Source organism: Onychostoma macrolepis, chromosome 03, assembly GCF_012432095.1.
Source record: "Onychostoma macrolepis isolate SWU-2019 chromosome 03, ASM1243209v1, whole genome shotgun sequence".
NCBI lineage: Eukaryota > Metazoa > Chordata > Actinopteri > Cypriniformes > Cyprinidae > Onychostoma > Onychostoma macrolepis.
This window is the reverse complement of record NC_081157.1, coordinates 10,674,995-10,747,083: the sequence shown is the minus strand read 5'-3', so window position 1 is coordinate 10,747,083 and position 72,089 is coordinate 10,674,995. Positions and strand designations below refer to the sequence as shown.

Sequence of the window (72,089 nt, the reverse complement as noted above, 5' to 3'; positions counted from 1 at the left end):
ATTATTCTTTTGTTTTTATTCAGCCATTATCAGCCTTTATACTGGCAATAAAACCTTTACCAAGCCACACCGCTTCAATCCCAGTATACATTTACCCAACTATTATCAAAAGTATTTCTAAATAAATACAACAAAACATTTTCTTGCGACCTTACATGAAGTATTATGACAAAATGCATTATAAAGAAGAATTGGACTTGTTCTGCACCTGCATTAGAGCTAATATTAACATCATGCTACATAAGACAATTTATGAGTGTCACGAATCCTGTCCCTGCACTTCCGTTCATTCACCACCAGAGGTCACTCGCTCGCCACATTGTCTCTCACAGCACACATCACACTGGACTCAATTTCCCATCATCCATTGCACTGATTGCACACACAGCTGAAGGCACTGATCACACAGCTCTCACTAATCACACACTCTATTTAAACACTGGACTTTGTTTCCCTCACTGCCGAGTATTGTATGCGTTTACCGCTCCCCTAGCTGTAGCAACTCTACAGAGCCCCTGATAGTTTTCCCCTGCCTGTTTTGGATTGTGTTTTCCCCTGCCTGGACTATTGCTTCGTTTTCAGACACCTCTCTCGTCAAGCCCCTTCGGATACTGTTCGCTGTCGACCGACCTTTGCTTGCCCTAGGATTACTCTTTGTCTTGTCCCTGCCATACCTGTTTGCCATTGCTCGACCCTGCCTGTATTTATGACCATGCCTGTAAATAAAAGCTTGCACTTGGATCCGCACATCTCACGTCTCGTCAGCCCCATTACAATGAGATTAATAGTGCACTTTTACTCAGAACTCACTTCAAACCACCATCGAGTGTTTGTAATAACTTCCTTTTGTGATCACGTGGAATTTGGTCGTTTACTGTTAAAATATGCTATTTATAGCCTTTTATATCGCTGCACAAATTAGCATTTCAGATGTACACATTCATCTCAAGTAAATCACATACAGACCATATCCTATCGTAATCGTGTGTTTATTATCTAATATAATCTATAGTGGCTTTTGTCATGTTTATTTCTGCTGCTCTGCTGAAACTCACCTTGTTTGTGATGTTACAACCGCCTCTCTCCGTTCTTAAGTTGCCAGGGATACATTCCAAGTATAATACACATTAGTAAAAGGATCTATTTGAATTTTTATTTGTCTATATACACTTTGGGCGGTCGCAACTCACGGCTCTGTAATTTTTCCCGCAACTGTATTTTCAAAATAGCCCACTTGTGCCGTTACCCTGGCAACACTGGTTCGCAGTACCCTCATCACACAATGACAGATAACCTTCCGCGCTGCGATGATGGGAAGAAGTTGGGGTCAAACCTTATGAAGCGATTAATCTGCGTTAAAAAAATATTAACACGTTAACATTTTTTGATCAATCGCATGCGTTAACGTTGACACCCCTAGTAAAAAGTAGGACTTTTCTAAGAGTAGGAGACTTTTATAAAGAAGCTAAAAGCAACTTTCAGTAAAGTCTAAGACTGATTCTTAAGTGTTGACTGAGGTGACACTTAAGAGTAGTGAACTAAAGACTACAATAATGTCAACACAAAATGGCTGACCTTGACCTCTGAATCAGCCAATAGTGAGCCTGCTCATGTAAAGCCACAGCAGCACAACACCAATCATTTAATGTAGCTACAATAAAATAATTCAATTAAGATACTGAAATATTTTAATATTATATATTTTTTTATGCTTTGCATTGTGCAAAATTATCACAAATTATTACTGATGCTTCGTTTTCTATTTCTGACATATTGGGCATGGTAAAACAGACTGCAAACAATAAAATGTTAAATGATGTAATAGCACCATGGATTAGAGAAAATTTTGATTAGGGCTGGAGAATTTTAATGCCACATTACCTCAGATGGAAAATGTCCTTGTTTCATCTAATCCAAATTGCTTTCTGAGACAAACTGAACTTCTGTCTGCTCCAAAAACAACAATTAAAACGGTATCATACAAAGTACTTCATCATAAGTATGTGATTAGCAATCTGCTGACATAAACATACACTAAAATCATTTGTTATCCTTTTGAAGGTCTGTACACAGTAAAAGATCTATTATAAAATCAACATGGAATGTTAAATTAAGTTAATAAACAATGTGCCTCCACGAAGTGCATTCAAATCGTTTAATGCACAGCAAGCCGTTGATTATCCAGTTTATGCCATGGTCATTTCCCAGCATTCACATATTAAAGATGTTAATATTTGCGCTGCAATATTTGACCGGAACGATAAAAATGACGGTTACTGGAACTACCTGTGCAGTTCAACTAATTTAATCAACACCTGCCAGCCAATCAGAATACATTATTCAAACAGACTGTGGCATAATAAAAATTTAACATTTAGTCAAAACATGCACCAAAACCCATCATGAAATCAGCAAATAATTAGCATTAATCCATTACCTCTTCATTTGAAGATGTTGTATCATTTGACTTGCAAACCTGAATGTGGAGAGCCAGCATCTGCAGGGGCATGCTTTTGTGGCACATTTGGCAAGTAGCCTTTGGCATTTTTTTTAATTCTCTGGCATCATTAGGGAGAGGATTAAGGTCCAGTTCCTCTTGTAGAGGAACTACATAAAGCATTGTCTTTCCAGATGCAGAGGCAGATTTGATTTGGGATCCAGTGTAACCTTCTGAGTATGGAGGAATAACGTTTAGCCGTCTTATACCGCATCCCCCTATAAACAAAGACAAAATTTAACGTGACATGTTTTTATAACCCAAAACATACTGACTCAAGTGGTAATAAAGACAATATAAAGTCACCAGTAGCCTTGTAAAGCATCCATCCTCCACGCAAACACTCCATTTTCGGAAATGCTTCATACAGTATGCTGGAAAACTATTGGGAAATGCAAAGAAACTCACTAATTTTGAATATTTGGTTCTATTACCTGTACTTATGATTCTACTATAAATTTACTTTTTCCAGTTGTACAAAAAGACAAACACACTACCATACCTCTGAATGCGTCATGTCCATTGCAATTGAGATTTTGCCAAGCCCTGCTTGAACAAGCTTGAGTTCGTGTGCAGGTGAAGGGGTAGTCTCAGAATTTGTATCCAAAAGATATACATTTAAATCATAAGGTTTAAATGCTTTTGCAGTCTTGGTATGTGTTCTGGATGCTACATTTACTCTTTATTAAGTTGTATAAACTTAATTGATTTATTTATTGATTTATGTATTGATTTTACATATAAATGGTTGATGAATTATATTTTTAATAGAAGACAGTTTGTTTGTTATAAGGGATGCTATTCTAGTAAAGCAAGCCTATTCTGTGGGGTTCCTCAGGGGTCCATACTTAGACCATTACTATTTCTTATTTATATAAATGATCTATTGAATATTTCAAATATTCTTACTCCAGTAATGTTTGCTGATGATAAAACCTTAGTTCTCTCTCACTCAAATTTCAATTCATTGATTAAGAATGCAAATGATGGTTTACTTGCTTATGCAAATTGGTTTAATTTAAACAAATTATCTTTAAATATAATGAAATCAAGTTTTATTATTTTTAGTGGTAAAAAAAAATATACCCAAAGGATTTATCAAAAATTATTATGGAGTCTATTGAGGTGCCTATACGCACACACACACACACACACACACACACACACACATACATACCACACACACACACACATACAGTTGGAATTTAACGTTTAGCCAAAATAATTTTTTCTTCTTTATACTTGATAAACCTTTTTAATCAAAGAATAAACAACCCAGCAGGCACCAGACGTCTATGTAACATCAGGTTGACGTCGGAGAGACGTTGCATTTTGGTTGAAAATGAAAAATGATGAGTCGGAGATCACTAAAAATAATGTCAAAGAGGTGTGTGAACTTGCAAGTACGATGTCAGACACTGTAATATTTGACGTCAATTTGACGTTGACTTAACATTGGATTTTGGTTGCACAACCTAAAAACAACAAAATCTCAACGTCACCTGACGTCAGTATTGGACATCAAATTAACATTGACATTAGACGTTGAATTTACATTGAATTTTGGTCACCCAACGTCACAACCGAAATTTAACCAAATATCAACATCTTACGACGTTGTGTGGCTGCTGGGAATACTGAATAATATATACTTACTTAAATAAGTATTAACATTTGTTATAAACTGATATACTCATTAATTTGTCTTCTTGCCGCTGACTGCAAGCGGCAGCCTCTTCCGACTATCGTTTTTTAGTAACAGCTGACGTCCAGTTTTAATGGCAGGTGCCGTCGGCTTCCACTGGCAGCAAGTTCCTGGTGACAGCTGCCGATTTTTCGCTGAACCCCCTCTCATTAAAGAGACGTTTAAAAGTCTCTCTCACCCACCCCCTCACTCACCACACACAAGTGAAGTGTTTGGAAGCTGCACTTTAAAGATAAAAGAAAATTACTGTTATTTATCACTTTAATAAATCGTCATTGCAACACCATTCAAAATATCCAAAATCCATTCACAATTTAACATCTTCAGTATCTTGGCATCATGTAGACAAAGTTTGGTGTGAATTGCTTGTTTCTCCTGGATGGGGTATGCAAAATTCCACTGCCTGATTTTTCCAAAAATCCACATTCAAAGCAAAATGGCTGACTTCCTGTTGGGTGTAGCTGATGACTGTAAATTAGAAAGTTGTCCGTCTTGATGAGAACAATGTTTGTACCGACTTTGGTGTCTGTAGCTAAAACTATCCCCCCAACTTTTGTCAAAAGGTGGAGCTAGAGAGTGCCTCCTCCACGCTCTTTTATGAGCTTTTGCCAGCCGTAGAGTCCCTGTGCCACGCCCGGGTCCCAGCCTCTGTGGCGCCCTAATGACCGCAGATTCCAGTATGAAGCCTAGTGTTTTAAAAATCTGTTCATGTAGTGTATTTCAGTCTTTAGTTGTTTTTTCCTGGACAGATACGACAGGTTTCTGATGGCTCCTTCTTTGAATGGACGACATGCCTCTTTCATCTTTGGGCATGAAAACTATAGTTATGTCTCAATTTTGTCATCTTAAAGCTGTGAAAATAAGTTATTAACCATTTTATAAAGATTAACTTAAAGTGACAACCATCCGTTTATGGGTGATTCTTAGAATATGGGCACTTTTATGTTCTTTGGTCATATTTTTAAAAATACATATAATTTTGGTCAAATTCCCCTTTCTTTGTCAAACTAACAATAAAACCACCTTAAAAATTGATTTTTCATACTTTTCAACCTCCTTATAGGTGTCAAAATCACTGTTTTCTCCTTGTCGCACATCCAGACTTTTAAACTTCAACAATGAAAATACAGTTTAAAAATGTGATTCATCTGGTAACTATTAATGTACCTGAATTAAGCACTAGTAAAACAATTAAAATACAATGTAGTATTTAATGTGAGACCACTATCAATATTACTTTTTATACAAAATATAGCTGTCGCACAGTATTGGTGTCATTTCCACCACAACACTGTAATGTCCCTTTAAAAAGTTTGTGAGAAAGATTGTTTCGGTGGTTTCTATGGAAATGTTCAGTGACATCAGAGCACATGTTGGACATGGAGGGAATTTAAATTTTCATCAACAACAAATGAGGAAAAATCAAGTTTTATTGCTTGATCAGTTAATATATTTATTCTACGTCATTTCCAAACATGCTGTACCTTCAAGGGTGTTTTTAAAAAGCTAAACATTTTAAGTTAAATAAGAGTATTTTGCATACATGAAATGCTAAGTATTAATTCAAAGCTAATCAGTGAAGCTATCTTCCATTTCCATTGAAATACTTTTTTTTTTTTGACGTTTCGGTCTCATTACCGTCATCAGGTATATTCAAACATACGAATGCGAGCTCAATCACATTTAAAATGTGTTACTCTCCCCTCTAAACACAGTATAAAGGACAAGAATTATTGCATGTTCAGTTAATATATGAAATAATCAGCGTCATTTAACATTTTACCAACTCTTACAACATGTTTTTGGTTAACTCGCGCTCAGTCTCCGTCAACATGGTCTGAATTCCCCTCTCACGTGCAGGAACACAACGGAGCACATGCCGCTCTGCTGAGCTGCGGTTTAGCGAATCACATCACACTGGACCAGCTAACCAATCAGAGCCCATCATGTATTTCTGAGGAAGGGCCTTCACAGAAACAGGAAATGATCGACGCGTTTATCAGAGAAGGGACAGAGAGGTATAGAATAAAGGTAAATTATGTGAAAAATAATTTTTAAACGAAGCATTAACACGTTAGACTGCAACCCATAAACACAATCAAGCCTAGAAAAAAAACAGTCAACCACCCCTTTAAAGGGATCAATGTATAGAAAAATAATGTAGGAACTAGATTTTAATATACTTTAAAAAACGCTATTAAGGCTTCTGGAGCCATTTTTGTGAGAGAATTTTACTTCCACATCTGAAAACTGCCAAAACCGGAAGAGATGTAACGAGAGGGAGAGCGGTCCATTTTACCCACAGGAAAACAATGGATCGCAACGACAGTTCGGACGCTGAGGAAATTTTAAATGTTTATTTACACTCGTATGACGGACCACAGATAAAATTATGAGCCTGTTATGCGGCCAAGAGAGCAGGAACAGGCCAGGATTAGACAGAACAACGGTCAGAGGAGACAGATTGAGTTAATGTGTGAGGAGAACAGGGCAGGTGTCTTAATATCTGACACTAACGTTACGTGATGTAGCGTTTCTCATCACCTGCAGTGTCGGACTCTTCACGTGGGCTTTGAGGCTTGCTGTCTGAACCCGTATGTGCTACAGATAGCCTATATGCACTTCAGACAGGAGCATGGACCTCTCCAGGCCAGCAGACACATGTATGCTAGGGCAGAGATCATCTATTACTCCAAGCTAAGTACTTGTATGGTTAAATACATAATAAATTAAAAATTTGAATATTAAAAACATCTGAATATTTTTATTTTATTTTTTTCAATTGCAAGTTGCCTATATTTAGGTAGGTCACAACTACCTGTAAGTCACACTTTTTGATGCCATTGGTATAACACAATCAATATTGACAGCATACAGACAAGTTGTCCGCTGTGCCTATGGCTGTCACGGTGCACACACACGAGGGAAGCGAGGAGACGAGGATGAACTCAAATACAGTCTTTAATCAAACCAACAGGAACACAAGGAGTAACGAGTAGACCAGACCAAAACTAACTCAACAGGCAGGAACTAAATGCACATAATTACACACACCTGAACTGATTAAACTAATAATCACACTGAAGGGGACTGACAATGGCATTCTGGGCAGGCACGTCAGGAAGCCCTTACCTGCATGTGTTGTGTCAGCCATTAGAAGATAGTTTACAGAGGAAGGAGGACTTTATAAAAGTTTTGAATGGCCCCATTTTGGTGACAATCAATAAAAAAATAATCACAATCACAAACTGTCTTACTCAGGGGTCGAATTATAAAAATAATTCAGGGGGGATGGGGGTTCTTGTGGCTAATTTTACACAATGATTACAAAATTGGTCTCGTTTTTAAAAAGGTTTCTATTTAATGAAAAATTTGCCTTATTAAATTAACTTTTATTTATAAGTTTTTTTTTTTCCTTCTGGGGCCTGAAATAGAGGAATTTTGGTCAATATTGATGATAATTAAACAATATTTTGCTGAATGTGTTTTTGTGCTGGCACCTCGACTGGTTTAGGTCTGTCATGAATTAATAAACATGACAATAAAACCGCCAGTAGGTGGCAGCAAGTCCCCGTTTTAATAAATGACTTACTGAATCATTCATATCAAACGATTCGTTCAAAACAGCTGATTCAATAGAAACGAAACAAGTGAGTCCATCTGAATAGACCGTTGAATCACTGGCTCACTTGATTCGTTCAAAAACTGATTCATTCATGGAATGAAACACCGTGTTGCTCTGCACTGTTGTATAAAACTAATAGCATTTGTGTTTGCGGCCTCGTGCCTTTCTCTGGATTGGAGAAGGTGATTGCTTAATTTTTCAAGATTTTTTCTGCAAACTAAAAAGTACCATTTCAAACACACTTTACTAAAACCACAGGCTAATTTTTACCTGCCTTGCCTTCTCGTTGCAGTGGATGAGGAACTGTGTTACAGGTCCACCTTGAAACTTTGCAGCCTTTACTCCTCATAAAGACTTTACAAAAGGAAAACAAATATTAATTCATGTTCCACATTACCATTGTGTCCATAGCTTTGATACTAAAAATTATTTCCATTTCTTACGTTGTTGTTTGCAGACACCTCTTTACTTTTGTTGGAGACTCCCCCAATGGATCCCAAAAAATTGTAATTAAAATTAAATTACCTTAAAATTAAATTATTCAAAAATTGTATGATAGTGACTGCAAATTGAAAAAGGGAATTTCACGCCAAAGTTTTGTGAGGAAGAAGTAGTAAGCAAGAGAACAATAGTGATGATTTGCTTTGCAAGCACCACTAATAATGCTATTTTAGTTTAGTAAGTGTGGCAGGAGCTACTGGGCAAAGTGTGACAGTTGGATATTATACTTAATACTCCTACATATTTAAAAACAAGCATTTGATACAAGTTGAATCAGATTTGATTGCCACATACTGAAGATGTCATTTAGAGATGTATTTAAGAATGCTTACAGCAAGAGTCCAGTGGTGATGCTCATTTATGACCCCTAGAACAATTTCATATTGGCTTGGATCAAGCTAAAATTACAATAGTAATTGAAACGCATTGATTATTAAAAACAGAAGAAATTGCTAAATACAAATATTGTATCAAATTAGATAAGGAGATGCCTTTGTATGATCCTTGCCATATTTTGCTCATTGCAAAGCAGTAGATCATATAAGCCATCCCTTTTTGCTCCTGGTTATGCTTCCTCACAGCTAAAAACGTATGCATTAATAACCTACAGGGAAAAAAATTGGTGTTACATTGGTATAATATCATAACATTTTTTTTAAACTGAATGATTATTTTTAATATTCAGGTCTCAATCCTGGGTGGAATCTGAACAAGAGGTTTCCAACTTTGGTTCTGGAGTGCTAATGTCTGCAAGGACATTTAGCTCCATCTCTTGTCAAAAAACACCTGAAGCAAGTCTTGAGGGTTACTTCATGATTACAAGTAACCCTTAGAGCATGGTTGGAAGTTAAGTCTGCAGGATGGTAGTTCTTTTAGGGCAAGGTTGGTGTTTTCTGATTGAAACCCTAATTAACGATAATGGCATATTTGCATGTTCTTTAAACTGATAGTGCTGATTACTCTACCTCACTTTCCAGCTCTCTACCAGGGTTTAGCCATGCCATGTCCATAGAAAAGATTTTGTATGGCCCAATTTTGGCCATCAAAACACACACATTTCTGTTTGGGAAAACTGTGCTATGTGTAACTTTGCCATGGACTGGTGGTGCCTTGCTCAAGACTGGAGATGCTGCACTTAGGTCCAAGGCTGCTGTACACAGGAAATGGAGGTGATATGTGAAACCTTCTGATCTTGTGAGGAATTCGAGGTTCTTCCTTAATGAATGGCACCAAATGCTCCAAATTAATTTTGGGAAATTCCACACCCTTGTCAGCGCTTTTTCATAATCGTAAAGGGACCCAAAAAATCCTTGTCTAATTTCCCTCCTTTCCTCTGCTGGCTTCTCACATTCATTCTGAGCACCCATTCTCCAACAACAAAGGTGTGCACTGCAGCGCCGGAAGTTCTTTTCTTTGATTTTATTTTGTCCCTGGAAGCTTGCATGTTTTTCCTTACTGCCTCATCTGCTTGGTCCTGCAGCTGTATGGCAGGCTTGATTAGCTCTGCCTGCAGCACATCTTCCACAGTTTCAGTGACCTAGGTGACAAAATACATTAGACAATTTCAAAATATTGAAACAAGTCATAAATGATTACAACATATCAGAAAGGAAATCTATTAAAAAATCAGAGGTGGGTAGTAATGAGTTACATTTACTGGAGTACATTTTTTGGTTAACTAATACTTTCAGAGTATATTTAAAGATGGGTACTTTTACTCTTACTCAAGTACATTTTTAGTGAAAAAACTGTACTTTTACTTCGTTACTGTGGCGACGCTCCTCTCGTTACTTTATCTTAATGCAATACAAGTTAAAAATCCTTCAATTTATTCCAAGCGCGCCGTCTACTTTTCTCTGGTCAATGAGTGATGCCCATTCGCGAATGATTCATTCTTTTGAGTCAATACTATTCGAAGGCTTGATCAAACCAGTTGGCAGACCAGTGAATTGGTTCGCAAATCAGTTGGAATGATTCGTTCAGTTCCCTGCCGCACGTGCTGAGTCGTCTGAAGCGTCTTCTCTCTCAGAGTTGTAACATCAAGAGCATTGAAGACGTTGCTTTGGATCAACAGTCAATTAAAAGCAAATCTGCAAAGGTTATGGTTTGCTAGCTAGAAGATCTTTATTAGATGAACACCGTGTGTGCTGTCTGCAGTTGTACAGGTATAGATAGGCTACATTCGATTACAGTACACGATACCACTATGACATTACCAGTTTGTTATACATGTACCTTATACATTAAATACAATGTATAATTTATACATTAAATAAGCTGTCACAGAGTATGAAATGAACACCCGCCAAACCCGTGTTAGTGCATTTGTTTCATTATATTCAGATGTTCTGTAGCAGTCATGTGAGGAGTTTTCACTCTTTTCCGTTTCAGAGGTTTTATATACACACAATATGATTTGCATCACTGAAATAAATTACATTAAAAAAAACAATCACAAATCTTTGAACGGCTATCTATATATCTAAACAAAAATAGACTACACAGTATATGATCCAAAGTAACTATTCAGACTATTACTTTTACTTGAGTACAGTTTTTGGGTACCCACCTCTGGAAAAAACTCGCACAAAACGATACAGGAACCTGTGAAAAATATCGTGCCTCCCTTCCAAACATCAGAAAAAATGGTGAGAATTGAGTAGTGAGCTGTTTTTTGGTCCTTATGTTGAAAAGCACAGCATCAAGGTATCTGTCCCATGACTCCGGCTTATCCTGGCACAGTTTTCCAAGGGCGCTGAAAGAAAACAAATAAAAATAAAAATACATTAACAGTACAGTCACAATCTGAGCCAATAACCAAGGGTGAGAGGTGCAATGTGACTTTATTAAGTAAATGAATAAACAGAGGAAGTAAGGGAGTAAGAGTCGATGAGGGTCTAGGGAAGGGGTAAAGAATAATGTCCTTGGGAGTGAGAGTCCGGGGAGCAATGGAAGGAGTCGTAGGAATTCGCTGGAGTAACGGTGGAGTATCACAGGGGAGATCTGAGGAGTAAGCACAAGAGCGTTAGGGGGGAAAAGAGGAGCCTGGTCAGTGTTCAGGGTGTGAACCATAGACCGGACAATGAATGCCAGAGAGTGTGAGTGCTTTATGGGAGTGCTGATGAGGGTGCACAGGTGCTGGTGATTAGAACGCAGGTGATTGCGATCTCGTGATTCCTGGTGATGACGGAGACAGTGACTCTCTGACAAGTACACAGCAACTGCATTTTTGTTTGTGTTGTTCTGTACTGTTTTCTGCTATGCAGTGTGTAACTGAATCTAAATACTGATTTATTAAAGTTACTTTAGGCATGCCTACTATGCTTAATGTGTATGCCTAGTAGTTATGCCTATTATGTGTTAACACTTTTCTCTACCATCAATGATACTATTTTGTGTAGCACATACAGTCCTTGCCATGCCACAGCCATGCTGGTCTTGACTTGCATGGATACAATTACTAATCTTACCTCTGCATTGTGCCATTCATTCATTCCACTAACCCATTGGTTTGTGGATGATATGGTGAGCAAAGGCTTCTCTCTATACCAAATAAGTTGCAGACTTCTTTGTTGATCTGGAGAAAATAACTTTCCGTATTGGTAAAATAAGAAGCATAACAGCAATATTACTAAATTATCAATGTTGTGCAATTCCACAAACAAACCTGATTTACAAACTCCCTGCCTTGATTTGTGAGGATTCTTTTAGGTGCACCAATTCGATAGAATGTTTTAACAATCCATGATGATACCTCCTCTGCTGTTTTGGAGGCAAGTGGATAAGCCTCCACCCACTTAGTATAATAATCAACAAGTACACATATGTACTGCTGCCCTTTTGAGGTCATCGACAACTTGCCAATCAAGTCCATGCCTATCAATTCCCATGGTTTACTCACCTACAAAAAAAAATAAATAAATCAAACAATGATTAGTAGTAATAATAATAATAAAAGAAAAACACAATTATTGGAGTGTACTCCTCCTGCAGTTTGACAGTTCTATTGGACTGGCAAGCAGAACATTGTTTAATCTGCAGATAGTATAAAATAAAATATTATTTCATACCTGTTTTCTTTTTATAGGAATTACCACTGTTTGTATTGAATATTTAAATGTGAGATCAGTAAAACTCACCCACTTTTCAATGTCAATACTCATTCCAGACCAGTGGTACCTGCTGGAAATTGCATGAGTTGTTTTGTCTTTGCCACTGTGACCACCTGCCTTGCTGGCATGAAATTCTTTGAAAATTTGGTCTGCCTCTGCATGTATAATTACATTTTAAATAGGTGGTAATCAAATTACACTTTCATCCGAAAAGTATTTTAGATTACCAAAGTGATTACTTTGAATTTTAATGTAATTTATTAGTGCTGTCAAAAATTTAATCATGTTAATCACAGTCACGGGCTGTGATTTAATCATGATTGATCGCAAATTTAAAATACTAGGATTTACCTGTAAATGTGTTGAAAAAGAAATGCATGAAACTAGTTTAAGGAAACAGAACCTTTCACACTTCCGCCAGGTATGAGACATAATCCATAGACCATATCTATCGTAATCGTGTGTTTATTATCTTATATAATCTATAGTGGCTGTTGTCATGTTTATTTCTGCTGCACTGCTGAAACTCACGTTGTTTGTGATGTTATAACCACCTCTCCGTTCTTAAGTTGCCAGGGATAAATTTCAAGTATAATACACATTAGTAAAAGGATCTATTTTAATTTTTAATTTGTCTATATACACTTTGAGCGGCCGTGGTACATTAAAAAAGTTGGCCAAAAAACCACAACCCACTCTGTCATTTTTCCCGCGACTGTATTTTCAAAATAGCCCACTTGTGCCGTTACCCTGGCAACACTGGTGCTGTACCCTCATAACACAATGATAGATAACCTTCGCGGTGCGATGACGGCAAGAAGTTGGAGTCAAACCTTTAAACGATTAATCTGCGTTAAAAAAATATTAACGCGTAAATTGTTTTTGATTAATCGCATGCGTTAACGTTGACACCCCTAATATTTATGTAAACAGTTTGGGGATTTTAACCAGTAAGGCAACTGATACTCCGTTGAAAACTGCGTGCAGCAGCCTGTTTATTTAGCAACTCGTAGTGAGAGATACGCTCATCACGACACATAAATGGACAACACAACAGAAAGCCATTCACGTAATGCATTTCTCTAATGGAAATACAAAGACTATTTTATAAATCTGAAAAAGGTAACGTAACATCTCAGTGCAGTGCAATGCCTACCTGCAACAAAACTTCTATCAGCATCAGAGGATACAACGTCTAATCTGAAAAAGCATCTTAAGGGAAGTTGTTCTTGATCTTTGAAAAATTTTATCCAGTAACTCGTTTTTCTATTTTCTCATATTTTGAGTGTTGAATTATTACGTTTATTATTTCTAAGAATTTAATTGAAAAATGACACCGAATTCTCCTAGATTTCACACTTTGCATTCAGTTAACAGATCCATACGAATCATGTATGAAATAAAAGTTTATAAAGTCAAACGATACTGTGTCTTTATTCATTTGAAATGTTCTAGAATATCATCTTTGGCGCGGAATGCGAGTTCATGATTCGATTTGTGCACAGATGATTATTTTGAGTCAATCTTTTAAATGAATCATTTCTTTTGTTTAACGAAACCAGTGTGAATGGTTCACATTAAACTGGATAGATCTGGGGTATGTTTCCCAAAAGCATCGTTAGCGAACTGTGGTTGTTTAATTACAATGAACTATAACGACATTACTTGCGACCGTAGTTGCTTTGGGTAACAAGCCCTGTCAATTTTGACTCAGTGTGAAGTAATCACTTAAAGTTTGGTCTATTCGTTAAACAAATCTATTGTATAACTTGGACAACTGTGCCAGTTGTTTTGGCTAATTTTATGATATGTTTGGTGTGTTTGGATTTGTTTTGAAGCTTGGAATGCAGCATGAAACAGCACGGAATCCCATTCATTGTATTCAAATTGAATTCATGTTGATTGGTAGATTTAAATGACATAACATGTTGTTGTTGTTGTTCATAGAAATGTTGTGGAAAACTGATGTTGTTAAAAAATGCAAAGCGATAACATAAAAACAAGACATTAAGTTAATATGTTCCTTTGTGTTATATAGCTTAAGTATTTCAAAGTATTCTAAAGTATTTAGATTAAGTTACTAAACCTGAGCAATCTAACTAAACTTATTTACTAAACTAAACAGTATTTACAGTAAACTAAACATTACTGATTACTTTTTAAAGCATGTATTTTGTAATCTGTAGAGAAATACATTTTAAAAGTAACCTTCTCAGCCCAAAAGGCCTATTTCTCTCAAATATTGTTCACAAATCTGTCTAAATCTGTGTTAGTGAGCACTTCTCCTTTGCCGAGATACTCCATCCACCTCACAGGTGTGGCATATCAAGATGCTGATTAGACAGCATGATTATTGCACAGGTGTGCCTTAGGCTGGCCACAATAAAAGGCCACTCTAAAATGTGCAGTTTTATCACACAGCACAATGCCACAGATGTCGCAAGTTTTGCGGGAGCGTGCAATTGGCATGCTGACTGCAGCTTATTTCTCTACCATAAGCCGTCTCCAAAGGCGTTTCAGAGAATTTGGCAGTACATCCAACCGGCCTCACAACCGCAGACCACATGTAACCACACCAGCCCAGGACCTCCACATCCAGCATCTTCACCTCCAAGATCGTCTGAGACCAGCCACCTGGACAGCTGCTGCAACAATCAGTTTGCATAACCAAAGAATTTCTGCACAAACCGTCAGAAACCGTCTCAGGGAAGCACATCTGCATGCTCGTCGTCCTCATCGGGGTCTCGACCTGACTGCATTGAGTGGGCAAATGCTCACATTCGATGGCATCTGGCACTTTGGAGATGTGTTCTCTTCACGGATGAATCCCGGTTTTCACTGTACAGGGCAGATGGCAGACAGCGTGTATGGCGTCGTGTGGGTGAGCGGTTTGCTGATGTCAACGTTGTGGATCGAGTGGCCCATGGTGGCAGTGGGTTTATGGTATGGGCAGGCGTATGTTATGGACAACGAACACAGGTGCATTTTATTGATGGCATTTTGAATGCACAGAGATACCGTGCCGAGATACTGAGGCCCATTGTTGTGCCATTCATCCACGACTATCACCTCATGTTGCAGCATGATAATGCACGGCCCCATGTTGCAAGGATCTGTACACAATTCCTGGAAGCTGAAAACATCCCAGTTCTTGCATGGCCAGCATACTCACCGGACATGTCACCCATTGAGCATGTTTGGGATGCTCTGGATCGGCGTACATGACAGCGTGTTCCAGTTCCTGCCAATATCCAGCAACTTCGCACAGCCATTGAAGAGGAGTGGACCAATATTCCACAGACCACAATCAACAACCTGATCAACTCTATGCGAAGGAGATGTATTGCACTGCGTGAGGCAAATGGTGGTCACACCAGATACGGACTGGTTTTTGGCCTTTTATTGTGGCCAGCCTAAGGCACACCTGTGCAATAATCATGCTGTGTAATTTTGTTCAGTGTAGTTACATCCAAAGAGCTCCTCGAGATCAGCCTTGAGTCTTGGTTTTTTATGCTCACTGGGCAACACGTTGGTTGTCACGCTGCAGTAGGCATCCTCCTGTTCACCTGTTGTGTCAGTGAAATATGCATCAAGAAGTTGTTTAAAAATTTTTAAAAATAACGTTTACTATAGATTGTTAGCTCACCTGAAGTTTCTGAATGCTTTATCTCACTGTCTTGCAATAAATCGGCGAGATGGGCTTTGGAATCCTGTAATGTTAAAGGGTTAGTTCACCCCAAAATTATGTAATTTAATTACTCACCCTCATGTCGTTCCAACCCGTAAGACCTTCGCTCATCTTTGGAACACAAATTAAGATATTTTTGATGAAATCAGAGAGCTATCTGACCCTCCATAGACAGCAACGCAACAGAAATGTTCCCAGGTCCAGAAACGTAGTAAATACGTACCTATTATGTATGTACTTAAGTTACACATATGTAAGTACGTACATAAGTACATATTAAATAATTATTAATAAAAATAAAAAAGTGATAACTTGACTCACTCATGTTTCTTTTTTATTATTATTATTAGCCTACCTTAATGTTTTTTTTATTATTTTTTTTTTTTCAAATTAAACAAACAGTTAAACACCATGGAACAAATTACATCACATTTTGTGTTGCACTTCTGTGCCTCGGCTGCGATTTAATATGCTAAGATTTGTAATTTTTCCTACCGTGTCCGATATTAAAACCAGTGCGACAAACTTTGCAAAAGGCGTGGGCGGTGTTTACATGGCTTCAAGACAAGAAATTAAATTCTTCCGTCCAGCTGATGTTAAATTTACACTAATATTTTTTTTCATTTTTTTTAGGTTGCCAGGTTGAGGTCAAAAATGGTTTGAAATTTGTGTATTGTGTCGATTGTGTGAGGTGATGTGTTTTATACAAGATCTGGCAACTGGACAACCACAATATTGATGTGATCATTCATATAACTAGTTTTGGGCCATACAAATTACGGGAGTTTCCTGGGAGAAATAACAAAACAGGAGGGGGACAGGAGATGGGTGTGAAATACAGGAGACTCCTGAGAAAAACGGGAGTGTTGACAGGTATGCATGTGACATCAATGGCTCAACTTCATTTTTGCGACGCTACGAGAATACTTTTTTTTGTGCAAAGAAAACAAAAATAACAATTTGTGACCCTGGACCACAAAACCAGTCATAAGGGCCAGTTTTTCGAAATTGAGATTTATACATCATCTGAAAGCTGAATAAATAAGCTTTCCATTGATAGGACAATATTTAGCCGAGATACTATTTGAAAATCTGGAATCTGAGGGTGCAAAAAAATCTAAATATTGAGAAAATCGCCTTTAAAGTTGTCCAAATGAAGTTCTTAGCAATGCATATTACTAGTCTAAAATTAAGTTTTGATATATTTACAGTAGGAAATTTACAAAATATCTTCTTGTAACATGATCTTTACTTAATGTCCTAATGATTTTTGGCATTAAAAAAAAAAAAATTCAATAATTTTGACCCATACAATGTATTTTTGGCTATTGCTACAAACATACCCCAGCGACTCAACCATTTACTCAACCATTCTTCTCCCCTGAGTTACGTTTCCGCCATTTTGGAGAGTATCCAAGAATGTATTTGACATAATCAGCGTTGTTTATTATTCGGGGGGAAATCGCCCGCATGAACGAAAGCTGCGTAATAAGCGTTGTTTACTCTTAGGCGAATGCGTGCATATGCATTGTGATACTCTCTAAAATGGCGGACGACGTAACTCGGGGGAGAAGAATGGTTCAGTAAATTTTTATTTTTGTTTTCTTTGCGCAAAATGTCACATGGACTGTTTTACCGATGTATTTACTACGTTTCTGGCTCTCGGAACATTTCAGTTGCGTTGCTGTCTATGGAGGGTCAGATAGCTCTCCAATTTCATCAAAAATATTTCAATTTGTGTTCCGAAGATGAACTAAGCTCTTACGGGTTTGGAACAACATGAGGGTGAGTAATTAATGACAGAATTTTCATTTTGGGATGAACTATCCCTTTAATGCACGCTCGAGTAGTCAAATAGTCTATGCAAGCCCTATTGTGTACACACACTGCCAACACACATTTAAGTTCAAACAACATGTAAACGTGAACTTTGCATCCGGTGACCCCTTCAAGTTTTTATTTTTGGTGAAGCAGCTACACAGGTTTGGCAAATTTGCTCATGAATTTTCAAGTTTTACATGCAAGAATGTCTTGGAATTAAGTAATGTATTCAAAGTTTACAAGAGTTTTCACCTAAAGAGCTAGAAGTGTCTGCTAAATTAATAAACTATAAAAAATAATGTAAACCTAAACCTAACAACATCAAATAAATGGGCTCAGCTACCCATCATTGAAGGTGCTTTACTTTTGTACGTCATTATCATACAGTACATATTATTAGGCAATTAACGCTGTATGCGGAAGAGTTCAGAGATCTGTCAGTGTTAATGGGGCTGATAGATGACACAAGGTATCTTCCTCATGCTAACGTTTCACTTCATGTGTTTCAGTGCATGCTTGTCTTACATTGCCTGAGTGCAGTTTTAAGTGTCATTGGTTATCTGAAGCTGGTGTATCTGTTCTCATGTCGTTTCTACATTTGTCTACATTTGTTTGCTCATTTGCATTATTTTGCTAGGCCTTAGCTATGATAAAGACATCCATTTCATGCCTGTGTTGCATAGCATGTTTATTATTTTGAGGGTGGAGCAATAAATGGAGTGGCATGTTTTTGTAGTAGTGTGTTTGTTTTGAATCGATTTCAAATATCAAGAGAACTTCTCATAAATCACTTGCATTAAGTTTCAAGCCTCTTAGGGTACCGTGATAAGTCTCTGTACACACATGTATCGACAGTGATGGGCAGTAGCATCGCTACAAGTAGTGACGCTACTAGTTTAACTACATTTCTCAGTAGCGTGGTGGTAGCGTTGCTGCTTTCTGAATCAAATAGCTTTTCAGTAGAGAAGCTCTATTTTTGATCAAGTAGCGCGGTAGCATCAACAAAAGCTAACGTTACATTATCCAAAGCATTTCTGAAACTCAAGCTCAAATCGGAAATATAACAGTTAAGGATCGCTGATCCTGGATAAAACCTGGACTAAACCTCGTAACGCCATTGGCTCCTCAAATTGTCAGTCAAACCTCATTATTCCTCCCGCCTCTCTCGTGAATGAAGTGCGGCGCACAGTTTAGAGCATAGGTCACTAACAGGCGGACCGCGGTCCGGGTCCGGACCCAGAAGCCGTCCCATCTGGACCCGGACCTACATATCTAGCTTCTATTTCAACTGGCGCAGCTTTTGTAGTCTTTACGGTAGTGGACTCCGGTCCGAATCCGTGAAGGCTTTTGACATAATGAAATAAATACCAAACACTAATTTCTAGTAAATCAAATTTATATCTAGCAGATCAAGGTCAGCTCTAGAGCCGTTTGGGTGCGGTCGTGCGAGCGGTGATGAGAGCAGAGAGCGCCCGCTGCGCGCAGACAGATGAAACTTTCAGTGGGTGAAAAGCAATGGCATTTTCAAAAATTAGGAAAGTTGACAGGTCCTTAAAAATCTTAAATGTTACAATTAAGTCTTAATTATGATTTCAGGAGGTCTTAAATGTAGGGACTGAAAGACAAAAATTGTGCTATTCATTGAATAAATATGAGTGCTGCACGTTTCAAAGTCATCTGCTTCGCTGCTTTGTGGAGTCTGTCTCTCGGGCTTTGCCATTCCCAAAGCGCCACCTGCTGGAAGATAATGATTTTCCATTTTCAATCAGCCTGTTACGTCTGCTGTTGTCAAGGGCCAATGTGAAAATCAATCCATGTTCAATCCAATCCAAGATAATGTGTTATAAAATGTAAACAAATAAGGCAGTAAAATATATTTATGTTATTTAATTATTGTAATACTTGCTTGTTCTTGTGAAAACCTGTATCTGAACTGTAAATCATGCTTTTTATTTATTTTAATTTTTTTGTGCAGGTCTTAAAAAAAAAAGGTCTTTAAAAGTCTTGAATTTAAGCTTAAATATCCTGCAGATACCCTGGCCTGGCAAAAACCATCAGTTGTTTTTTATATATAGTTGTTCGGATCTCGGCTGGTGGAGAGGGTTCATTACTGGACCTCGAGCCGTTTTAGTTGAAGACCCCTGGTTTAGAGCATCTCAGTTTGTCTGCAGTCTGAAGGTAAATAAAAGAACTGTTGATTGAATAAGTATAGCGTTTTCTGTACTCAAAAAACACTATTTATAAAGGCTAATGTTTTTTTGGTTTTTAAGGAGCAGAGAGTGCAAATTGCTTGTGCGAAGCGCTGAATATATAATATGATATTTTGGCCAAATAACAAAAAACGGAGCACCCACATAGCGACAGAAAACTGTATAACCTGAAAGTTCATGAAAACGTAAATGTGATGCACGTAGCCTACGGCCTCTGATGTGGCGATAATGATGGGAAAAAAACATTTGTTGGTCAAAAATTCATATTTGAACTTGATTTTAGTGAAATGTTAATAATATAATGACACATGAGAGGATGCAGATAAACGTAGCCTATCTAGACCTATACATTTATATGGTAACACTATACAATAAGATTTCATTAATGTATCAACTAACATGAGCGAACAATGAACAATACAAAGATGAATAAATACAGTAATAAATGTACATTTATTACTGTAGCAAATTAGCTTAAAAGGGAATTGTATATAAATAATTACAATTAATCATGATTAATTACAATTATTTCTATCGGCTGACAGTAATAGCTGTAGCAGAATTAAATTGCCATCAACTGATCTGTTCGTCCAGCAAACATTCAATGTAAGTTCAAATCAACTCTAAGAAAGGATATTTTCGTGGCCACAGAAAATACTTTCCTATTAATGCATTAGAGCATGTAGCGAGGGTCAAAATCGTAAAGGAACATTAATTTGCAAGGCAGAATCAGAAACTCATGTAATTTGTGCACACAACTTTTATTAACTAAACGCTAACACACATAACTAATCTAAACAAACAAACAAACATACATACACTCACGCGTATATACAAAAGGGGAGCTAAAGTGGATGAATGAAGCCATTAGAGAAAACAGAATGCAGTTATGGAAAAAGTCAGTTAACCACCTGAGTAAAACCACCAGCGCCGTTTATAACGGGGTCTATAGCTTATACTAAACCTCTGTTTAGTTTAGTTAGTTGTACCATACTTGCACTTCCATGGCTGTTGACGTGTGTCTGGAATGCAGTCTCGGATGACAAGTCTTGATGATTTGAAGGTTTTGGACTCGCGATCACGTTCTTCCGGGTTGAAGAGTGATGAATTCCAAAGAGGTTATTCTTGTTCTGAGGTCCGAGGAGCTTCGGTTGAACGGAAAGTCAAGGCCGCAAAGCCTGGCGCAAAACTTAAGGGTCCCGAAGAGTTCTAGCTCACATCCTTCTAGGATCTAACAGAACCGCAAGACTGAGATATGTTGGAGCCCACCGGACACGCCGGTACCAGCTCAGGCTCTCCACACGGGCAGCAGTCCGGGATTTTTAGCAGAAGAGAGTGCACAAGAGGGAACTCTGCGTGAGCTCTTTAAGGTCTGCGAAGAGTCACACCTCTCAGGATGGGCTTGACCAATGAGAAAGGCTGAATTTCCAAGCGAGAGTTTGGAAATACTGGGGGGTTTATGGCCCTTTGTCTGAGAGCATGGTAATTTGCAAAGGGGTTGGATTGAAAGTTTTTATACAAACTATTAAAGATTATTAGGACATTAATATGCTGCATAGGTATCAACATGTAATATTCACTCTCACTTAGATCATCCGAAGAGGAATTGAGACCAAACATGTTACAGTTAGAGTGATATTAACTAGTCATCTATTATAAGCATGCATAAAACAGTATACAATACACAAAAACAGTAATAATATACACAATGACTTAATGATATGTGTGCTAAGGTTTTTCTATGAATTAATTAGAGAAGAGTCCATTTTATGGCATAATGTCTTTTTCCTATATGAAGTGAGTGTTGCTCGGCCATTTGCATTCCTTTGAGCAATAAAACTAGTGTTATCTGATGGGTTGCCATGGCACCGGGGGGGCCTGGAGGCGTCCACAGACATAGGGGCTCCTGGTATGTGTATTGGGTGAGGGGTCTGTGACCATTTGTTAATCTAATAACTTATTGATTTGTTAAATCAAATGCAAAATTGTGTGTCTGATTGGTCCAAATGCTACATTACTGTATTTATTCATCTTTGTTATGAAAATACAGTCATTCATTGGTAGTTCATGTTAGTTCACAGTGCATTAAACTAATGTCAACAAACACAAATTTTAATAATACATTAGTAAATGTTGAAATTAACATTACGATTAATAAATGCTGCAGGGGTATTGTTCATTCTTATTTCATGTTAACTACGCTAGTTAGCTAATGTTAACTAATTAACCTTATTGTCAAGTGTTACCCTTTGTATAAATGCATCTGTATACACAGGGCCATAGCTGGGGTTTGCGGGGCCCAGTGGGCCCTGTTTGAAATAGTTTAATTTGTATATTCATTTTATTTATTTATTTGTGCTATTTACACAATGTTTAAGTTTTTTCAAGTTTGTAGGTGTCCAGATACAGAAACCGAATAATCAAATGTAAAATAGCACTGCAGTCTTTACTGTAAAAATTAAATATACAGTTGAACCAAAATTTATTCAGACACCTTCAACATTTTACCTCACATTATCACAGTTTATTTGCTATAGTTTAGAAAATTGTAATAAAATATGACAAGAACTCAGAGTTAAACTGTGTCAGAACAAATTAATCTTGATAATGTCAGATTTTATTGATCACTGAGAGAGCATTGACTTGGTATGATGTTGGTTCAATATAAAAATGAATTTTTTAAAAATATCTTAGATGTAGTAAACTACTTTTGCCATGTTGCCGTAGCTTAGCTTGCTACATTTCCCAGGGCTGTAGCTTTAGTGTAGTTAAGCTTCATTTAAAGAAGAGTAACTGTTAGCTTAGCTCACTACATTTTCCAAGTAGCTTGCCCAACACTGTTTATCGAGTAAGCTAAGGATAGTTTAATTATTAGTAATTCCTATTGTTGAAGCATAGCCAAACATCCTGATCAAATATGCACTGCTATGGGAATTGTCTGTCACATTTTTGTGCCTTCAAGGAATATACCAAAATAAAAGTCACCATTTATTCACCCTCACATGGTTCAAAACATGACTTTTTGAGAAATAAAAGAATAATTTTTTTTGGGTGAACCATCCCTTAAACCAGAACTGGCAGACAGAATCACTTTGAAGGACATAATTTATATAGAAGAACACTTCTGAAATCCAAAATCTGCATTCTCATCTGCATCAGTTTTGAGATATTGAGCTTCAAAGTTTATGCATTTCATTTGACTTTGTAGTTTGAAGCTTTTTGTTTTCTAAAACAAGTCCCAAAATGAACAGCATGAAGAAAAAACATCACAGTGTAAATAAACTGAATAAGAATATGTGAATAACTCAATTTAGGCGAAAAAAAAAGATTGTACTTTCTACTTTTAACCAAAGTTATTATCTGCGAGCAAATTTCAATAGTTTCACATGTAAGGATGAGACTGATCTAAATTTCATAAGCTCTTAAGGATGTTTATATCCTTGCTGGAGTTTCCTTGAGCTTTTCCTGGAGACTTTTGTTATGACCTCGATGATCCTGTAACAGAAAAACATATTTAGTGATTTAAGAAGACATTTAAGATAAAATGTAAGTTGATGCAGGTTGTTAAATTATAACAATAAAGAAAATGATGCTGAATAGTGTTGTGATAGACAAACCTCTCTGATTCAACTCCACATGCACAAAGACGAGCAAATGCATGCATGTGTGGCAAGGCGATATGAAACTGTGTGAAACACTCTTCCTTGTGCCAGTCAAAACAGGTTGCCCTGAAATGCTCAGCTACAGTTTTGAATGCATGTAAATCCATCTTAGAATAATCTTCATCCAAATCATCACATTTAAAGTGCTTACTGATAGCTTCAACGTCTCCATCAATTTTAGCTTTAGTCTGGAAGATAATGATTCATGTATTAACACAAACACATTCTGATAAATAAATAATCCTGCTATTTATTCCTCCAAAGTATCATTTTATTTAACATTATAGGATATTCAAGCTGCACAATTTGATGCCATAACTGTATTTTCAAACATTATCATGGCATGAGCAGAAATGTACGTTTAACAAGCCATTTACAGTTTGTTGTACCATGGGTCTGTGGAATGCTTCGCAGCGGTTGTGCGTTATTTTTCAGGAAAAGTAGTTCCAGATCTGTCGACCGAATTAATAATAATAATTTGTTACATTTATATAGTGTTTTTCTGGGTACTCGAAGCGCTTTACATAGACCCTAGTTTTCCCAAGAGGTCTCCCATCCAGGTACTGACTAGGCTCAACCCTGCTTAGCTTCAGTGGGCAACCAGTCTTGGGCTGCAGGGTGATGTAGTTGCTGGATGTTTCAGTTCGAATTACAGTTCTATATCTCTGTGCCAAGTTTAACTAAATAAGGCTGTAGTCTATTGTCCCCCACAGAATACGGATCTAACAACAAACAGAATGACAGGCAAATTCCATTGTCTGAGAAGAAATAACTATTTGATATTTATGGACAGCGTGAAAATTTCAACAGCAATGTAGCAAAAACTGTATTGGACTGTTCAGACGAAAAACGAAAGCGTATATTAGAGTTAACGGCAAACGACATGAAACGATCAGCGAGTTAAAGATATTGATTCTCAATGAAGCAAACATGTGCATGTGTGTGTTGTCTGTCTTTCTCTTTCGATATCTGATAACTGCATATACAGGCTGAAGCAACAGCTTGAGATAAGATGCATGAGAAATTAGTCCTACCAACACAAGCATTTCAGGACAAATACCTTACAAACGTCTTGAGATAAAACGGCCCACCGTCAATTATTCCTTACTTAAAACATTGCTGGATTTGAGTGTTTCAACAAACTAACTCAGTAGACAGTTTCGTCGGACGCAGGCGCCTGGCCCAAAATTAACGTCTGGTCTGTGTTTGTTTATTGGTCTGACTAGTGGCTATTAATGCAACAATTTATATTATATTTAATTTATATTAATATTTTGTTTCATAATCGAGCAAAATAATACTGGCTAGACATAGTTTTAACTTGCTAGCTAACATAATTCACTTGTTATTTATTTTGCTTGTTATCAGAAATAATCTCTACTCTACAGGGACTCTGTTGTCATTGATTCTTTGCGGAAGTCTACTGTAAGTAAAGTTTGGGCCTAACGTTTGTTTATGTTGTTGCCATTGAAACAGTCTATTGGTTTGATATTTTTGCGATTGCAGGAAATCTTGTAGGTGACCTTCCAAAACTTTACGTAGTTCTTAATAATGGGTTTTTAAGGATTTTTGTCATCCAGTAACACTACTGTAGAACATCTGCGCTTGACATATTGGTTACATATATGATGTACTGTATTACATAAACATCAAACCTTATGAAGTGCTTCATATTTTCTTTTCAGATGTTGTTTCCTGCCTGCATCAGTTTCTGTTTTAATTCGGTGCTCCAAGATTTTGAATGGCACGTCATGGTTAGAGGTCAAATGAGTTGGTGCAAACCCCAAAGCTCTTGTCTCGCTCCGAACTCTTTGAGGGGTGTTATTCACAAACTCACTGATCGGATGTCCACCCATTGTCTAAAGAAAAGTCGAAACAAAAACACTAGAAACTACAAAATACAATACTGATGAAATCCAAATATGAATGTCTTCCTGTTAAACCTTGTATTGGTGACAATTACAAGAAGTGAGTTTAGTGTTTTATTTATTAATGTATGCTGTGTAAAGTATTTTTACCATGTCCCCAAAACGGCAGGAGTGAGACGACATCATCATTTCCTGAAGATAACCAAACTGATCCCCGAATGTTTTATTATCAAGGTCATTCTGAGAAATACAACTTTTTTTATTTATAGTCTTTTTTGTTAGCATAATTCTATATTTCACTCAAATCACACTAAGACAAACCGTTTCCGTGTAGTACATCCAATGAGCTGAGAATTCATCAGAGAGAAAGGTCTCCCTCTCAGAGTCAAAATAACAGGCATAACTGGCCTCATCTGCTCTTGCTGCAGTCACAGCGTACACTAGAAAACACAGTGTGTGTAAGTATATATAATATATATAATTTCATTATAGTTTAATATAATTCCCCTTACCATGAACGTTGTTGGGAAGTTTGGTGAACATCGATCCGGAATGACAGGATTCCATGTATATCACCATCTGCACCACATTAAAAAAAAAGTATTGGAGAGGTATTTAAAGATGGAATAAAACCTTAAAAGCTCATTTGAAAGGAAACAATCTTTAACTTTGTATTTTGCAATGGTATAAAGTAACAGAGTATAAATACTCTGTTAATGTACTTCAGTAGATATTTTACAAATTTGAACTTTCTGTAGTATTTAAATTTATTACAACTTCTACTTTGCTACATTTTTATGCCTTTTACTCCACATAAGCATCTCTCATTACTATGATTTTTTTTTAGCTTGTTTTATTATTTTGCAAAAAGATAACAGTGCTCATGCCGGAGTTGGAAATAAATTAGGGATTGCATTGTCTGTTGAACATTTCAACAAATTGCGAATGTTTCTGTTAACCTTTAAATGCATACCTCGGGTCTTTAGCGACCTGGTACATCATTCTCTACCCTCTCCCTTCTTCATTTTTTAAAGTTAGACATCAACTTTCTTAGTATTCCTCAATCTATACATTATAAACAATATAACAAGAAGAAAAAATATAAAAGAACGTCTGTTTTCTGATTAATTTTTGTAAAAAGTGTATAGGGTCGAATATTGATTACGAAGTCATTGAAAATGATGGTTTTGAGAATACGGTTGAGATCGTGAATATGAGCCAGATGCTGAATGTACTGTGGAAGTGCGCTCTGACGATGACAGCGATGGTAAAATCATCTGCTCAAATGGAACCCTTTTAAGTTTCAAAAGGTAATGAAATATGTTTTATTTTACTCTTCTGTAATTGTTCTTAAAATATCAAGAGTTTTTTTGCTATTGCATCAGTTCCATCCGTGCTGGATATATAGGTCCGAGTCGCTAAAGACCCGAATATGTAATAATGATTGGCAAAACATTCATGCATTTAAGGGTTAAGTGCATTACTTAACTGGCTGATCAGGGGCAGAAGAGGTTTGTTAAAATTTGTCATGACAACAATTATTTAACAATTAACAAACAATAATATGGTGTGATGGTATTATTCCTGGCCCGTCCTCCACTGTGATTGGTTAGCTGACTAAAAAGTGACAGTGAGGAGCGCTAAGTTTTACCCAAAGTTGAACATTCTTCAACTCGGTGCCGAGAAAAAAACGCCCGAGTGCTCAGCATGAAAAAGATGCTCCCATTTAAAACAACTTTAAAAATTCGCTAGCCTCGGGAAAAAAACAAAAAAAAACGCTTTGGTGGACACACGGCCTAATTTATATTTAATTCAGAGATTCCTCTGCATACCACTAGAGGAAGCTCACGTACGCGTACTACACTTTGAGAACCACTGGCCTATAATAAATAATATTTTAGCATCCAGATACGCAAATATGGAAACATTTGGATTCATACCGAATGAGAGAGGTAGGCATCAGTTTCACCTTAAATTAATTTGTTTTTGGATTTACGTTTTTATAGCCTAAATGCATAGCTTTAACTTTAGGGGATTTACTGTGGAGAGAAACTAATAATTGTGTTTACAATGTTTGTAAACATTTTGCTTTACCAGCATTTTAGCCTACATTATTGCTCAATGTAGGCTAAATAAAAAAGATATGCGATGTGAGCCTATGCAACTTATGGGTTTTTTGTTAAGTCTCAAAACGCAATCTTATACAAGTAGCTTTTTTTTTTAACAATGCAGCAAACATTTTTAGGCCTAAATTGTCACGAATCCGGTTCGTGGCCTTTCGTCTGATTGCCACCAGAGGTCACCCTTCCATCATATTGACTCTCACACTACACAGACTGTTTTCACATTACCTTGCATTACAATTCCCATCAGCCATTGCACTGACGACACACACAGCTGATTGCACTGATCACACACCTACATAAACCATGGACTTCCTCTTCCTCTTTGCCGAGTATTGTCTAGCGGTTATCACAGTCGTTGCTGATAGCTACTTTACGGAGCCTTACTAGTTTCTTTATCTTAGCCTTGCCAAGCCTGTTTATCTGTGTTTTGATTATTGCTTTTGTGTTTTTGGATTGCCCTTTCGTCTTGCCTTTTGGACTCTGTTTGCCCTTGTTTGGATTATTGCCCCTATTGTCAAGCCCTTTGGATATTGTTCGCCTATTGATGACCCCCGCATGCCCTCGGAATACTCTTGTGTCTTGTTCTCAACATACCTGTTAACTAATGTTTGACCCTTCCTGTTTTTGACCATGTTTCTAATAAATACTCACAAATGGATCCTCACGCCTCATGTCTCGTCGGCTCCGCAACATAAATATCTTAAGTACTTTAATGTCTTTAAAGTGTAAATAAATTTTCTCTTTTGTTTAGTATCCTACATTTGGCGAAAATATGATGCTGTATTCCCAACAAACACAAGGTTTAATTTTATAAACTAAAAAGAACGTTCCCTGCAGGTTAGTTTCATAAATTATTTATTTATTAATCGTAATACAGCGCTTACTTTGTTAACATGACTGAATTGTTTGCTTTTGTCTTTATTTCCTATTACATAAGTCTCTTTTACTTTATACTTTTATGATGGCTATTGTTCATTAAAACTGACATTTAACAAAACAGGCAGAGCTGTGCTTGTCATATTTCATTTTATTATACATAGTGATTCAGAGTACACATATTAATGTTTTATAACGAAAAGAGGGTTGTGTTTTATATTTTGGAGAAAACGAAAAGGCAGTGTTTGATATCATTTCGTTTCACTGTAATATGTGCGTTCCCTGAACTACAATTTTGTGGCTATTAATATGATTACATGAAAACAAAAAGAGGCAGTCATCTTTGATATCGTATTTCGTCGTATTGTAATACAGTGTAAATAACTTAGGCGAGCTGACTGACGTTATCAAGTATGCTGCTGTTCCATTTTCAGAATTACCGGACTTGTGTCCTCCCGAGTCGAACTCGCGAAGTCTGAACTACCGAGGACGCAAGTCCGAACTTTACGTACTTGGTATTGAGAAACGGATTTCCTTTCCCACAGCCCCTTCACTTCCGTTTTACTCCTTATATAGAGTTTACCATTTTCCCAAACATCTGCTTAATTGTGGGTAAGATACAAGAACTGGCACGGACTTTTTCCCGTTTTGCCACAGTTACGCCCTTCTCGTTTTACACTTCGTGCATGTGTACTGAATATTAGTAATGATAACAATGTGTACCATGCTGATTTGTACAGAGGCTCAGTAAATTTGCACTTAACAAGCCTGAACAGACAGCGAATGAGAGAGAGATCGACTTCACGTGTAATTACCTGCATCTGTCCTTCAGGCTGAGTCATGTATATTTGTGAAAATAGTTTGTCATGTCCAAGGAAAGTGAAATCTGTCTTAACATCAACGCTCTACTGGTCAGCTGAACCTTTAAAAGTGGCGCTCAAAGTTGAAATGATTTCAACAGCGTGTTTCATTACAAATCTCTTTGAATGAATCAGCACTTTTGAACGTGTAGTTGAATGAACGGTTTAAAGACTCACTCAACAGACAGTCTCTTGACGCCACCTTGTGGCGAAACAATGAAACTGCACTGACTGACAGCCCGTCTAGAACACGCAGGTGAAATATCAACTGAAAAAGTCTCGTCCAGTCAGATTCAAGGATCAGAACTAACTGTTCTAGTAATATATATATATATATATATATATATATATATATATATATATATATATACTAACAATAGATTAACGATCTTATTATCAGGTTTATGTTTTGTTATGTGGACCATTATTTTGTCATTCTCTTCTGTTTACTTCACTTCCTGTTTCAACGCAATTTAGTTTAGGTTTCATTGGTTTCTGAATATGACCTCGTTACATCGTAACACATGTGTATGTGTTACGATGTAACAAGGTCATATTCAGAAACCAATGAATGGGGTGGGGGGGTAATAATAGTAATTTTAGACGACCTTTCGGATGTATTTAATTATAAGACACTTTATAATCTAGAATAACATTTATTAACAACGTATTTAATATTTTCTCTAAACTTTCTTGTATATTTAGACCTGCAAAAACCTGCAATTCTGGCCAAATTAAAGATGCGTTGTGTGTGAATTTGCACATATTACGTTGCAAAAACGTTTGCAGTTAGTTTTTAATATTTCATTCTTGAGGACTCTATGCTTACATTTCTTTTCAGGAGCACTAGTGCTCCTACTTAAAAATAAATAAATAAAAAATAGGAACAAACCTTCTGATCAATGACAGGAGGGTCATTCCTGGGATTCGGTAACATTTCAACTTGGAATATACATGTTTTTCAACTTCTAAATACCCCACATCATTAGGCACATATCAAACCTCCAAAAAATATTCATCATATTTTAATATATCATATTCAAAATATCATATTTTCCCACCTCAGGCATTAAAGACCTTTTATCAATCTGAGTTTTTTTCCAGTTTTTTTTTTTTCTCAACCCCGTAACGGACAAAATGGGATTGGTTTAAAAAGGATTTTACACAGAAATCGTTATATAAACAAACATCTACCTACTGCTCTTGTGTCCCTGATAACAATTTAATGATAACAAATGTAACATTTATCATCATTTTCACATTTTTATAGGACTGAAGCTAAAAATACACAAATTGTTTGTCTACAGTCTCTTTATTTTTGTAAAAAATATTTTTAATTTAAAATTTTGACTAAAACCACAATTTTATTGTTTTAGCCCTTAACATGTCAGATGGTAATCAGCAAGAAATACTTTTGTTCTTAATTGTCTTCCCTATATTTTTCCGATGGGGTTGAAGACTGTAACACATTTGAAGGGATACATTGCCTTAAATAAAATTTTTAGTTTTGTTTCTCTCTCATATTGTCCCCTTGTTTCTGGGTCAACGTATCTGCATGACCAACATTGTCTTTCTGCTGCAAATGTGGGCACAATTTCTGATGTATGATGCTTGTCCACGTTTAAGTGGACATATTATGTAAAGAATTCTATTTAAAATGATTTTGGAGTATATATATTTACTGAAACCATAACTATTTTATATTTTTTCATTAAAATTATTAATAAATGAAGCAAATAACTCAACCCTGTCACAAGTTTACAACCCTGTAACAATGAGAAATACGTATATTTGTGGCCACTGCTGCTCATGTATCATAGGAGAGTAGACCATATATGGCAGCAATAAAATAAACACATTGTATATACTTGCGTATGAAAATAAAATGTTGTAAAAGTAATAATTTACCATCTTAATTTTATATGACGGGGTTGAGTTGTTAAGCTTGACATTACCCTTCCTGACCATAACATGCCTCCAAAATATGAATAAAAAGTATGATGCCACTAACCATTTTCTGCACCACTATTAAAGAGACCTGAATGAAGTCACATATGAGTGGAGACTAAATTATTATGGGCGAAGAATGGTTAGTGTGACGGGGTTGAGTTCAGACTGAGAGACATAACTTTACAGTCTGTTTTTTTTATCAAATATTTTTTATAAGAAAGGAACACAAGTAAATGCTTATATTGTTGCCAAAAATCACAGACACTATGCACATTTTGTTAATAATTTTCAAAGTACAAACTCAGGGACATTACAAAATGCTTGGTTCAAGATAGTTACTGTATAAGACATTATTTTATGCTAAAAATATAAAAATGCAATAATTATTTTTATTAATTATAATGGGCATCCCAAAGTTTTGTGAAAAGCTTCTAACAATTTTGGTGAACCACCATTTTAGAAACTCTGGGGGACTTAAATATTATCGAATCCCAGGAATGACCCAGAAATGAACCTTCCTATTGTTATTTGACTTTTTTTAAACCTTTGTAATGCCATTTTTCTACCTTTATTAAATGTATGTCATCTTTTGTGCCAAAAAATTTAGATGTATAAACTTTTATAAAAAAAAATTAACTACACAATAAAAATTTAAATAATAAGATATAACAATAACAATCAGGAAGAATAAGTTTCCAGTCAAATGAAATCAGCATCAACAATTCATCTTTGCATGGCACAGAAGAGCACAAATGTGGCATTAAGGAATATTTACAGAATTTAAGAAATGTTTGACAAGACTCAGAGGTGGCATTAATGCATCTCATAATAACAATGTTATGAGATTAATGTTTTAAATATATAAATTTCAATAAATTAAATGACTCAATTTATACTTTAAAAATGAAACAGAAACTGCCAGTACAGGGTGGCAGCAAGTCACTGTCTTTGTTACTGAATCATTCATTCAATCGATTCATTCAAACGGCCGATTCATTTAGTTAACGAAGCAAATGACTCTCTTTATGAATGGGTCATTGAATCATTGACTCACTAGATTTGTTCAAAAGCAAAGATTCATTCATAAACGAAACAGCGTATAAAAATGTTTGTATTTACCTTTGCGAACTTGTTATTTCTTGCCATTTCCTTGATTGTTTCAATGAGATCACTGGCATGAAGCTGCAGGAAAAGGATTGAAATAGATCACCACAATATAAGTAGTTAAATACTGTACAGTGTTTTATATAAGTACTTATCTATTTACACTTTAGACTTAGTAAATTTGCAAGCCGATCATAAATATACTGTCAATAATGATAAGTTACTGGTATATACAGTATATGAATGATTCCAATTCTTGCTTTGAAATTCTCATAAAGAATTATAGCTCCACACATTATTTTATGACTACAGATGTATACAGTATATTGAGGTTGACTGGCTCGAAATCATAATAGAGGGAACAAAACTTACAATGTCGTTAGGAAAACAAAATATGCCTGAACCACCATGATCTGTCAGATAGATGAATATTGTGTCATTTCCTCCACTGTGTGACACACAAAAATTTTTTTTTATTATCATTTAAGATTAAACAATATCATTATCTTCCGTACTTATCCTTATTTGTATCAGAACTGTAATTGACTAATAAGACAAACCTTGTAATGACTTTTGGATTTCTCTTTTTCATAGCACGTCTGTCTCCTTTGAGAGCAGCCAGGAAGTTTTGAGGTGTTACATCCTGTAAGACATTCAGTGTTGTTTACTGTAGGTATAGGATGAAAATATCAATTGTGTTTGACAAAAAGAAAATTACCTCTCCAGTGTAATCTTTTGGAACCCCTGGATACACATCCAGTCCGTTTGGTTTATTGATAATTTTTCCAGGATGAGGGTTTCTGTAAAGGAAGATAAAACATTATATGGGACATTTTGTGGCAAAACACTTTTATGTCCCATCATACACGTGATAATACACCGGATATAATATTAATTAGGGATGATTTTGAAGGTACAGCATGACCGGAAAGATCTATGTGAATCCTGTGTTAAATCTGCTATGAGCCACATGACTTTCAAAATCTACAGGAAGTCTCTTACTTATTATTATTAGCAATGTCATCATACATCATCACCACGATCTGCTCGTCAGGAATCCCATTCTGATGTACGATCTGATAGGCGTGACACACATCAGCCTGAAATGGAGGTATAATTGTTTGTTTTTTTTCAAACTGCATTGCAACATCCCTTGTTGCAATGTCTAGGTAGCTCAACTGGTAGGACATCATGCTAGCAACCCAACGGTAACAGCCCAGAGTAAGCACATACTCACAAAATAAATGAATGCACTGCAAGTCCAATAATGAATATAGGCCACAAACCTGGTGCCTGTAATTTTCCATGTCATTGAACCAGCTACAAGCATAACCCAATGATTTCCTTTTGCTGCCGCCATCTTAAGAGCAAAGTCTAATTCAGTTACAAAAAAGAGTGTTAATGTAATGTATCGATTGTAATATTCATTATAAATATAATTTAACAGTCACATAATATTTAATAATCTAGTAACAGCCATGTATAAACAGTGTATGAAGTGTGAAGAAAGAAGTACATTCTACAACAACAGTGCTTCTGTTCTCAAGATTACATGCATACCTGTACGGACTGTCAGATGATCCTTTCGTTGCCAGCTGTACTTATCATTTCGAACATCATTGTTTATATACTGAAGACTACATACTAGGTGACTTATATCAGCCAATCATAGCTCTTACGCCAACCCCACCCTGGGGGTGTTCAATTGTTCATAGGAATGTTGGTCCAAAAGTGAAGTAAAGTGTAAGTGAAACTGTCAGTGACAGTGACGTCCCACATGAAAAAATACTATAGTAAACTGTGGTAAATTATAGTATTTACTACACTTTGTTAACTTATACTACAGCATACGTACTGACAATAGTAAGTTCATAAACTGTAGTAAATACTGTAGAAAGCTATAGTAAATTGTAGTACGCTGTAGTGTGTTATATTATTTACTACAGTTTGTTAATTTATACTACAGCATACTAACTATAGTGAGTTCGTAACGTAAAGTAAAGTAGTAAAGTAAAGTTTTTACTCTAGTAAACTGTAGTAATACTGAAGTATACTGTAGTATATTTTATACTATATCATAATGTAATATTAACTACAGAGATAATCAATGAGTTACTAAAAGATAATATGAAAATACAGTGTTTTCTGGTGTTAAGTAAATGGTTCTCTCTGTAGCACTCTACTTTTACAGATAGATATCATTTGTATCGTCGACTGACATTTTGTAAGGCAAACAATAATGTATCTTTTATTTATTTATAATGTATATAGTTATGTATACATTATTTTATTTTAAATGGAAGAAAAACCTGTTTTTGACCTCAAAATAAAGCAGTTTTGTGGTGCTTGGAATTCTTTATAATTAATTAAAAACAAATATTGCCACATTGATGGCTCAAGAAGGTATAATTGTTCAAATAACACATCGTTTCATTTTAAAATATATAAAACAATTGTAACCAAGTGTTTTTCAAGTGTAATATTTCTGTAAAGGCTAGGGACAGAAAAATTGACATTTCCATAGATTGACCCCTATATATTTTAGGCTATAAATATGTGGCTCGTTTATTGGTAATAAATAATTGACAATAAATAATATTTATGATAATAAATCATCAAAAAAATATTGGGCTTGTTTTGGGCTTGTTTTTGAAGCTGCGGTTGCTTATTTGTCTCGCGAGAGTTGGCAACTGTGAGTGGTAAGTGAAGTCTCTTATTAACCTTGTCAGTTCTCTTACTGTATGGATTATCGGTTAAAGTAAACGTAGTATAGTCTATAACTATCTAGCGAAGGTTTTGATGTGTCTGTTAGCTATAACTGCTTAGTGTTGGCTGAATGCTGCCATAGCTTCAGTGCATCGGTAAACTAACGTCATTCTACTGAACACATTAAAGACCCAGCAAACTATTATCTGCATGCTGATGATTAACAGGTTTTGGTCGTAATGATGGCCAAATACAATGACAGGGAAAACATGTCAAGACCTGAGCAGAGAAAAGAAAGGATTTAAGACTGTGATAGGAAAGGAAGATGTTTAGCTAAGAGTAATTACAGTTAGTAGAAGTCAATTATTATTTGTTCCTCACTTTAATTATATGCTGTAATATGATATTTAATAAAAAGTTCAATAGTATTTTGTCAGCTTTTGCACTGAAGGCAGAAAAAAATGCATAGCTTTTAAATGTGAATGTAGTGCAATTTATCTTTCTACAGGACATCACTCAAATCAGTAGTATTTATGTGTTTTATCCTATTATTATTTATTAGTGCTGTCAATCGATTAAAAATTTTAATCGCGTTAATCACAGTCGTGGACGAAGAAGAATTAGACCTCTTCTGCAGGTGCATTAGAGCTAATATTAGCATCATGCTACATAAGACAATTTATGGGATTAGTAGTACACTTTTACTCAGAACTCACTTCAAACCACCATCGAGTGTTTGTAATAACTTACTTTTGCAATCGCGTGTGGAATTTGCTCGGTGACTGTTGTTAAAATATGTTATTTATAGCCTTTTATATCGCTGCACAAATTAGCATTTCAGACGTACACATTCATCTCAAGAAAATCACATACAGATCCTATCGTAATCGTGTGTTTATTATCTTATATAATCTATAGTGGCTATTGTCATGTTTATTTCTGCTGTGTAAAAGACGTGTGCTCTGCTGAAACTCACGTTGTTTGATGTTACAACCGCCTCTCCGTTCTTAAGTTGCCAGGGATACATTCCAAGTATAACACACATTAGTAAAAGGATCTATTTGAATTTTTATTTGTCTATATACACTTTGGGCGGCCGTGGTACATTATAAAAGTAGCCCAAAAAACCGCAACCCACAGCTCTGTAATTTTTCCCGACTATATTTTCAAAATAGCCCACTTGTGCCGTTACCCTGGCAACACTTGTTCACTGTAGCCTCATCACACAATGATAGATAACCTTCTGCGCTGCGATGATGGGAAGAACTTGGGGTCAAACCTTATCAAACGATTAATCTGTTAAAAAAAATTTTTTGATTAATCGCATGCGTTAACGTTGATGTCCCTATTATTTATTAAGGAAACGCTCAAGCCCAATGATGAAAAAAGAAGCAGCAGCACTTCACTAGCATGGATATAGTTCAATATTAAAGGTATGCTTTAAAAAAATATGTATATAAAAATCTTTGCACCCCATAGCAACCTCCAACACACAAGGGTTGCCTTCTCCAGACTGCATGTTTCTTGTGTATTTTTAGCTGCAGATTTTGGGTTATTATCCTGTTGGAGGCATACGGTATACACAAGACATTTGTGTTTAATTTCATCACTCTTCAGGAGGAATTAAGCATTTTTTAATTAACTGTAAGAGTACCAACAAATTTGTCCACATCTGTTTGTATCTGTGTTAAGTCACCCAAGTTCAGACTGGACTTGTGTATTTGTCAGTAATCTTTGCCTTTCTTTCAGATAGTGCTACCAGGTATTGTGCAGAGGCTGGAGAGTCTTACGCAGTCAGGACTGCCTGTGCAAGGCCCTACTCCAGTCAAGTCAAGTCAACTCCTGATGTCTGTCTGCATCAATAGAGACATGGACTTGAACACATTCAGTGACTGGGGTTCAGTCATCAAAAGGCACTCCAGTTAAGCCGTCCATCCCAGGAAAGACTTAGGATATAACAAGTAAGAGTCAATAACAATTGTAATTAAGACTCAAAAAAAAATGTCAGGCAAAAGTTAAACAACGCAGGCAAGAACTAAAAAAATAAATAAATAAAATAAAAATGACTAAAGATGTTGTTCATTTTAAGGAATTTGTATGCGTTGTGTTAGTATATGTTGTAGTATCCTATACTGGAGTGTTAGAACATTTACTATAGTAATTGCTAAAGTAATTTGTCTATATTACTATAGTAGGATTACCACAAAGTACCATTAGGCCACGACTTCAGTAAAGTACTGCACCAGTTAAATAACCTGAATGGATACAAGGAAAACAGAGAAGGTGCCAAAAACTCACCTAGCTTAATCATAAACTTTCTGTCTGATAGATACAACTGAAACCACTTGAGAACTGAGACTGTTAAGGCCGGGACACACCAAGCCGACGGTCGGCCGTCTGGTAACATCGGGCAACGGCGAGCGACAGTCGGGCTAGTTTGTTTGGTGTGTTCCACTCATCGGGCTCACATCGGCATCGGGACCGTCGGCGCGAGTGAGAACTCTGATTGGATGTTCAGTTTAGCGAACGAATCAGTGCCCTAGAATTAAAGCACAAGTGATTAGAACAAGCATGTAAATGAAGGCGGTACAGACAGAAGGCTGTTTAAATGTTACGTGATCTTTCCAACCCGATCTCATGAAAGTGCGTATAATAGTACGCCAAATAAAAACGAAAACTTGTGGTATTGATACGCAAAAATGGACTTTAATTGGCGTGTCTATGCTACGTGATGGGTAGGATTAGGGTTGTGGTGTAGATGCGGATCATATGTACGTGAAAACTGTGTATATCTTTGTTTCGGTTTCTCCTTTTGAATGATGAATATATACTATTGATAGCTGCTGATATGGACAGGTCGTTCCTCTCACGCATGCGCAGAACGCACGTGTTAGTTTGCCATCGGCTGTAGTCTGTGCGGTGTGTTCGAGCGCAGCTTTTTGGTCCGACGCTGCCGACGCAAGGCGACAACACCGTCGGCTTTTGTCACCATTAGTTCTTTGACGTCGGCTTGGTGTGTCCCGGACTTTAGCCCCACTCATGACTCTAAAGTAGTAGTTAGTGTAGAGTGGTCAACCATATCAAATGCTGCAGATAAATCTAAAAGGATAAAGGCCTTTCCACACTGAGCGCGAAAAAGTTAAACAAATTTCGGACGCAATGATGTGCTGGAATAAAACAACAGCTTCCTATGGATGCTTCCACATAGACCGCGAACATTCACGCACCGAAAATGCGAATGTTTTTTTTTTCGTCCAGTCCAACGAATGTTTTCAGTTTCGCAAAGTGAAAACACGGGCAGTCCAATAAGATTTGAGCATTACATCACGTGGCCAGAGCAACTGCTGTTACCCAGAAAGTCGACGCGGTAGCGCTAAAAGCTCAGAAGACTGTATTGAGCATGGGCGTAAAAACACCAAAGTAGAGGACTTTTACCGTAAGAGAGAAGAGAGTGAATGCTGAGTTCTTTTTATTGTTGGTATTTAAGAACAGACTATTCTCACATGTTCTTTATACAGAATAACATTTCTATTACCGTATTGTCCCGAATATAAGACGACCCTGATTATAAGACGACCCCCCTTTTTCCAGATGTACCTTCTGGAAAAAGGCTTTTTTAAACTTTTCTCTCTCTCTCTCTCTCTCTGTAAAACACATTATTTCTTAAAAATTGCATATTTTTCCTATTTTAATTTTTGTTTTGAAAGTATGGTAAATACTGGTAAAATGTACCAACAATGAAATTGAAAAATATACACTTTTTGATATACCATTGAAATAACAGGTAGCCCATCTGAATTATATAACATTAGGCTATCCATCTCATAGTAGCCAACCAAAATTTTATTAACAGTAGAAGTGAAATCTTATTGTAGTCTTCAAATCTGGGTACTGTCTTACGTTTTAAAATCACTTACAGAGGAAGTTTGTTCCCATCAGGCTAATGACAGTCACGACTCATGCAGCTGTAAGCTTTTCTTTTTCTTTTGTTTTCACTCGCGATCTTTACAACACATTACGTTACATATTTCATGGCACACTCATTTCATGCGTTTTTGGCGCCACCTATTGTTGTGGGTGTATTATTGACATGTCAAAGTCTAGACCCTGAATATAAGACGACCTCGTTTTTTCAGATGTATTTCCAAGAAAAAAACATCGTCTTATATTCGGGTCAATACGGTAATTCTCCACTTAAGTATGTGATCTGAAGAGCACCGTCCATCTTCGTCCATTTTGTGTTTCTGATGAAGAAAAACAAGTTATTTATCTTAATTTAATGCTGTATATTGAGCAGCGGACAATGTAAACCACACAAGATACATAAGCGACATGAAGAAAAAATTTATTGTTGGTCGGTGCCACCTAGCGTACAGGCGTGAATTAGCAGAAGGCGAACATTCGTTTCGTGCTCAGTGTGAAAGCAACATTTGCGGGCGATTCGCCTCACTTTTTCGCATTGCGCTCAGTGTGGAAAGGCCTTAAGGACCACAGGATCACCGGTCAGTAGCAAGATAAATATCATTTAACACTCTCAGGAGAGCGGATTCATATGTGCAGCCTTAAAATCGGATTGCAAATTCTCAAACAGACTATTAGCATTGAGAAAGGACAGAAGGTGGTCAAACACATTTTTTTCCCAAAACCTTAGAAATAAAAGGTAAAACAGAAATAAAAAAGAAATTTGTTTTTTCAAAATAGATGTATTAAGTAAAGGCTTCTTGACTAGAGGCGTGATAGGAGCCACTTTTAGGGATGTGCTTGCTGCGATTATGAGCTTAATTGCGTTTACATGAGGTAAAGATTAATCGCAATATTGTCAAAATCTCATTATAATTGCATTAAGAGGGTCCATGTAAACGCACTCAGCTCTACAAGCTATACAAACCCTATACATAAGAGGTCGTACTGTATTTAAAAACTTTGCTCTGTTTCTCCTCATCTTCGTCCTCCTAATAGTTTGCTGGCTTTTGTGGCACATCAGCTTATAAATGAAAGAGTAAACGTGTACAATTTGGGTAAACTATTAAAATTCAGTGGCCTCCATGTTTACTTCCTTATGACAGTGCGCTTCATGTGACTCCAGTTGTTTAATCTTATTTTTATGCAGCGACGAGGATACTTGTGCACAAACAAAAATAATTAACTTTATTCAACAATTTCCTGACTTCTATTCAAAACTATATGCCTATACAGCGTAAATAAATTAAATGAATTACTCACTGGCAAATAAATGGGCTCAGCAACCCATTATGGAAGGTTTTGTTTTATTTAATTTTGTGCAACATCGTACATATTACGCAATTAATCCTGTATGGGGGAAAGAATTGAGGTATGAATGAACCCTCCTCATACTGGCGTTCCTATTCATTTGCATCGGTGCATGCTTGCCAGACTGCATTCTCAACTTTTCTTGAACAGAAAGTACAGTAGTACTGTAAGTGTGTACCACCCTGATGCTGAACACAGACACAAGAATGACCACAAATAAAAATCATTTAATAGTACTTTTAGAATATTGCCCTGTCAAATCAACCAGTTTATAGAAACGTCCCCGGCTAAAAATTTTGATGCCCTGGATGAATATTTACGATGTAATACAATATTTTCTAGAGCGAGATCAATTTTCACCTAAAATTTAGAGCCACATTACAGGAGGTAAAAATGACTTTAAAAAGATGGCAGCATCATTATTTTATTTTAACACAGAGATTGTAGGTCCGTTAGTTGAATCATTGCTTTGTTACTTGTCAATGGTGACAGTTCAAAAATGAGAAAAAGCACCTTTTTGGATTTATTTTCCAAAGTTTGCATGCCTGTAACTCAAGAAGTATTAAAAATATCCTAATATCATTTTAGACTCCAATTCTTTAAAAAACTCTTGTGAACTACATTTACAAGGCCCTATTTGATACAATTCAAGAGAAATAGAGAACTCAATGTGGCTTCATGTGCAAATTGTACTGTATTTTGAACCTATTATCATTATTCAAAAACCAAATCTGGGTCAATTTGCATACAGCTGATAACTTGTATTTGAAGAGGAAAGCCTGAATAACAAATAATGTTGAAAGCAAATATGTAACAGTAACTTATAGCCAAAAATACCCTGAAATGTTTGAGGCACAAGGTTTTCCTCATTATTTAAAGGGATAGTTCACCCAGAAATGAAAATTCTTTAATCATTTCTTCATTCCTCATGTCATGTCAAACCTGTATGACTGACTTTCTTCTGCAGAACACAGAAGACCCTGCTGAAAAAACAAACAAACAGGTAAAACCAGCCTAAGCTGGTTGGCTGGTTTAAACTGAAAGTAGCTGGTTTTAGCTGGTCTCCCGGCCTGACCAACTAAGGAAGTGGCCAAAACCCCTCTAAAACCAGCCTGCTGACCAGCTATATGGGTCAGACATAGGCAAACACAACCAGTCCCATATAGGCTGCCTACATGGGCGAAAGGTGGTACCCACATAGATAACCTCTGTAGGGGTTCTGAATGAGCAAACACATACGGGGCCCTCTTGGCCAAACCATACGGGTCAGACATGGGCAAACACAATCTGTCCCATATAGGCTGCCTACATAAGCCCAAGGTAGGACCCACATAGGCAACCTCTGTAAATGGGTCGTAAATGGGGAAATACATATGGGAGAGTGATGGGTAATTCATGAATAATCCGTTCACTATGTCTTTCACGTGACAAATGAACGAAAGACTCGGAAGGTAAAGTAATTATTTATGTTCCCTGTAAATTATCTTTGGATGCATTATAATGATTGTGAATATGAATATAATGAATGAATATGATCAAGATTGCATAGGTGGATGTGTTTGGGGAATTTGGCTGTTAAAAGTGTACCATTTAAAGCCACTTAAACCAAGTTCACACTACACGACTTAAAACGTCAGCAGATCGCTGTGCTGTTCAGACTACATGACTGATGCCTGTGTTGAATTCGCTGTGGTGTATACGTGACACAACGTAAATGATCCGCAACAGGGGTCACACACTACACGAGCTGACAACAACTCTGTCACCCAACGACTCTATCCAGTCCCCAAACCACGTTTTGGCATGAAAACACATGAATTGGAAAGGGAATGGCGAGAAACAACACGTGTGTAACGTGGGGTTTGGGTTTTGTGCCTTGTTTAGGTTTTCTGGTCTTTTATTTTGATATTTTGCCTTGTTTCATGTTCCTGTCATGTCTTCCTTGCCCCTCATGTGATCATGTCATGTACTACTCTTGTCTGTGTGTCATGTTGTGATTGGTTGTATTAGTCATGTGCCTTGTTTCCCATTGGTTGGTTCTTGTCATGTGACCCTCATTGTTTGATATAAATAGCTCTCATGTTGCCTTTGTTCTTGGTCTAGCTTTGATGTTGTAACCTGCTGTCTGTGATTCTAGTTTGTTTATGCCAAGTCAAGGCTGGTCATGCTAAGTCTATTCATGCCAAGTCAAGTCTTTTTGGATTATGTTTCGTCTTTGTTGTAAATAAAAGGTGCACTTGGGCAGGGCCGGAGTGGGATCCATTTTCAGCCCGGGAGTGTAATGCTCAAGACCAGCCCACCTATCCCCATCCAACCCCCTCCCACTGTGGTGGAATCTGGATAAATGAAGTGACAGATCTGTTCTTACTATCCTGTTATATTTATTTTTGACATGTTTCAATAAAAAAATATGAATAATGTAAATATGGCCATAAATATCAATAACAAATCACATACTGAGTTTTCTGCAACAAGTAGTCCAACTGTTACATTATGAAAAAATGGTTTGCATTCAAACGAAAATAAAGAAGTGCAGTAAGAAATATACTTTTTGCACTTTTTTTTCTATATATATATCCACGTCAATGTAATAAATAAAATAATGAAATAAATTATATGAAACATTTCTGCTACAAAACATACAACTGTAACATTATAAAAAAATAAAAAATAAAGTTCAATTCAAAATTGAAACCTGCCAAGCATAACTAAATGGAAAATCAGTAAGCATCTCAAGAGAAAGAATGCATAACTGTAAATGTTGCTAGTCACTGTACCTTGAGTCGCCAGTTCAGGTGTACTCGTTTGTCTTCTTGAAAAAATATTTGTCAGTTTGACACATTTGGCCGCGTCATCATCCAATCCTTTCTTTTTTTTTAACCTGGCTCTTTTTTTTTACTATCCATTTTATTCTTCCCGCGATTAGCGCACTCTGGCTAACTCACACCACAGCATTAATGGTTTCGGTTTGTCTCCATGGCAACGACCTGGGACACGCGCTTGTGTAGAGGAAGAGAGAGAGACACGCGCTCTGACAACAGAAAACGTCACATTTTAATGTTAAATTCAAATCAAGTGATATTAGCTTAGTTATCAGCCGCACAGTAACTTTAACACATAGACGTTATTCTGTGTATGTAAAAAAATTATAATCAGGCGAGTCTGCCGGCCCAATTTATGAGCGGGGCAAAGCGGCCCACCGGGAATTCTCCCAGTTCTCCCGATGGCCACTCCGGGCCTGGTTCATCACTACGCTCATCTTCAGTGGACTATCATTAGAGAAAGCTAGACCTCAAAAATGAACCCAGCAGTTGTTCGTCTCCACCAAGGTGATCAGGCTATTGAGGATTATGTTCAGGACTTTTGTGGACTCTGCAACCAAGTGGATTTTAATGATGTGGCCCTTAAGGACATCTTGTGTGGGTTTTAATGAACCCATTCGTTTCCAACTACCTGGAGGGAAAATACACTGGTCTCTTGAGGAATATATTGACCATGCTCTTTTGCTGGCTGATTCACTGTTTACTGTGGGTGTCTTGGAGGAGGAACATGGCACTTCACCTAAGTCTCATCAGGTTATGACTGCTACAATGGAGCAATTTCATGTTCCAACCGCCATGTCTGGAATTATTCACGTCACGTCAGAGTCTACTCATGTCATGTCTACCAAGCCACAGCCTGCTCACGTCATGTCTGCTACTCCGGGGCCTGCTAACCTCACGCCTGTTACTCCAGGGCCTGCTAACGTCATGCCAGCTACTCCAGGGCCTGCTAACGTCACATCCAAAGCCTCTTCATGTTATGCGGGCCACTCAAGAGCCTCGTCACAAGATGCCCGCCACGCCTGAGCCTCACCACGCTACGACCGTCATGTCAGAACCTCGTCATGTCACGGCTGCTACTCCTAAGTCTCGACCCATCATGACTGCCATGTCAGAGCTTACAGTGAAGATGGCTGCCACGCCAGAGCCTTGTCTGTTGTGGGCTGCACACTGCACTCTAGAGGCCTCTCCTGCCCATGAGTCTGCCTCAGAGGTGGACTATCATTACAACGTGAAACAGGAGTTGTTTATTTGAAAACGGAGGTTGGGAAGAAATTAGCGCTGCAAGCTGTTTGCACGATGATCTGTTCTGAAACATTTCGCTCCATTTCTTGTCCAAAATTTTCTTAAAACCATGTTGCTGCTGCTGTTTCTCTTTCGGTGATCTCAACCCATGCCTTGCTCTCTCATTGGCTGTAGCTCGTCGCAACACCTGATACCACGTGATGTTGAGTTAGCCGACTTGTCCAGATATTTAGCATGCTAAATATTTGTTTCCCATCTGCGATGTGTTGGTGAGGCGTCAGCAAGCCTCTTTGATGCATCATTGAGTAGTTCACACATAAAGATTGCCGAGCGCTGATGATCCGATGATTTTCCCCCAATCACAGCCCGACCTGTCGGCAAGCTTGTTAACTTGCAAATCGGGCTTAAAATCCTGTAGTGTAAGATTAATTCATTTTGATGAACGAGATCGAACGAAAGAGTCAGTAAAATGATCCAAACTTCCCATTACTAATATGGGGCCCTCTTGGCCAAGCAAGACATGAGCAAACATAATCAGTCCCATATAGTCTGACTACATGGGACCTAGTTAGTACCCAAATAGGTACTAGGTACAGAGTGGGCAGTGGGTTTGGGATCTATGTGGGTACAGTATAGGCCAGGGGCACAAAATCTGCCCTGAAAGATGCGTACACCACTTCCTACGCAAAAGGTGGGATTTATAAAAACAAACTTGATGGGAACCTTTGCGCACATGCACGTAAACTCTGACCCATGCGTACGAAATCTTTTTCCAGGAGAAAATTAATGACGTAAACAACAATTTTAAACTGTTTTCATGTCGATATACACATTTACATTAAATATTCCACTCTCATAATGGAAATAAGCACTGAAATTACATAAAGTCATTATGCAGAAGTTAAACAAAAATCAGGCTATATGAATTTAGACATATTTGTAGTGGATGTGTTTGACCACTTTTCCTGTGGCATGCTATGTTTTCATGACAGCAAGGAGTGCTATAGGTGCACAATAATTCATCTTGGGGAAGTGATCATCCCTATCCCCTTGGTGTGGGTACTTTGGAGTGGACAGGGCACATGCGTGTTTATATGAATACTCGTCAAAACAGACAATTCAACATCATTTTGTGAGTATTTCTCAGTTTGACATGAAAGAGAATTGAATTCAGTACTTAAACACTGTGTGAGAAGCACTTTTCTGTCTGCGTGCTTTGGGTGTGTATGCTCAGAAACTAACGTCACAGGGAAGTGAGGTTTAACTGCACAGCACCTACCAGCTGGCCTCCGTTACCTTATGATAGAACCACTAGTTAATGTAACCTCACCTATACTTATATTAGGTATCTATGAATTTTTGGTATCTATGAATTTGTATTTTGATGATCTAAATGAGAGAAAAGAACGCGATCACAACTCCAACACCATCCAACCTTCAAACCATCAAAACTTTTATCCAAGACACTGTGGTGGGCGTTCTGCCGCACTATGGCTGCCCTCACCTCATCCAGGTGGATGCTGCACGCTGGTGGTGGATGAGGAGATCTTTAGAAAAGCGCTATATAAATGTAATGAATTATTATTATTATTTTTATTATTATGTAGTCCAGCTGCAACATTATGCAGTGACTGCACATTATGTCAGTGAAAAGTGGACACTGCAATCGAAATGCTTACAAACAAGCTTCATGCTGGAAACCCATACAGCCGACAACCTGGAAAAAGGCATTGTAGGAGATTATACATGACTGGAAAACAGAAGAACAATCTTCTGCATAACTACTGATAATGGGGCCAATATTGTTGAGACCATCAGACAATTAAAATGACTGTCATTAAGTTGTTTTGTTCACAACTTAAAGGGTCCTATTATGCTCTTTTACAAAGTCTTGATTTTGTTTTGGGGGTGTACTAGAACATGCTCTCATGCTTCGTGGTTGAAAATCGCATTATTACAATACCTTTCTCCCCAGCCTGGCACAAACAACTCGATTTGTTCTGGGTTTGATGAAGGCCCGCCTTCCGAAAAACTAAAGGTGTTGTGATTGGTTAGCTGTCCCAGTGCGTTGTGATTGGCGAACAGCTTAGGCGGTGTTTTGGTACTGCCCTGCCCTTTCCCAAAACAGCAAGTTCGTCAATATTGCCATATCAATTCAGACCTCGAGAATATTGAACAAGAGGATCACGCAGAACCTTTGCACGCACCGATATTGCAAGACATATTAAAGTGGTAATGTTATTGTTGTTGTTGTTTTTTTTTTTTAAGCTAAATCAGGTTTTAGACAGGATGTCAACAACAGCTTAAAAATAACTGCATTGACTATGTACAGATAAGTGCAACAGGTAATATGTATTATGTTGATATTTCTTTAATTCTAACATTATAACATGAATTGCAGTGAAACTGCTATACAGTTGAATTTATTTATACCATAGCATAGTCTCACAGACACACTATTTGTGGCGGCATATGTACGCAGATTAATTCTCTGCCAGCGGGAGGCGCTGTTGGAGTGGTAGAGATCGAGGTTTCCCCGGTAACACTGTACACAAAGCAGAGCTCCGCTCACAAACGTTGCTTTATCAGACATTACATGCAAGATGAAATGAAAATGACATCCAAAATTTTCTGAAAACAGTCGGTTTCCATCAGAAATACAGTGATATAAAACACCCGCAGTGGGTTTCGATTTTGAAACGTGCAGACCATTCAAATTTCCGTAGGCGGGATTTACAATTTGTGATGTCACAAATACAGGAAAATAACTTTGTAGTCCAAACGAGTCGTTCGCTGTAGTTCTCGAAAAGGATTTTTAAAAACGAAATATCTCCCTTTGGAGTGGACTTTGAGATTTGTAACTTTGTAGATCGTTTTATGCCAAACATACACACTACACACTGACTAAAATTCAAAAAGTGAAAAAGCATAATAGGAGCCCTTTAAACACTGCCATAAACAACTCACTTAAGCAGCAGCAGGCCAGCAATGATCAGGCATTCAAGGTTTGCTGGGCAGTCAACACTGCTTTTTCCCACAACTGGTGGAGGAGACGTGAGCTGAGCAAAGCACAAGAGGAGCTACAACCCTCTCAACACTTCTTGATCATGGCAATTTTTAAAAGTGTGGGCAGATACCTATTACCTAATTGCAGTAATTTAATAAATGTTCCAACATGTAAAACCATAAATGCGCATATAGGCCTACTAAATAGCTCCACAAATTAAGCTATTCAAATTCTATTAGCACAGGTCAAGTGTGCGAGCAGACACACAGACAAACATAAATGACTTTCATAATCCATTTATCATTTGTTCAATGCATTTTTAATTAAGAATCCACAATCGGAAAAAAGAAAAGCAACTAATTTAATTATTTCTTTAGAAACCCAAAATGAAAAAACAAATAACGACTTTATTCATATTTTTGTTTCTATTCACAAATTAAAAATGGAGAATAAGAATAAAATTAAAGCTTGCAGTCCGTAAGGTTTTTTTTTTTTTGTTAAAAATTATCCAAAATCATCACAATTAAAGAACCAAAGACTTCAACTACTTCAGTCGGTGCGCATTGAATTTATTTAATACATGAGTTTCACAATTTGAGTTGAATTACTGAAATAAATGAACTTTTCCACGACATTCTAATTTATTGAGATGCACCTGTACACACATTTTTCCTAGAACGTTCTTTTTTTTTTTTTTTTGTACAGTCATCTTGGCCAGGACTCCCTGTAAAAGAGATTTCTTTTAATCTCAATGGGACCTTCCTGGAAAAATAAAGGACATATATATATATATTATTATTATTATTTTTATTATTATTTATTTTTTATTTTTTTCTGAAGACAGTCGGTTTCCTTCAGAGATACAGTGATATAAAAACACTTGAGCCGTGTTTTGATTTTGAAACGTGCATTGCTCATGTTTATTAAAGTCAAAGCCTTTTGGAAAATCCATTTTTGGCGGTCAGTATTGATAGTGTGGTAACTTTAACATGCGATGAAACCGTCTATAGTTAGCATATAACAATCTAACATTGCTCTTTAAAGCATTAAAATCACTCAATTAAAAATGAAAATAAATAATAAAGTAAAAGACTAAGTTTTAACTGCTATAAGAAACAAACATTAACTCATTTGAGCTTAGTAATTAGGACTATATTAGCTTACATTTTATTTAGCCATTAAAATACTCCCTTTACAGTTACTGCTATCATAAAAATATGTAGGTTTAAAATTCTACAAATGATTTAGCAAAATGCATATGCGCGTTTAATCGCCCACTCCTGACAGCAAAATGGATATGTTTGCATGACTTTCTAACATTTACAGATTAAAAATATACCTGTGACATGTCAGTTATGCACTGAGGAAAACAATGCATTAATAAAGTGCATCCATTAGAAATGATATATAAATAGATTGTTTTTTACCAATGAAAATATGTTAGAAGCGATGCATCGCGATACAAATGCCAACTTGTACCCATGTACACTTTTTAATCAATGCATCGCATTGTTAACTTTTTCTGCCAGTGCACCTATCGAATCGGTGAATCTTCCCATCCCTAATGATCAGCATTGCACCTCATGCCAGGTCAGATTGTCAATTCGCTTGCATGTTGATCTACACATGCATGTTATACGGTTTGAACTTCTGACCTCTGCACCGTTTACATGGACATCAGTAATCAAATTATTTACCTTATTCTGAATAAGAATAAATAAATATTTACATGAGTTGCTTTTAGAATAATCCTTTCATGTTCCAGTCCATGTAAACGTAGCCGATGTGTTTCAGGTGTTGTGTAGAGCGAGTGTGTGTGGACGCTGTTACTGGGAGATTGAGTGGAGTGGAGGTAAACATGGTAATGTGTGTATATCGGTGTCATATACGAGCATCAGCAGGAAGGGACGGGGTAATGAGTGGGTGTTTGGACATAATGATCAGTCCTGGAGTTTGATCTGCTTTTGCTCCGGTTACTTATTCAGACACAATAACATGGTGACTCTTTTCACTGTAAAGCCCATCAGCAGTAGAATAGGAGTGTATGTGTATCACAGTGCAGGAACTCTGTCCTTCTACAGCGTCTCTTCGTCTTTCCATGAACTTGTTGCATTAGAAAAATGGACAGAAACTCGGCATATAGAACTTGTCGCAGTTTTTCTTTCGTTTTCTGTGAATTATTTAAGTCAAATATATTTTGCGAATAGGACTATTTATTTATTTTATTCCGTTTTTCTCCGTTCGTATAATTGCTTATATTTAGGCCTGGGCCATGTTATTTTAATTAAGCTTTATAACAGAAATGTTTTAATGGTTTTTATCTTCCCAAATGGCAAAACTGCAGTACACTTTCAATTTTTCAGCTGTTTCAAGCCACAAATATTTACAAATATTAATTTAATGCCTGTCTGGGACAAAATTTCAGCCTGGCAGGGAGTCTCATCCAGGAATAATGAAAGAAATGCTGCCAAAATTAAAACAATGTGCCTATCTTTTGTGTGTAAATTCACTTTTTTTTATGAACATGACACAATAAGCTATAGCATTAATATAATTTGAAAAGAGTTTGTAACACTTTTAAAGCACGACATCAAATACGGTGAAATATACCCTGACTATTTGCTCATCGGAGAACACAGATGCAGTAGGAAAGGAAAGTGTGGCCAAGTATGGTGACCATACTCAGAATTTGTGCTCTGCATTTAACCCACCCAAGTGCACACACCTGTAGCAGTTCGATTTGGTTCTTGCTCAAGGGTCTCTCCTCAGTCGTGGTATTGAGAGTGAAAGAGAGCGCTGGACATTCACTCCCGCCACCTACAATTCCTGCCGGACCTGAGACTCTAACCCACAACCTTCGGGTTACAAGTCCGACTGTCTAACCATTAGGCCATGACTGCCCCACCGTTACACCAGTATGTAAAGCAGCGTCCAACACAGTCCACAGGTTCGGTGCAGCTCAGGACTTTTACAGAGAGGTGCACTGATCACTCAAATTAAGGAGAGGTTTCATCAGAAGACACTCAAGCTGATGGAGAAATCTACTGGTTCTTGGACGATAATTATTTGAAGATATTATGAACTCTGCTTTATCATACACTCCTTTTAACGTTTTGATTAATTTATATCTGGTATAAGTGGTTTCTGTATTCAAACATTACATTCTTTAGTGCTTTCAGCATATTGACTAATGCATTCAATTTAATTCATGTATTATTTGTATGTATTTTATTCTATGAACATTTCAATGCACTGCGGGACTTTTATTTTGGTGTGTCGCTGTGACGTCATAAGGCTGCTGCATCTGTTGTGATTCGGCTGAAGACAGGTTTGTGCTTTTAAGCGTTTAAAGTGTTTAAATCAATGCAACCCGTACGGGCTATTATGTGAAGGAAAAAGCGCATCCACAGACGAGTTACAGAGAAGACGCGTCTCATTTGGTGAATGAGTTGATAGTAAACACGAGTCGAGTCTCTGGTGAGTAGAGATGGAGAAACTGAGCTTTTGGAAACTTCCAGTGAATTGAACCAAATGCACCGCAAAATGATTCAGTGTTTCATTCACCGCACACTGACGACCTCTGCTGCTCGAAACACATGTAATGACAACTTTAACAAACCAGCTGCAGATGTTTTTATTCTACAAATGAATAAATGTCTTCTGTAAACCACACCTGTGCAGACTATTGAACCTGGAGCTGATTGAGACGCACCAGAGATTTAGTTTGGAATTATATTTTATTTCTATTAATTATTGTCTTAATCATGACAGAGTGTCCAAACACACAGAAAGTAAAGCTGTGATGTAAAGATGGAGTCTATTAAAGAGGAGAGTGAAGACCTTAAGATTGAAGACGCAGTCACTGTGAAACAAGAAGATGCTGAGGAACAAACAGGTTGGTTTTCATTTGTTTCTTAGTTGGTCCTTATTAAAATGTTTCATTCTACAGAAATGAATGATTGTTGTCGATTATCATATGAGTGGTTTTAATGAAAAAGTGGTTTTGTTTGACATGGAGCCACATGTGGACCGATATGTTGAGATCACATGACCAAACGAATACTAACTCTGATGCTTCTCCACAAATGCCAACATACTTTTCAAGCTATCCAAAATAATGTTGTGGTGTATGTAACAGCACTATACAAAATATGTTTTAGCACATTTTCTCTGAACATGAGGCTTAATTTCTAAATGGTATTACACAAATACAGTTTCTTTGCAAAACTGAACATAGTTAAGAGGACACTGTTTTAATATTATTTCAGAAACAAATGGAACACACAAAGTCCTTAAAGTGCTTGAATTTAGCTTTTCAGAAAATGTAAGGTTTGAAATACCTGGAAAAATCGACTTATTTTGTTGAAAAGTACATAAAAGTAGGGCTGACTCGATACTATAATTTTGGCTTCGGTACGATACCAGAATGTTATACCTCGGGATTGATACCACAGGTGACAAATAACCAGCCTCAAAAGATAAGTGAATTGAAAATAATTGTATTTAATAATAATAATAATAAAACAGTTTGATACAAAAGGTATTAAGATATTAATCTGTAACAAAAGAAAGTACATTTTGATGTTGGAGAGAAAAAAAAAAATATATATAACTGAAGTAATACAATGAAAATATATTCAAATCTTCTTATCTTTTCAGTGCAAACAAAATGTCTCAATGTAACAAAAAACCTGCCGGGAACATGGGTTACATTTTGACTGAGTTTGAAGAGAAAAAAAAAATACAACTGAAGTAACGCAATTAATGCAACAAATGTTGCTTTATTGTAAAGTGATATTTTAACAGTCAAAGTAATATTCAAAATCACGTTATTATTTCTCTCTCAGATTGTTTTCAGCCAAAGAAAAAGCATTATAAATCTCTTGCTCTCTCAGCTGCTTCATATTAGTGGTCGGCAGTATTCCCTTCATATTATTGATACTAAAATTAATATAGCAAAACCCTTGCTTGATTCAAATTCAATTAATATTCGATTGAATGAAATGCACGTGCATATATTACGTGACCAAAACTTCACTGGTACTAGCGTGTCACACATGCACGTTTGAGCTTACTGTATCACTTCTGTATGTGCGTTGATCAGTTGTAAATAAAAGTTCAAATTAAATCTGAATTTATGACGTACTCAACTGTCGATCTCTAAATTCTCTGAAAAGATCAGGATGAGCAAGCGACAAATGCTTAAAAAGGTTTGATGTGTTGCCTCCTGTGGCAAGCACTGCCACCTACAGGTGCACTTTGCAACAGCAGCGTAATGAAATACCGAATTGACCAAATTATGGTATCGTACCGTTTAAAATTATAATATATACCGGTATTTTTCAAGGAAAAAATGTATGTGGTTTGCACAAGCGAGAAACAAATATAAATTGGTGAGATTTCATAGTCTTCATACCTAAATCAGTCCCTCCAGTTTTTCGCGATTCCGCGATCGCTGAATACAATGCAAAATAAACAAAATGTCGCATTTTTTTGTGATCCTGCATAATTCGTCATTTAACCGCAAAATAATCGCAAAAAAATAAATGAAAGACCTAACATAACACAAAATTATAATCATGTAAAATAATTCAGTTAGGTTACGTGGATTCAGATGTTGTTCACGTGATGAAGTCTGTGGTTGTGAGCGGTCAGTCAAGAAACAATGGCGGCAAAATTGTCTCACCTGCTGCCTCACATCAGGGCCAAGGACCGGGCTAAGCAATATCCCGACATACTGCACGAGCAGGGCGGCGTTTCCGTATGGCAGAGTATGCAGTTGCCATACCCTAGCCCAGTTCATATCTCTATTATAATTCGTTATTATTATTTTAAATCAGAGGGTTTTAAAAATGTTTAACCAATGATAAGCATTAAAAAGAGCTTGTCAGTAAAACTTCGTAATGCATCTCTCAGCGAAACCTCGTAACTTCACCCGCCTCCATTCAGATGGACGTGCCGCGCACAGCCTGGAGGAGACAGATCTCTGCTTTTTCGCAATGAAAGGGTAAATAAATAATTGATGTTTGAATAGTACAGCGTTTTCTTTACTCAAACACTACGTCTGTAAAGGCTATGTTTTTGTGTGCTGGAAGAGCGGAGAAGTAGGTTATTTGCCGTCTAGCCAATATAGCCTACTTTTGTACGTTTTAAATATCATGTGCATAAGTGCTTAATTTGAGATTTTGACCAAGTTTATTAAATAACAAGAAAAACTAAGTGCCCATATAGCTACAATAAACGTTATATAACCTGTAAAAGTTGATGAAAGCAAATATTGCGATGCACTTGCTGCCTCAGATAACAGTCACAGCTGTTCTAATGACACTCCGACATTCGCTGGTCAAAAACTTTAACTCCATTTGAACTTGAATTTCATATAATGTTAAGTGCAAGCTGATCAGTAAAGTCTGATACAATACCAACGCTAACGACGCAGTGTTGTTTAATTATTTTATTTTATATATATAATATATCAGAATTTATTAAGAGACCAAAATACCAAATGCATGAATTGGATTTACAAGCAGTATATACAGCCACAATACTTCTTTGTTAATGTTTACATAGGTAAGGTGCAAAAAGGGTCCTAAGGTTGTTTTAAAAGTTAAAATGTTTCAGAATTGACTAAGAGACCAAAATAAACCAGCTTTATGCATTTTGTTTGTTATTTGTGAATATTGTACATCTAACATAATACATAATCTGCACGTTTAATAAACTCCAGCTGGTTCAAAATCGCATGGGATTAATCGTGCAGCCAAACATTTGTCCAAAAATCCAGTAGGCAATTAACATAAGGTGCATAGATCCAAAAAGAATCCATGCAGACACTGAAGTCGCAAGGTAGGCTATTTCAAGGAGGAAGCCGTCGATCTGCACTCTGATCTGCTTACCTGGTGGAAAATATATGACTATATGCGCTACGAGCTCTCCCTCAGAGCGTGTATTCAATGCGGTTGGCCACATTGTCACTCCGTTAAGATCCTTGCTGAAACCAGACAAATTGAACATGTTGGTTTTCCTGGCACGAAAAATGAAGACTGAAAAAGAAAGCAGCAGGACATGCCGATTCACTTAAGCGGCCCAGTAACTTTACAACAGCTGAACACTTGTACAGACTATAGACCTTTTTCATCGCTTCTCATGGAGAGCAACATAGTGGCAAGTGACTTCCTGTAGGATGCTTTGAACTTCAGCTTAGTAATTGTCATCAGCTAGAGCAGAGGTCCCCAACCATCGGGCCGCGACCCACTACCGGGCCGTGGAAGAATTCCTACCGGTCGCGAAAGTTCTGGGGAAAATGTGTATAGATATGACGCCTGTTATTTATTGTGCGTAAATGATTTTTCTAATTACTCTTTATTTTCGTTGTATGCGATTGATATAGAGTAGCAATTTGACGATGGTTAAATTAGTAAATAAAAGATTGCTCTGATCTGTCATCACAGTTGATCCGTGATATACGGACCAGGTCCAGACCCCACCGTCCGGCATGTGATTCGCAGATTAATTTGCCAATTTACACGTTCAATCTATTTAAAACCACAAGAAGAAACGAAACAGAACTCAATTCGTTACTGCGCTGTACTCGCACACACCAAGCGCGCTGGCGTCGTGTTTCAGACAGTGCGGCATACCGAATTGATTCCTCTTTCATGTATTCATGTAGTTTTAAACCATGAAGGTGAGCCAATGGATATCACACAAGCAACGTGCAAACTTTGCGCAATAGTTATGCCAGTGAACGTCTTAACTTCAGTCATACAGAAAGTGAAAGTTAAAAAAACTGACGGAGTTTTCTAACGCTGCATTAACAGCGCATATTATCTCAGAGACAAGAGACGAATCTACTTCAACATGTGGTGATAACAGTATAAATGAATAGAGCTGTTTTAAAGACCCTATCCACAACAACAACATCAACCAATAATCAATTTTGTTATAACTGAAATATATAATTGGTTAAATATTGCTGTAAAAATAACGTCTTTATATTGAAACATGCAGACAATTGAATGCATTTGCTATATGTTTAGTCACACTAGCAGTGTTGCTCTATTTATAAATACCCACCTTCCACAACACAGCAGCAGCATGGCTACAAGACCTGCCGGGCCAGCTACGCAGGAGCCTGACTCGGCTCCACCTCCGCTTTCAGTAATGTGAACTGCTGAGGTTTATGACAAAGAATTTCTCCAATTTTATTACTGTGTAGATAATGCATTCGTGCTTTGATCATTTCTAAGCTCCTCACCATCTATACCCCTCACACAAAACAAGATAATTGAATGTGTCAACATGTGTGACTGCTGGCCATTGTTTCATATCATCAATCCAGGAGGTGGCGCTGGTCAACTTCGTAGGATGAGGAACAGACAAAGTTACATTGTTTATGGTCTTTGTTAAATAGTCTTGATCTTGCTGCCACCACAAACTGTTGCCATTGCTTGTTGACATTATGGACATTAAAAAATAAAACAGATTACAACCGTCGTTTCGAACTAAACGCATCAAAGCTGTGAACCGGAAGTTCGGAGCATCCTCCCTACGTGTAAAGCATAATGGGTAATTTTGCATTCCATGAAGAAGGTCTATAGGCTAGTCTGATGTTCCCTTTTTATGTTGTGCTTTGAAAAACCCAAATCAGAAAAAAAGCCTCTTTTGTGTTGCACTTTAAAAAAGTTTGTTATTATTAGTGGTCGACCGATATATCAGCCTTGGCATTTTCCAAATATCGGCATCGGCCGATGCGTTCGAAGCAGGACTTTTATTTTGATGGCGCTGAGAACGGCAGCGCCTGAGCACACAGCTCACTCTCCTTCTAGTTCGCTGTCGTTGTTAACCATTCTAATACGGATAGAAGTCTGTCTAATAATCAGATAGAACTGTTAAACAAAGGAATTAAATGTATATAAAAATATTATAACAATTGCTTTTATATTATTAGTAACAGAAAGGCAAACATTATAATACTTTCTCATTTGCCATCAGCATCAGCAAATACGCATTTCACCATTTAAACAAATCTTTGAATGACTAATGAACATTTAATTTCACAAATGTTACAAACTTAGTAGAATCCAGTTGTGAGATCTTGTGAAGTGTGCACTTGTATCCTGCATGATCACGTGTGGTCTGCGTGACGGTCGGTCAGGAGGAAACGCGCGCTCGACAAACTTTAAACTTGTGATTTCAAACTGTTGCGCTTTATGCATTTGCCCGCTGTCATATTCATGTCATTTTCACTGTGTGCTGTATGTAAAATGACTGTTACCTTGGCTTTATTTGAACAATATAAATTCCCAATGCACACAAACTGAGTGCCCTGTTACAGTGTTTACTTCCTTTTTAATTATATTTTTATTACATATACTTTAGATGATAAAGTATTTTTCACAAATAAATAAATGTTTATTTTGCACATTTATTTTTTAATCCATTTTCAAATGATTAAAATTTCTTAAATATGAATTAAAATTATATCGGCCATCGGCCACCCTGCTTTCCAAGATATCGGCATTGGCTGTCAAAAAACCCATATCGGTCAACCACTAGTTATTATAATTGTAGCCTAATTAATAGTTAAATAATATTAATAATTTGCTGTTACAAACATAAATGTTCAATATAAGTGAGTTTGTCATACTGTTTTGTTGTCAGTTCAATTAATTGATGGCGAATTGACGCTAATTTGAAAGTGAATGTAAAATGCGCACAGGCATTTACAAGCTATGTAAAAGCGAGGAAAAGAAGGAAACCTAACGAACTACCTCACTGTCACAACCCTACTGGAGTAATGTGTTTTTCATTGGGGGTGGGACAGGCAGACATAACCTGTTACGGCATTTAAGCTACCTTGTTGAGCACAGTGGCACTGAGAAATTTAATCTCTTTTATTTTCTAAAATGTAATAGGATTAGTCCAACTAATCGTTCGGTTTGTAATGCGTACCGAACCGAAAGCCTCGTTCAATATGGATACGTGTATCGTTACACCCCCAAAAAAGACATCGAAAAAAACAACAAAGTGATTAACCACCAAATCGCGGGATTTGTTGCTTCTTCACCACGGTAAGAAAAAAAAATCCCATACTGTCACAGCCCTACTCATATTAGATCAACTCCATAGTGGATTCCATTTAATTGAGGGCTTTATAATTAAACTCACTGCATAGTAGGGCTGTGCAATTAATCGTATTCGATTATCATGCGCATCTCGTCAGTAAAGCCGGTTTCGTGATTAGCAGTAAATCGCCATCACCTGCTTTCAGATGGAGCGGCAGTTAATACACAGCTGTAGTTCACTGACAAGCTACGCTAAACCGCGTTCATAATCGAAGGGGATTCGTCTTTGAGCAATTTTTCCCCCAAATTTTACCATTGGCAAAAATTTTGCTAATAAATTTATCAATCTCTGTGTAAAAATAAAATAATGATGCTGCCATCTTTCTGAAGTTAATTTACCCCACTTTTAATTCATAGTTTTGACCTAATAATTTTTCTGGAGAAAAGCAGAGGACCTAATACTGAGCCCTGCAGCACTCCATACTTGTATTTGATGAGATGTCTCTTCATTTACACAAGCTATGTGGTAGCAGTCAGATAGACGGGACTTAAACTCTGCCAAAACAAGCTATCTAAGAGAATGTTATAGTCTGTTGTTGAAAGATTTGAGTGTTTGTTTGTTTTTTCTGATAACTGCCAGCATGAAACATTTCTGTACATCCTAAAGAAAGCAAAGCAATAACAATATTGACAAGAGGTTCTCAAATTACAGTTTACAACTTTTTCAGTAGCTTGGTGGGTATGGAATCCAGCATATATGCATGTTTTTGATGTTTTATATGTATGTTGCTTTGTGCCCATTAAACGGGTTAATTTGTATTTGCCTTGTTTTTTTTGTTTTTTACACCTTAGAACTGATGTCACTGAAAGAGGAGAGTGAAGTACTGGATGAAATGGAAGAAAAAGATCATGATATCGTAACTGAAGAAAAATCTGAAACGACATCCTCACAAAAAAGTAATTTCACCTGCCAACAGTGCGAAAAGTGTTTCTCTACAAAAGGAAACCTGAAACTCCACATTGACATTCACACTGGAGAGAAGCCTTACACCTGCCAGCAGTGTGGAAAGTGTTTCACTAAAAAAGGAACCCTTAAAGGCCACATGAGCATTCATACTAGAGAAAAGCCCTACATGTGCCCTCAGTGTGGAAACTGTTTCACCCAGCAAGGAAGCTTTAACAGGCACATGAGAGTTCACACTGGAGAGAAGCCTTACACCTGCAAACTGTGTGAAAGAAGCTTTACAACAAAACTAAACCTTAAGTATCACATGAACAGTCACACCGGTGAGACGCCATTTACATGTGATCAGTGTGGAAGGAGCTTTCGACATAAGATAACCCTTAAAAAGCACATGAAAGTTCACTTAAGAGAGAGCAGTTTTATGTGTCATCAGTGTGGAATGAGTTTCTCAGACAGCCAAAACCTTACGAATCATGTGATAACTCACACTGGAGAGAAACCATACATGTGTCTTCAATGTGGAAAGACTTGCTCAAACAATACAAACCTTGGTGTTCACATGAGAATTCACACTGGAGAGAAGCCTTTCACCTGCCCTGAGTGTGGAAAGAGCTTCAGGTTTATAGGAAACTTTCAGACTCACATGAGGGTTCACACTGGAGAGAGACCTTACATGTGTCTTGAGTGTGACGAGAGTTTCACATATCAGAGAGACCTGAAACGTCATCTGCTAACTCACTCTGGAAAGGAAGTCTAGTGTTTCCTCAGTGGCAATTGGTTTAAAAAATGGAGCAATTTCAAGAATCATCTGCACATTCAGTCTGGAGAAAGGCAAATTTCTTGTGAAATAAAATTTATCATCATACAGATACACCTGAAAATCATGCAGATATGAGACCCTATTCTTATGTGTGTGAAAAGTTTTAAATGGCTCTGCAATTTTAAATTGGACCAGAAAATACTAGTGATGCCATGAAATTTCAACAAGTTTCAAAAATTGTATGGTTGTGCATAGGGATGCACAATATTGGATTTTTGCCAATATTTTTCAACTCGTGGCCGATAGCCGATATATTTCCTTTATATATATATATATATGTATATATACACACACCGAACAAAATTATAGACGCAACACTTTTGCTTTTGCCCCTATTTTTCATGAGCTGAACTCAAAGATCTAAGGCTTTTTCTATGTACACAAAAGACCTATTTTTCTCAAATATTGTTCACAAATCTGTCTAAATCTTTGTTAGTGAGCACTTCTCCTTTGCCGAGATACTCCATCCACCTCACAGGTGTGGCATATCAAGATGCTGATTAGACAGCATGATTATTGCACAGGTGTGCCTTAGGCTGGCCACAATAAAAGGCATAACTTGTAGGTCTTACAGGTTTAGAATGACATGAGGGTGAGTAATTACAGAATTTTCATTTTTGGGTGAACTATCCCTTTAAGTAGAATATTATAAACGTATAATAATAATAAAATGTCAACATTCGCTACTATCCAGTCTCTGCTGTAGCTCCTGTGTCCTGAATTCCCAGAATGCAGTGCCGCTGTGACGACACATTCCCATTCTCTATACTGAAAAACTCTGACAAGGCAAACTTCAGGATGTCTAACAGCATGAATGTGTGTGTGTGTATATATATATGCATGTATGTGTATATATATATATATATAAAATATGATTAATATATTTTCTGGGAAGCGCGGTTTAGGTTTTTGTCCATCTGAGAACAATAAACGGAAGATTTAATAACTGAAGGATTTAAATGTATATTATATTTAAATTTGTTAATTTTTATTTATTTCATTTTATTATTCTTAGACAAAAACTTAATTATTTGAAAAAAGCAAATCACAATGACAGTTAATTAATAATTAATAAGTGTGTCTTGTGAATTTAGGTAACAGCACCAAAATATGCAAAACATCTTATTCAGCTCTATCTAGATGAACATGCTGACATTCGAATTTCCATCTTTTTCTGACATCAATGAGCAATTTGATCCAGCTAATGCAAACGGGGGACCATGGTTGGGGACGGACCTTGGAGGTTCTGCATGCCTAAGTCAACAGTCTGTTTTCATGTCCACAAGATCACTGCTCAATTAAAAAAACAGTGAGGGAGGGTAAAGGCTTTGCGCGTTTGGCACAGCATGATGCCTTCAGTAAAGGTGCCATTGATGGGTGCAAAATTTGGATAAAACCACCAAATACACACAAGGAAGACTATTTTAATTACAAACCGTTTCATTCAATCCAAATGCAGGCTATATTTGATGATACAGGGCGTTCCATAAATGGTTTAATTGGTTATCCTGGATCTGTTCACGACACAAGGATTTTTAAAAACAATTGTTGGATCATGATTATTTGTAGTTAGGGATATAATATTACATACAACAAGATTACTGTCTTAACAGCAGAGTTTAAAGGCTTTTTCTTTTTTGCAGCAGGTCTGTGCATCCATGTATAAGATGTAACATACATTGAAATAACAGTACTGATTGATGTTAGTGTTGTAAAAAACACTATGATTTACAAGTTTACTTACATTCTTGTAATGTGTTATATTGGTTACTTCAGTACTGTTGCACTTTTTTGTTTATCTCAAACACCAGTTATTGAACAATTATTAAACAATTGAAAAGTGAGACAGAAACTGCCTATTATTTTCATATATGCTTTTCATTTTGTCAACACAGAATGTGTGTTTTATTCTATGGACATTTCAATGCACTGCGGGACTTTTATTTTGGCGTGTCGCTGTGACGTCATACGGCTGCTGCATCTGTTGTGATTCGGCTGAAGACAGGTTTGTGCTTTTAAGCATTTAAAGTGTTTAAATCAATGCAACCCGTACGGGCTATTATTGTTTTTAAGAAGTGATGTAAAATAGCTTAATTATTATTGCATGTAACATCGCGACGCTTTATCTGACATGTTTCAGCCGTACTTATGTGATTAAAGCCCATCCACAGACGCGTCTCATTTGGTGAATGAGTTGATAGTAAACACGAGTCGAGTCTCTGGTGAGTAGAGATGGAGAAACTGAGCTTTTGGAAACTTCCAGTGAATTGAACCAAATGCACCGCAAAATGATTCAGTGTTTCATTCGCCGCACACTGACGACCTCTGCTGCTCGAAACACATGTAATGACAACTTTAACAAACCAGCTGCAGATGTTTTTATTCTATGAATAAATGCCTTGTAAACCACACCTGTGCAGACTATTGAACCTGGAGCTGATTGAGACGCACCAGAGATTTTAGCCTCGTTCAGACTGTCAGCCCAAATCCGATTTTGTGCTTATCCGGATGAAATCTGATTTGAATGACAGACTGTGTCCACACAGTGTATTGCAACTGTTCATATCCGATTTGTGTGGCCTGTAGCACGAAGCCGCTTTCAGTTTTTACCCAGGTAAGTTCGCGTTTAGTTTGAGCAAACTCCCTCAAAAACATGGGTTGGTTTCATCACCATGGTAACTGCTCCGGAGCAGGTTTTATTCTGGGTTAGAGATCGTGAACCCAAACCTAACCAATCAGCTGTGAGCAAAGTGACATATATCTGATGCAATGAAGCCACTCCCCTTTATCTCTCGCTCCAAATTAAAGCAGTTTACAGTCAAAGAATTTCAGAGACAAAATTGCCTTTTGCTGCTAATTATTTTATTATATTAATATCATAATATATTTAAAAATATAATATGAACTGGCAGTTAATATAAAATTTGCATTTGAATTAATTTAAATATATACATTGCCTATAAATAAGTTTCAATAACGTTTAGTTATTTTAAAAGCTTTATGTATTTTCTTCGAGTGAAACTGTGTGAAACTACAAACACTTATGCTGCCTTCACGTGCTATCGGAATTATCGTAAATACGAGTTTCCTAATCGGAAATTGGATGTGAACGGCCTCTCAAGTCGTATTTACTACTGGGAGATTTGGAAATAATTTTGATACCCGAGTTTCCGAGTTGTGCGGGTCATAAACTTTGAACATGGTGGAGGGAACAACCATTGCTGTTCTCACAACAACTACATCCCTTTGTCTTGTCGCTAAAGTAGTGTATTTATAGGCTAGATATGAACGATCATGCGAAGCATGTTGTATGTTTTATTAGCAGTGAAATAAGCATGTATTTGGCCAAAATTCCAGAATTGTCAGCGAACTGAATGTATAGCGCGGTGAATATTTATATGATTGTCAACCAATGGGATGCTACATTTTATTCTTTCCGACATTAAAGCACTTGAATACGACAAGCTCGTAATCACGACTTCATAAGTGGGAAATAGGAAATTTCCGATAGCATGTGAAGGCAGCATTAAATTCAGCTGATTCTTTTGCATTGTCAGATATTCTTTCTGCTGCCTTCTCAAACGTTTGCTGAAGCATCGGTGTTTATTCCTGCCTTGTAAATGCATTTAAATTAATTATATTTTCAATAACGACATCTCTTAATCTTCAGCAGAGAAGTGAATTGTGCCGACTCTCGTGAGAAGTGAATCAAACTGACGCTCTCCACGCTCCGTGTGATTGGCTGTTTGCTGCAGGTGTCACACTTTGAGGTGCACGTGCTCCAGAGTTAATCACAAACTCTGGTTCAAACCCCAAGTTGACAGAGAACGTTTATATGTATCAAGCTTTGTGAGCCCACTGAACCTGGGGGCTGTTACATAAAACAAGTTTACCAAATAAGCCAGGCTTATTTCAGTTAGTCTGACTTATTGTCAGTTGATTTGGTTCAAAATAAGTCAGACTAAGTGAAATAAACCTGGCTTATTTGGTAAACTTGTTTTATGAAACAGGCCCCAGATCTAAACCAGGTTGGATTGGTTTTGTCAACTCTAAACCTACTCTGAAACTCGTTGTGCTACAGGCCATAGAAGTGCTCTCTCATTTTACGGAATGTGCTTTGGTTTCTATGGCAATGTCGTTGCGTTGTTATGCCTACGCTAAAAACAACAATAACAGCAATACAGTTTGCAACACAGGGGCCTGTTTCATAAAACAAGTTTACCAAATAAGCCAGACTTATTTTGAACCAAACCAAATGAGGATGTGAAAACGCTAGATTCCAGAAATGCGATTTGAATAGCATTTCAAACCACATACGAATGTAGCTCGAAAAGGATTTGCACAAATCGGATTTCATGTAGTTCGTTGCTAGTCAGACTATTTAAATATGATCGGATTTCAATCGGATTTGCACAAAAATCGGATTTGGGCTGACAGTCTGAACGAGGCTTTAGTTTGGATTTATTTTTCTTTCTATTAATTATTGTCATCTTAATCATGACAGAGTGTCCAAACACACAGAAAGTAAAGCTACTGAGATCCATGTGATGTAAAGATGGCATCTATTAAAGAGGAGAGTGAAGACATTAAGATTGAAGATGCAATCGGCGTGAAACAAGAAGATACCGAGGAACAAACAGGTTGGTTTTTATTCTCAAAGCTGAACGCACTCATTTGATCATTATTAAAATGTTTCATTCTACAGAAATTAATGGTTATTGAAAATTATCAGCACTCTGTGAACAGCCAGCTTCTTTGGCAATGAATGTTTGTGGCTTACCCTCCTTGTGAAGGGTGTCAATGATTAGGCCTGTTTGAGATGCGCCGCACCTCGCTTCGCCTGAAATGTAGGCGAGAGCAGGTGGCTGCAGAGAGGGGAGGAGTGAAATAAACGCAGTCAAGACGGACAGTTCTGCCCTCTCGAAGTGGAACAGATACCTACGAGATCAAAGGCGGATATCGTGTTATTCTCACTCATATGCTGTGCTGCTGATAAACATGATATAATTTCAGTTCTGTTGCTTTTATATGAATATAAATATGATGAACAAGACACTCAAAGTGCTTGCTATTTAATTCCATACGAAATGCGTATTTATCATCCATTTCTACTTTAACACAAACGTGTATTTTAGATTTTTGGAAATATGGCAACAATCACATATCTCACACAAAGATCGCACTGTCGTGTTTGTTAATATTCATGCATAATTTAGATACATAATCGCATGAAATCAGATAAAAAAAATAAAACATTTTAGAAGAGAATGCAGCATCACGGTTGTCTGAACCAATGAGCATTAAGCTGTGTCGTCAGTCAGTCGTTTCCCATCATGCTTTTGATCAGAGCAGTCGGTGGAGAGCAACTTGCGCGCGACTGCTCAATCCGACACAGCTGCCTCGCCGGCGCGAGAGTTTTTTGGCACACGTCAGCATGACATCAGAGCAAGGCGGACGTAACTCCGACACTTTTCTAACCGGCATGCATCTCGCGGTGATCACCGGTGATCGGTTCTGCGCAGATTTTGCTCATCTCAAACTAGCCTATTGTCTTCTGGACAACTGTCAGATCAGAAGTCTTCCCCATGATTTAATCAAACACTTGATTGAAAGTTGTGCTGGTGAAGTGTCTAGTAGGTGCTCTAGCCATTACATTTAAAATAATCTAGAGTTTATTTGTTGACAACATTTCTAATGTGAAAGAAGTCTGGGTAACACTTTATTTTGATGGTCCCTTTTGAACATTCTGTTGACACCAAGTAATGTTGCAACTACATGTCAACAAACTCTCTTAAGAGTATTAGTAGACTGTCTGCTTCATATCTACTAACTCCTTATTGTGTTGTTCTCCCAACAGATATTCTACTGACTATAAGTAGCTTTGCAAGAACGTGTCAACTTAATCTAACCATAACCCTACCAGTCAACTAATACACTACTAACACTCTAATGAGAGTCAGTAGAAATGTAGGTGCAACATTACTTATAGTCAATAAAATGTGTTAAAGGGACCATCAAAATAAAGTGAAACCGAAGGCTGTTCTATAAATGATGGAAATGTTATTATCAAAGAACTAAGTGCTCTCAGCACAACAATCAGGGATGTATTCCAGAAAGCAAGGTTAACTTACCATCTGCTAAACCCTGAACTCTCGGTTAATTAACCCCAGACATGTTCACAAGTCTCTGAGGTCCAAGTCAAGTCAAGGTCAAGTCTAACACACATTCAGACGCGACTTGCGCGAATAAATCGTGCTATTCGCGCGTAGTTGGACGCTTGAACATTTTGAGTTTACTCGCTTCATTCGCGTGACATTCACTTCACGACAGGCGAATTCGGCGTCATGGGAGGGGCTTCTGCCAGGCGACGGCTCCTGTCTCGTTGCGAAATGGCTGACATGGATAAAATACGGCGAATAAGCTCAATTTAGCTAGCTTGTAGTCTCAATATGTGTGTATATATATATATATATATATATATATATATATATAGCTCAAATTGTATAAAGAGCGTTTTTTACAACTTACCAGATTGTCCGACCTCCTCACTCACTTGCTTCCAAGCAAAATCCTTTTTATTCCTGTTTCTGTAAAAGTACGAAAATGTAGGCTATCATACAGCTCTGGGTGTCCACAAACAGCGATGATTATTTTGTCCTCCATTGTTGTTTGGGATTCCCTCCGCTCGCTACGTCGTAATCACGTCACTACTAGAGCAAGCTCCTGATTGGTTAACGCGGCGCGAATTTTCGCCAAAGTTCAGATTTTTCAACTCGCCCGAAACGCTCAATTCGCGCCGCAGGATGTCTATTCGCGTCTTTGCATTGACTTAACATGTAAATCACTCGCGCTTAACGCTTCATTCGCGTCTGGTGTGAACGCACCTTAAGTCAAGTCTCAAGTCTTTGAGGTCAAGTCCAAGTCACGTCTCAAGTCTTTGTTCTATTTATTAGCAACAGTTCTTTCAGCTAGTAATTGAGGCTAAATCCGTTTTGAAATACTGATTTCACGATATGATTTTGTCAACAACAACAAAAAAAAAACTTAAATTTTATTAAAGACAAATTAGAAATGAAAAGGTGACCATTTATTAATTATCAGATAAAATGCTGCACATTTCTTTGTAAAATTGAAATGTCAAACAACAAAACTAAATTTTAAAACAAACCCCAATTAATCAAATGAATTACACAAATGAAATAAATCTCATATAAACAAACTAAGGCTTTGTCTGTGCTCTTTTTCAATTTAAAATTAGAGGCAACCGCTGTATTTTAAACACAACACAATCCAAACAAAGAGGCTACATACATGCAGCATGAGCAGTTTTTAATCTAAATTGGATTGTATAATTTTGAAATTTGAAGCAAAAACAAAATGGTCTGACTTTAGTTTTGTGAAACTATTCTACATAAAACATCAGTACGAAACAAAACAGCAGACGGGCTGAATTAATGCATATTCACTCTCTGCCAGCAGGTGGCGCTTGAACATCAATTAAACATCGTTTCCTTGGTTGCTGCTGTAAACAAAGCAGCGCTGCGGTTATGAACACTACTTTAATATGCATTATACAGAGGCAAGATGAAAAGAAAATACCATCTAAACTTTTTTTTAAGACAGCCAGTTTCCCTCAGAGATACATTCATATAAACTCCCATACCAAATGACTTGCGTTTTTTACGAGTCTCACGAGTACAAGTCAAGTCTCGAGTCAGCTGTTCACGAGTCCAAGTCAAGTCCCAAGTCTTTATTTATGTGACTTAAGTGTGACTCGAGTCCAAGTTGCAGACTCCAGTTTCCATCTGTGATCAACCCAAACCTTGCTTACTTGAGGTATGTGGTTCCAAAAACGCGTCCGGGAGTAAGTTCATTCAACCCAGAGTATATTCCTGGTTAACACGCAAGACATTCTCAACAGAGAGATGAATCGGCGAGTCACTATGGAAACGGACGCTAAGAAAAAGTGCGCCATGCTGTTTCTTCTTCTTATGTTCAAAGGCCATTTGCATACTTGGTGCATATCGCCATCTAACTGGTGGTTGTGCAATCATTTTTCTTTTTGTTTCATTTAATCTTTAATCCTTGAGAATTATATTGTTTGTTTGATGTTAATTATATAATAAGTCATATCAGATGTATTTTTATTACAGAAATACAGTTTAGAAAATGCCGATCTATGATGTGTGAGAATATAAAATGAAATAAATGTAATATAATAAATTAAACATTACCTTGTTATAATAGTGTTTTCTAATTTATACTGATAACTAGGTAACACCTTACAATAAGGTGTCATTTGTTAACATTAGTTAATGTATTAACTAACATGAACAAACCATGAGCAATGCATTTATTACACTATTAATCTTTGTTAACCTTAATTAATGGAAATACAGTTGTTAATTTGTTTATTCATGTTAGTTCACAGTGCATTAACTAATGTTAACAAACACAACTTGTGATTTTAATAATGCATTAGTAAATGCTGAAATGAACATTAACTAAGATTAATAAATGCTGTAGAAATATTGTTCATTCTTAGTTCATGTTAACTAATGTTGCTAACTAATGAACCTTATTGTAAAGTGTTACCGATAACTATTATTTATGCCAAAAAATAAATATAATAACCATATTAGAATAATATATTACATTATATATTATTCTAAAATGGTTATTATATTTATTATATTATTATGACTTATATTAGTGCTTTATAATTAACATCATACAACTATATATATATATGTATGTATATTAGAGATGTAACGATTCACCACTCACGATTCGATTCCTTTCACGGTTTTGATTTCTCGATTCGATTCGCAATTTTCTTTTTTTTTTTTTTTTACAAAATGAGATTTTAGACAAATTATAAATGAAATGTGTCCTTATATTATTGCTTGGACAAAATGCTGCACGGTTCTTTGTGAAATTGAAATATAACTATAATATACTAATATGGCACCTTGCATATTTTTGGTATTTTGTTGGTTTTGATTGCTTCTATTGTCCTCATTTGTAAGTCAATTTGGATAAAAGCATCTGATAAATGTAAATATAATGTAAACGTAAATAACAAAATTAAATTGAAGTTTTAAAACAAACCCCAAAACGAATAAATAACACAAATAAAAGAAATCTCTTCATATAAACAAAATAATGCTTTATTTGTGCTCTTTCCATTCAAAATTAGAGGCAATCACTGCATTTTAATCATGATCCAAACAAAGATGCTGCATACATGAGCAATTTTTAATCTAAATTAGACTGTATAATTTTGAAAATATACATAAAAAATATCTGCATGAAACAGACACATTCATATAAACTCCCACTCCTAATTGTATCGCAATTTGTTTAGCATCAACCGATTTGAATCATCACATATTTGAATTGATTTTCAACCGGCTTGCGGTTAATCGTTACATCCCTAATGTATATAAAGTATATTACAGAGCTTTATTGTAATAATATATAATATTGTGTGCAATCTGTCACGCCCACTGGAGTTTTGTCAATAGGTCACGCATATGCTGATAGCTCTGAAGTGAACTAACCCTAAAACAGAACCTACTCCTTTTTGATATTGTACATGTCTAAACATTTTGTTGTCTGTTGCTTTGTGACCATTAAACTGGAGTTAACTTGTCTCTTTTCACCATAGACCTGATGCCACTGAAAGAGGAGAGTGAAGTACTAGATGAAATGAAAGAAAAAGATCAGTGTAAGAAACCTCATGTTATCGTAACTGAAGAAATATCTGAAAAGACTTCCTCACAAAAAAGTAATTTCACCTGCCAACAGTGCGAAAAGTGTTTCGCTACAAAAGCAAACCTGAAACGCCACATGGATATTCACACTGGAGAGAAGCCTTACACCTGCCAGCAGTGTGGAAAGTGTTTCAATAAAAAAGGAACCCTTAAAGGCCACATGAGCATTCATACTGGAGAAAAGCCCTACATGTGCCCTCAGTGTGGAAACGGTTTCACCCAGCAAGGAAACTTTAACAGGCACATGAGAGTTCACACTGGAGAGAAGCCTTACACCTGCAAACTGTGTGAAAGAAGCTTTACAACAAAACTAAACCTTGAGTATCACACGAACAGTCACACCGGTGAGACGCCGTTTACATGTGATCAGTGTGGAAGGAGCTTCAGATATAAGGTAACCCTTAAAAGGCACATGAAGGTTCACTTAAGAGAGAGCAGTTTTAAGTGTCATCAGTGTGGAATGAGTTTCTCAGACAGCAAAAACCTTACGAATCATGTGATAACTCACACTGGAGAGGAACCATACATGTGCCTTCAATGTGGAAAGACTTGCTCAAACAATACAAACCTTGGTGTTCACATGAGAATTCACACTGGAGAGAAGCCTTTCACCTGCCCTGAGTGTGGAAAGAGCTTCAGATTTATAGGAAACTTTCAGACTCACATCAGAGTTCACACTGGAGAGAGGCCTTACACCTGCCCTCATTGTGGAAAGAGCTTCAGATTTATTGGAAATTTTCAGACTCACATGAGGGTTCACACTGGAGAGAAGCCTTACATGTGTCTTGAGTGTGACGAGAGTTTCACATATCAGAGAGACCTGAAACATCATCTGCTAACTCACTCTGGAAAGGAATTCTAGTGTTCCTCAGTGGCAAGAGGTTTACAATGTAGAGCAATTTCAAAAATCACCTGTACATTCAGTCTGGAGAAAGGCAAATTTCTTGTGAAATGAAATTTGTCTCTGTATGCTCAATGGATGACTTTGAAATGGACAAGACGATGAGCCAAGTTTTTAGAAGTTAAGATTAGATTAGACCACACCCTCTCCCGGTCGACTGATAAATCAAGATCTGTTAATTCACGATTCCAGATAGATTTAATAGAAAGAGACTTTGCAGTGTGATCATTAAGTTTACTAAGTAATGCACACGCGAGACTCTGTTTGTGTTCTTTAGCCCTATTCGAACGGGACTAATTTAATCTAAACAACGTTTGAGTTACAGGTCTTGTCACCCGATGTCTGTGATTACAAGTGCTGATTCGGATGAGACTAATGTCTCTGTTTATTACAGAGGTGAGAGGGTGTGTAAAACTAGTCCCGTAAAGGCTCTGCAATTTAAATGGGACCAGAAAATACTAGTGATGGCATGAAATTTCTGCAAGTTTCAAATACTGAATGGTTGTTAGAGATGCTGTTTAATTTTGATTGTGTAGAGGTCATTGATAGGTCTTTGATGTTTGATTTAAGTTTAGTATCTTAGAATCAAATTATTAGATAAACTCTTTGTTTTTGTGAAATGGCAATGTAAAAGAAAACATAAATAAAAGGACATAAAACGAATGAAAGAATGAACATTGCAGTGGGTTATTTTAGTGAACGAATGCACGTTGTCCAGGCTGGACTTTAATACGTCTACTATTGGGGCTCATCTGATGGTTCCATCTGTGGGTTTTGCAATAGCTAAACAGTCTAGCAGTCCTACTCTCATCACTGAGTAATTTTCATATCTACAGTGCATTCAGAAAATATTCAGACCCCTTGTTTTTTCACCTTTTATATGTCGCAACCTTAAGGCCTTTCCACACTGAGTGCAATGCGAAAAAGCGAGGCAAATCGCCGACGAACAGTGCTTTCACACAGAGCGCGAAACGAATGTTCACCTTCACTGTTGTGCATCCACACCTTTATTTCTTCCAAGCAGGAGGTACAACCTGTAATTGCGAGATTAGGGTCCGGGAGTGTACTGACATAGATCTGCATGTCATCAGCATAACAGTTAACCACAGAACATACTTTGTAATGATGTCACCAAGCGGCAACATATAAATGCAAAACAAAGTGGGTCCAAGTACTGACCCCTGTGGGACGCCCTGCTGAACTAATGTTGCCTCAGATTTGTTTTTCCCCAAATAAACATGCTGAAAATGATCAGTTAGATAGGATTTAAACCATTCAAACACAGTACCAGAGATGCCTAGCAGAACAAGCAACCTATCAAGGAGGATAATGTGACATATAGTGTCAAAACCAGCACTAATATCTAGCAGGACTAAAATGCTGCAAGCACCCATATCGGCAGAAGTGAGAAGTTCATTTGTGACTCATACAAGTGTGGTATCTGTACTGTCTCCAGATCCAACTCCAGACTGGAACAGTTCCACTAAATAGTTTTTGGACAAATATTGCTGTAGTATGGGGCGAATTTGGCCACGTGGGGGACCTCTCACTGGATATACAGAGGGTTGAAGTATACAACAACTTCATGATTTTAACAAAATCTTCTGCTATCTGGAAGTCGTCATCTGTATTCATGTCTATCACTTATCTTTCTCCATTGGCTTCCCGAGTCGTTGGTCAAGTGATGCTGCCTGGATGGTTTTTGCTCCAAAAATCTCTCCATTATCAAGAAAAGTGCCCAGCTGGTGGAATGACCTTAAATTTATTTATTTTTGATTGTGATTGCCCATTGTTTAAACTTGTGCACTGTTAACATTAAAAAGACCAGACCATCTTGAACAGACTAGAACATCTTGAAATTTTGTAGTTTTGTTAAAAAAACAAACAAAACAAAAAAAACATCTT

At 37.0% G+C, this 72,089-nt stretch overlaps 3 protein-coding genes across 7 annotated transcripts; 2 read left to right on the top strand and 1 right to left on the bottom strand.

Annotated features, from left to right (window-relative positions):
• Positions 1 to 22,758: 22,758 nt before the first annotated feature.
• LOC131535918 (legumain-like) lies at positions 22,759 to 34,227 on the bottom strand. Of its 2 annotated transcripts, none has more exons than XM_058768443.1 (13): positions 34,166 to 34,227; positions 33,892 to 33,979; positions 33,608 to 33,705; positions 33,324 to 33,405; positions 33,166 to 33,248; positions 32,978 to 33,053; positions 32,621 to 32,683; positions 26,202 to 26,268; positions 26,011 to 26,129; positions 25,840 to 25,929; positions 25,477 to 25,680; positions 23,777 to 24,009; positions 22,759 to 23,654 (listed from the first exon to the last, which is right to left on the bottom strand). In XM_058768443.1, the coding sequence occupies exons 2-13, from the start codon at positions 33,910 to 33,912 to the stop codon at positions 23,582 to 23,584; spliced, it is 1,209 nt and encodes a 402-aa protein (XP_058624426.1). In that variant the 5' UTR covers positions 33,913 to 33,979; positions 34,166 to 34,227; the 3' UTR covers positions 22,759 to 23,581. The 2 variants fall into 2 exon arrangements, with proteins under 2 accessions (XP_058624426.1, XP_058624427.1); XM_058768444.1 differs by having other exon boundaries at positions 33,635 to 33,705.
• A 16,656-nt stretch (positions 34,228 to 50,883) lies between these two features.
• On the top strand, positions 50,884 to 59,589 carry LOC131537764 (gastrula zinc finger protein XlCGF8.2DB-like). Of its 2 annotated transcripts, none has more exons than XM_058771400.1 (3): positions 50,884 to 50,984; positions 51,428 to 51,551; positions 58,576 to 59,589. In XM_058771400.1, exons 2-3 carry the CDS (start codon positions 51,467 to 51,469, stop codon positions 59,442 to 59,444), a joined length of 954 nt encoding a protein of 317 aa, XP_058627383.1. In that variant the 5' UTR covers positions 50,884 to 50,984; positions 51,428 to 51,466; the 3' UTR covers positions 59,445 to 59,589. The 2 variants fall into 2 exon arrangements, with proteins under 2 accessions (XP_058627383.1, XP_058627382.1); XM_058771399.1 differs by lacking the exon at positions 50,884 to 50,984 and adding an exon at positions 50,991 to 51,133.
• Positions 59,590 to 59,864: 275 nt separating this feature from the next.
• On the top strand, positions 59,865 to 70,854 carry LOC131537763 (gastrula zinc finger protein XlCGF8.2DB-like). Of its 3 annotated transcripts, XM_058771398.1 has the most exons (4): positions 59,865 to 61,512; positions 61,648 to 61,729; positions 64,012 to 64,147; positions 69,178 to 70,854. In XM_058771398.1, the coding sequence occupies exons 3-4, from the start codon at positions 64,063 to 64,065 to the stop codon at positions 70,143 to 70,145; spliced, it is 1,053 nt and encodes a 350-aa protein (XP_058627381.1). In that variant the 5' UTR covers positions 59,865 to 61,512; positions 61,648 to 61,729; positions 64,012 to 64,062; the 3' UTR covers positions 70,146 to 70,854. The 3 variants fall into 3 exon arrangements, with proteins under 3 accessions (XP_058627381.1, XP_058627379.1, XP_058627380.1); XM_058771396.1 differs by lacking the exon at positions 61,648 to 61,729; XM_058771397.1 differs by having other exon boundaries at positions 59,865 to 61,729.
• Positions 70,855 to 72,089: the final 1,235 nt, after the last annotated feature.

Coding starts and splice junctions, on each gene's coding strand:
- LOC131535918 (XM_058768443.1), bottom strand. CDS start 33,912: ATGGAAAATTACAGGCACCAG. Junction 33,249..33,323: donor CAAAAGATTACACTGGAGAG/GTAATTTTCTTT, acceptor AATGTCTTACAG/GATGTAACACCTCAAAACTT. Junction 25,681..25,839: donor CCTGCCGTTTTGGGGACATG/GTAAAAATACTT, acceptor ACTTTTCTTTAG/ACAATGGGTGGACATCCGAT.
- LOC131537764 (XM_058771400.1), top strand. CDS start 51,467: ATGGAGTCTATTAAAGAGGAGAGTGAAGACCTTAAGATTGAAGACGCA. Junction 51,552..58,575: donor AGATGCTGAGGAACAAACAG/GTTGGTTTTCAT, acceptor TTTACACCTTAG/AACTGATGTCACTGAAAGAG.
- LOC131537763 (XM_058771396.1), top strand. CDS start 64,063: ATGGCATCTATTAAAGAGGAGAGTGAAGACATTAAGATTGAAGATGCA. Junction 64,148..69,177: donor AGATACCGAGGAACAAACAG/GTTGGTTTTTAT, acceptor TTTTCACCATAG/ACCTGATGCCACTGAAAGAG.